Source organism: Pristiophorus japonicus, chromosome 12 (genome assembly GCF_044704955.1).
Source record: "Pristiophorus japonicus isolate sPriJap1 chromosome 12, sPriJap1.hap1, whole genome shotgun sequence".
NCBI classification, from domain to species: Eukaryota; Metazoa; Chordata; class Chondrichthyes; family Pristiophoridae; genus Pristiophorus; species Pristiophorus japonicus.
The window spans coordinates 46,633,630-46,705,718 of NC_091988.1; the positions used below are offsets into that span (position 1 = coordinate 46,633,630).

The 72,089-nt window shown below is 45.2% G+C and overlaps 1 long non-coding RNA gene across 1 annotated transcript; it reads right to left on the reverse strand.

Annotated features, from left to right (window-relative positions):
* Positions 1-21,648: 21,648 nt before the first annotated feature.
* LOC139276736 (uncharacterized) lies at positions 21,649-46,395 on the reverse strand. The gene is made up of 3 exons (XR_011595989.1): positions 46,123-46,395; positions 45,742-45,818; positions 21,649-21,700 (listed from the first exon to the last, which is right to left on the reverse strand). It is a non-coding gene; the product is annotated as an uncharacterized lncRNA (long non-coding RNA).
* Between the last annotated feature and the right edge of the window lie 25,694 nt (positions 46,396-72,089).

The following is a 72,089-nucleotide window of genomic DNA, read 5'->3' on the forward strand; positions in this document are numbered from 1 at the left end:
CAACCACGGTATTCAAGCAATGTAAGACTGCATGTCCAACATCCAGTTCTGGACGAGCAAAAATTTTCTCCAATTAAATATTGGGGAGACCAAAGCCATTGTTTTTGGTCCGCCCCATAAACTCCGTTCCCTAGCCACTGACTTCATCTCTCTCCCTAACATCTGTCTGAGGCTGGGCCATACTGTTCACAAACTTGGTGTCATATTTGACCCTGAAATGAGCTTCCAACCACCTTACCGTGGCATAACTAAGACCGCCTATTTCCACCTCCGCAACATCGCCCGTCTCCACCCTTGCCTCAACTCATCCGCTGCTGAAATCCTCCTCCATGACTCTGTTACCTCTCGGCTTGGCTAGGCTTGACTCCAACACATTCCTGCCTGGCCTCCCATGTTCTACCCTACATAAACTTGAGGTCATCCAAAACTCGGCTGCCCCTGTCTTAACTCGCAATAAGTCCCGTTCACCCAGCATCCCTATGCTCGCTGACTTTGGCTCCCAATTAGGCAACACTTCAATTTCAAATTTCTATTCTTTGTTTTGAAACCCCTCCATGGCCTCGCCCCTCCCTGTCTCCTCTAGCTCCACAACCCCCGAGATGTCTTCTAGAGCAGTCCTCTAATTCTGCCCTCTTAAGCATCCCTGTTTATAATACAAGACAAAGCAGTCTGTTTGATTGGCACCCCATCCACCACCTTACACATTCATACCCTCCACCACTGGCATATCATAAAATCATAGGGACCAAAATTGATGGCCTTACCGCCGACTGCCGCCAAGATCTGCCAAACATTCCTCTTCGGGTTTCGCCCTGTGCCAGTTTGCACTTGGGCTGGAGCGGGCGGGATGGGAGAGCCGCCAGGAACCACCCGCTGATGTCAGTGGGTGGCTAAGTGGCGCAGGTGACCTCCCGCCCACTGAGATGCCGGATTGGTGCGGGCGGGAGTTGGCGCCAGAAAGGGGAAGGACCACTACGTGGAAGTTGGTCTATCCCCGACAGTAGGTATGAAGACCTGCAAAAAAAGGTTGGTGTACATTTTTTTTAAAACTTACCTGCATGGGGTTCCTTTTTTTTTGCATTGATTTTTCTTTTCGGCTATCCGACCCTCCGTGGGCCCGACCCCATCCTCGGCGGCACTTGGGCGGCAAGAGCCTTCAGTCATTTGGGCAGCCCTTGGCCTTCACCAATTTTGGCCCCATAGAATCATAGAAGTTTACAGCACGGAAGGAGGCCATTTCGGCATATCGTGTCCATGCTGGCCAATAAGAGGTTATCCGGCCTAATCCCACTTTCCAGCTGTAGGTTTGTAACCCTGCAGGTTACAGCACTTCAAGTGCACATCCAAGTACTTTTTAAATGTGGTGAGAGTTTCTGCCTCTATCACCCTTTCAGGCAGCAAGTTCCAGACCCCCAACACCCTCTAGTGAAGACATTTCCCCTCTGTAGCATGTAGAACACTGACAACACAAATGTCAAAGCAAATTTGCACATGGTCCCTTTAAGGAAACCCGCTAATGGCGAATCATCAAATTATGTCATCAGACCCACTTCCTTCAATTGGCTGGGAAACTCACTGGGTGGGCTTAATGAGCCCAATCAGGAGAAAGTCTTGTCCGAGGCTGGGATAGAGCCAAAAGCAGGATTGTGATCCGCCATCGATGTCGTCCGCTTCAGACCCGCCGAGGTAGGGAAAATCACTACGTTTATGATTTATGCAAATTAGTTTGATAACTTCAGTTCGGAAAACCTGCAGAATTTCAATTGGAATTTGCGCCCAGATTGACAATTGTGCCCAAAGCAGAAACTCTACCCCATGAATTCAGCTGTGTCGGAAATGTGGTGAGCCTTTTGACAAAAACACCTTTTAATAGGCCTCACCTCTACCTATGTTTAAAAATGTTAAATTGTCAGGTTCTATCATCCCATTCTGGACTATCCCATTACACGCTATCAGCTGTAACTGATCACCACCAGCGTTAGTGACAACAGTTTCTTAACAGCAGTGTTAACCTTTCCCCTCAGAGGAAATCTCAGGCCCAAAACTCTGGTTGGAATATTGGTATCCAGCAGCTAAATGCAAATAACATTAACCTTGGCCTATATATGACTGGGTTCAAAAGCACTCCCTTTGAATTTATATGAATATGCCATCTGAAGACTAGCCTTGTTTGCGTAATTGATGGGAACTGAGGCTCGAATTCATTTTATAACCTTTGTTTTTCAGATAATAATCTCTAACCCTGTGTTGTGCACTCTATGGGTTGTACTGTAAATGAAGTATGAGTCATTCAAAAACCTTGCAATCTGTTTACAAGATTACAGTGTTCAGTGCTGTCCCTCCCAACAGCCAGTTCTGCCACGTCAAAAACTGTGTTGACTCACTATCTTACACTTCTTTTCTTTTCTCTCAATTTTACCAGGTTTAATATAGCACGGAAATAGTTCAAAGCAGCTCGTTGCTTTATAATTGAAAGCAACATCAGAGGGAGCAAAAGTGTCAATAGAGCTATATTTTCATGGATAAATGTTCACTCAATGGAGGGTTTCAAACCCCATCCCGCTCTATTAAACTTTACTATATTCGGAAAGAAAACGAGGTCAGGGAGAAATCTTCAATTATTGAAATAGTATTTTGTGTTCTCAGATTTTTTTACTTAAGTTACTGAAGGTACATGGATAGACAAAAGGAGCTAGTGGTTAGATTCTCTCACACACTGAACCAGGCTTGGCCATTGAGAATATGGAGGTTCGCAGTCCTTTAGCAAGGAAAGTAATTCCTCTCTTTCATTTGTCTATCCTCCCCAAGTGCATTAATTGGATTAAGTGCATGCAATGTTACACACCAGCAAATTCTTCACTGTATTCAGTGTTCTTAACATATTTTAGTAAATCTGAAAGTATAATACAGATTCATAATCGCTGAAATGGAATATTGAATCTTATTTTTAACAAATTCACTGTGAGCACAGATTGGTACTTCTGACTGCTGGTAGGTTTGCATTTGTTGATGAGATTTAACTGAGTTATTGAGTTGTGCCAAATCTATTTAAACCATTAGAAACATAGGAACATTTGGAACAGGAGTAAGCCATTTAGTCCCTCTTAATTCTATTAACTGTACCTCGTTTTTACCTGAATGTTACGGACAAAAATAAAATTATAAACATGTCTACAAGAACTGAATTCAATTTCTATCCACAGGATAGGTAGCAACATAGTTTTACAAATAAATCAGGCCCAAAGTATTAATGGCCAAGATTTTGCAGTAGTAATAATGGTGAGGCTATCAGCATCATCATTATTAAGGAGTAAATGGGACAGCAACTTCCAGAGTCTGCACACGCCCAGTTAAACGCGGATATCAGGAAGTTACTGACCATGTTGCCCTGCTCCTCTATGAGCTTCGCTATAACAGTACTCGCCAAGAGACTCGGCATTGAAACACATGAAGGGTGTGAAGTTGGGGCACTTACCCACTACATACCAACTAACCACACCAGAAAATGTTGCAGCTTGTCCATTCCAATGTAAGTGATTTTTTAATGACGTGGTGTCTTAATTACTGACAAACAACCTCTTTGCCACTGCAAACCTACTTTTACACGTGTGGAGTCTCATTCCTTCAGATTTTAATTATTGTTGGAGATTTTTTTTTAAATTAAAAATTTTTTTTAAACTTTTTCTTTTTGTCTCTTTTATCTCTCGCTCTCTCTCAATCCCATCTTTCTTTCTCTTTATTTTGCTTTTTGTACATTATCTTACAGTGAATTAAATATTCTAACTTACACTTCCTGGTTTCGATGCTGCGTGTCTCAATAAAGATTCTTCAATCTGATTGGTTGAGGAGACACGCTATTGCGTGCCCTTACACACAGGTCCCAGATCCCCTGTAGAGGGCGCTGCGCTTAAATCGCTCTCTAATTACCGTGAGTTGCCGCGCAAAAGTCTACGAAAAGTCTGTGTACAGCTGTAAGCATAATGAATGGGATGTGTCATTCCTTCACCGCTGGCTGCAAGATCCAGGCTATATATATTTATTCATTAATTCACTGTTTTTCAATGTCTGTATTTGTGAATAAAAGTTTTTTTTAAATTACATTTTATTTATTAATAGACTTAACTGTCTATACATTTATGTGTTCATACTGGTACTGTGGCAGAAAGTTGGTGATAGACCAGATGTGCTCAATAGCCTCAAAAATTCAGTGTGCTATTTGTCACAAAGCCATTAATACCTTCTGATCTGAGTCACTCCATCAGGGGCAAGGATAAAATAAGAAAATATGTGACAATTCCAGAAAATTAGGAAAGAAAGCTCACCTTGTATTTAACAATAGTGTTTACTATCAACATTTTAAAAAAAACACACTGAACCACACTTAACCCACGTTGGATGAACGTGGCCTTTTTAAGATTACAATTCAGCTGAAGCTACTATTTATCATTCGGGTAAGGATAGTCTACCAGGGAAAAGCATGGCCAGCGTGCATGTATTATCTTATTGATTCTTTCAGTATGAATGAACAGTTTAGACACAGTCACATGATGGTAGGAGCAGGCTGCAGCGGCAGACTTGACCAAGGCCCAGCATCATTATGTAGCAATCAAGCGACTGGGGGTGTGGGTTCACAGGAAGTATGCTCTGCTAGAGATAAGATGGGTTTTACACAAACTGGATCCAACTGGTTTTAACCTGTAGGGTTTCAGCGCGCAGGGACTGGAACAAGTCGGTTATGTTGCAAACGCAAGAAGAAAAGTAGGAAGGAAACGCAAAGGATTTATTTCTGAAAAAAGGTTGATTTTAAATGAATAACTGGAGGATTCTTTTACTATCACGAGTACACACACTTGCAAATGCAACGCAAGTGGAGCAGGAACTAAAAGTGTAATCATTCCAACATAGACAAGACCAGAAGTGGGAAACACAATTGAAGCCAGTTAGGAATTTTCTGGGTAATAACAAGCAGCAAACTTTGTACGGTCAAAGACAGGGGATTACAATGACTTCTCAGAATGGTGGGTATATTTAGAGACTATACAGTACAGAATGGTGCATGTTGCTACAGAACCTCCCTAAATCAGCAACAAGGACCAAAGGCCTTTATTTGAATCTTTGATCATCTGCAATGAAGTCATGGAAGAAACAACGCAAGAGTGGCAAGGGTTGAAAGTTCCACGATTTTGCTAAAATAAGTTTAAAATCTGTGTAACATTCTTTGCGTCCAACACCAGTTTAGTTAGTAACTAAGGATCTGTTAAGAACAGGAAATATCCTGATTAAGTTCCAAAAGTCAGCTGAAAAAAGACTGAGCTGCATACCTTAGGAGGCCAATGATAACTCAGATCTGGGAATAGGATCAATTTGTTAATTTCTCCATAAAGTGTTATTTCTATCTTTTCATAATCACCACGCATTATACAGTTCAATTAAACATTCACTGGACCTGAAATAGCGGTCGGAGGCTTCCCACGGGCAAATGCAAGAAAGGTACACACTTACCTGGTGTCTTGGTATCTTCAGATTCTCACGGTCCTGGGCCTGTAGGTATACGCCTGAAAAAAGGCCCACGTATCCCAGGGGCACATGCGGTTCGCAAGTGTCCTGGGATCATGTGGGCCGGCCCAACCTATGGGGGATTCCAATTATGCTTATGGGGATTCCATTTAAGTACGGAATCCCCATACGCATATTAGGAATGACATAAAAAAACACACTCTCACACAACCTAAATAAAAATAAATCACTATGTTTAACGTTAATTAAAATACAATTTAATTAAACATTTAAAACAAAAAAATAATTTTTTGAAAAATAAATTTAAACATTTTTAAAAGGGCCAAAAATAACCTAAACTAATTTTAAAGGTTTTTGAATGTTTAAATTATTTAAAACATTTAATTTTAATATTTATTTAAACATTTATGCTGGTAAAAGAAGGTCTCATACCTGCTTTTACCAGGCATAAGAGTTTTGTGGCCATTTTCTGAGCAGTAAAGAAAGACTTGCATTTATATAGCACCAGACGTCTCAAAGCTCTTTACAGCCAATGAAGTACTTTTGGAGTGTGGTCACTGTTGTAATGTGGGGAAGTCTCCGCCAGCGACTACATTTCCTACGCATGCAGATAATCCGTCAAGCTCGCAAGTTCCGGATTTTCGCGCATGCACAGCGTACGAGGACTGCCGAAACTTGCGGGACACATAGGTGGTCATAAGTCAAGGAAAATCCAGGCCATTATAAAGTTCTGCTGTTTTATACTTCATTTCCTTCCGCTCTTTAGGCCTGCTTACCAATACAGAACCAATTCCAGATAGGGGTGTGCCAGTTCAGTCTCCACCTTTCCGTCCCTTCCCTTCCACTCTACCCTCCTTAGATGATGTGAGGAATTGCAATGGACAGTCTACATCCTATCACCTTGTGGTGCACTGAGGCAGTCTTGTGAATAGGTTTGTGCAGTTTTACCATTAAATTGTCTGTGGATTTGGATATAGCAGCATAGTTGGTATGTTACTGGACTAGTAATACGGAGGCCTGGACTAACGATCTGGAGACATGAGTTCAAATCCCACCACGGCAGCTGGGGAATTTAAATTCATTTAATTAAATAAATCTGGAATAAAAAGGTAGTACAGGTTGAACCTCTCTTATCCGGTACTCCTTTAACCGGCGACTTCCCTTGTCCAGCATCATTCCCAGTGGGGGGTCGCGACCCGCGCTGTGTCCTGGGGCGGGCTGCTCCTCTTCTCCCCGCTGCCTCCGATATTCCCTCCTCGGTCGGGTCGGAGCGTTGTCAGCTGTATCCTGTAAGTATTTAATGTAATGATTCATTCTGGACAGAGCCACCAACTCTTGGAGCAGCGGGGTCAATGTGTACCTGTGGGGAGCATCAGTGAAGTGTCGCCGTGGGCTGCAGGTCAGCCGAGAAAGATCGGCAGTGTTTACAGCGGAGCACAAATCTTTCCAACTGATGTGAAGTCCAATGCGTGATCTTGAAAGTTTGTTTTAAATGAGCGATCTTCGTTGTTTTAAACATTAGTTCAGAGAGCCTGCAATACTTTAGCCGACTTTATCCTCTCAACTATAAAATTTGCCTAATCTTCAATAACAGTTTTTAAATTATGCTTTTAATTTCAGGCTTGGACTAATAAGTGCCAAGTAAAATTCGCTCCACTCAATTGCTAGGCAATGACCATCTCCAACAAGTGAAAGTCTAACCAACTTCCCTTGACATTATAGGGCATTACCATCGTTGAATCCCCACCATCAACGTCCTAGGGTCACTATTGACCAGAAACTTAACTGGACCTGCCACATAAATACTGTGGCTACAAGAGCAAGTTAGAAGCTGGGTATTCTGCAAGTTCCCCTCCAAGTCACACACTATCCTGACTCAGAAATATATCGCCGTTCCTTCATTGTTGCTGGGTCAAAATCCTGGAACTCATTCCTTAACAGCACTGTGGGAGTATCTTCACCACATGGATTGCAGCGGTTCAAGAAGGCGGCTCACCACCATCTTCTTAAGAGCAATTAGGGATGGGCAATAAATGCTGGCATTGCCAGTGATGCCCACATCCCATGAATGAATTAAAAAAAATTATTGGTGATGTCTGATATACAACAAACATAATGAACTACAGTATTGACATGTAGCCTTACCACATAATAGAAGCTGTGGACAGTTGGTTAGTTTCATGTTTTCAGTAAACTGAATGTTACGTGTTCATTTATAGATGCACCCTTAACATGCTCATTGACGTAAATCTACTTTGTTACACTAATATCAATTTTTTGTTTTTATGCACAAGATAAGTTGATTGCGTGCTTTGTAAAGCCACTTTCTAATGTTGATAGATTCCAACAGAACTTTATTTGGGCAGAACATTCAGTTGCTCTCAACCAATTCTTTTGAAATCTATGGGGTTTTTGTTCTTATTTTTGGACGCTTACAAAAAGAAGCAAAAGATTGGAATCTGCAAAATTTCGATTGATAAACATGCTTTGCTGATGGACCCCATTGATTAAGCCACGTAGTTGCTATTCGCTTTGCAAGGAGGAAATCCGGTTTTCTGCAAAACTTATGTGGTTGCCAGCTGCGGTTTAACAATAAACACAGGTCTTTCCTTTCACCTACTATCCACAATGCATATTTTTACCAATAACAGATTAAGCCCATCTCACATCGTACCTCTGTGGTTTGAGTAAATTCATGGGTTTTGCATGAATCTGTGGAGCACCAGCTTGCTTATTTTCCTAGGGAGGGCGGGGTGCTGCAATTCGACAGAAGTAGGTCAGAAGGTGCTGAATGGCCATGATCTACACTGTACGTGAACAGTGATCAACGAAGAGACAATATTGTGTCTTGGTGAGCATCATGATGGCTGTGCAGCAGACCTGTGTCTCTTGTACTTGAGGTGATGTTAAATTTCTCGCTTGATGGATGTGGTTCTATTTCTATCATTAGAAAATATTTGAACTGGATATGTCAAACCATTAACATGCCACTTCCTTATAATGGTTTCACTGGTTAGGTCAGTAGACATAGCTGCATTTGTGATGTTTCCACAGCAGTCTGCTTTACAATGCAGTTCATCAATGCCAATAATCCTCATGAGCAGCATCACCTCACATTACCTTCCACATCGGCGGTGTTGCATAATGTTCCCTTACTATCAAGATGGAAGTGCAGTTAAATTCAGCACCATTTAGCAGTTTAATTATCAGTGTACACTGTAACATAAATTTTCAGTCTGTAGAAACATTTAAAATAAAACATGCCAACCACTGAACAAGTTTTAGAAGTCATCCATCATCCTGAAAGGAAGGAAGAAGCCTGTATTTGTTGCTGATGTAAAACCAAGTCCAAAATGAGTACATAAATGGGGTTTTCACCAAACTTCGGCCAAAGTTACAATGGTGAAGCAGGTGAAGCCTCGATTCAACCCACCTAGTTTAGGTAAACTGTGGCGATGAGCTAAAAGATCACATTTTAATCAACCTCACTCTTTCTTTCATTGTTTTCTGATGCATTGCCTTCATGCATTTTCCTTTCAGCAGGGAAGATGACATCACCCAGTTTGGAAAGTTCTCCATGGCTGTTATCAATGGTATTCTCTCATCAGCTGTTCGTGGGCACTATCTAGGTTGCGGAATTTAGTTGCATAGTGCATTGGTGTATGATCATATTTTGCTTTGGAGAGATAGGAACAGCAAGTTGCCAATGTCAGACAGCCATCAGTGTGAGCCATCAAAGAGAGGCCTGGGATTCAGGGGAGTTGTTCCATGTTTTCTCACTCTGCTCCAAGTGACTGGTTACAGAAAGGCATATGCCTGGAACAAGCTTAGTCAGCTAATGTCTTGGGTGGAATTGTAAGTGGTCTAAGGGTGTGGGTATTTAATACCAGATTAGGAAAAAACAATTACCTGAAATACTAAGAACAACATTGCCAAAGGAAAAGATTCTTTGGAATGTAGTAATTACTGGCCCAATTTACTCATTAGTTCTTGCTTTAAAATTATGGCAAAGATGATTTCCTCAAGGCTGGATGTGTTGGTTAGTCCATCCACAAGAGCAGAAAAGTAACCTCCATGAATAACATTATTAGGCTCTTGGATATTGTCCTAGCATATGTTCTTGGTGCTATGATTTCTTTTATACCAAAAAACATTTAACCAAATAAAATGACACACCCTAAAGAGATTTATATTTGGCCAATCCTTCCAAGGGTGGACCCAAAAAAGAAAGAAAAACTTAAAAGAAAGATTTGGATTTATATAGCACCTTTCACAACCACCGGATGTCCCAAAGTGCTTTACAGCCAATGAAGCATTTTTAAAGTGTAGTCACTGTTGTAATGTAGGAAATGCAGCAGCCAATTTGAGCACAGCAAGCTCCTACCAACAGCAATGTGATAATGAACAGATAATCTGTTTTAGTGAGGGATAAATATTGGCCAGGACATCGGAGATAACTCCTCTGCTCTTCTTCGAAATAGTACCATGGGAGCTTCTATGTCCACCTGAGAGGGCAGTCGGGGCCTCGGTTTAACATCTCATCTGAAAGATGGCACCTTGGACAATGTAGCATCCCACAATATGCTGCGAGCGTCAGTCTGGATTTTTGTGTTCAAGTCTCTGGAGTGGGACTCGAACCCAAAACCTTCTGACTCATAGGCGAGAGTGCTATCCACTGAGTCACAGCTGACAAAGTCTGTATCATAAACATTTGCATCTGTTATCACACAAAGTAAAACTAATTTATTATCCCTTTGGATTAGAGGTAGGTGTTCTGCTGTTCCATCGTTGGCCATCATTGGAGCTACTGAAGGTTTCCTAGAGTCAGTCTGCGATTAAGCTAGTCCATCTCAAATAGCCCCAAGATCTCCCCAATTGTTTTTTTTTTCTTTATTCATTCATGGGATGTGGGCGTCGCTGGTAAGGCCAGCATTTATTGCCCATCCCTAATTGCCTTGAGAAGGAGGTGATGAGCCACCTTCTTGAACCGCCACAGTCTGTGTGGTGAAGGTACTCCCACAGTGATGTTAGGGAGGGAGTTCCAGGATTTTGATCCAGCGTCAATGAAGGAACGGTAATATATTTCCAAGTCAGGATGGTGTGTAACTTGAAGGAAACTTGCAGGTGATGGTGTTCCCATGTGCCTGCTGCCCTTGTCCTTCTAGGTGGTGGTGGTTTGGGAGGTGCTGCTGAAGAAGCCTTGACGAGTAGCTGCAGTGCATTTTGTAGATGATACACAATGCAGTCACGGTGCGCATATAATGGAGGTTGTGAATGTCGAAGGTGGTGGATACGGTGCCAATCAAGCGGGTTGCTTTCTCTTGGATGGTGTCGAGCTTCTTGAGTGTTGTTATAGCTGCATTCATCCAGGCAAGTGGAGAGTATTCCATCACACTCCTGACTTATGCCTTGTAGATGGTGGAAAGGTTTTAGGGAGTCAGGACGTGAGACACTCGCTGCAGAATACTCAGCCTCTGACCTGCTCTTGTTGCCACAGCATTTATGTGGCTGGTCAAGTTAAGTTTCTGGTCAATGGTGACCCCCCCCCAGGATGTTGATGATGGGGGATTCGGCAACGGTATGTCAATGGACAGAGGTTAGACACTTGCTTGTCACTTGTGTAGTGCAAATCAGCCCAAGCCTGAATGTTGTTCAGGTCTTGTTGCATGCGGGCATGGACCACTCCATTATCTGAGGAGTTGTGAATGGCACTGAACACTGTGCAATCATCAGCGAATATCCCCATTTCTGACCTTATGGATGGAGGGAATGTCATTGATGAAGCAGCTGATGATGGTAGGGCCTAGGACACTGCCCTGAAGAAATCTTGCAGTGATGCCCTGGGGCTGAGATGATTGACTTCCAACCACCACAGCCATCTTCCTTTGTGCTAGGTATGACTCCAGCCCGTGGAGAGTTTTCACCCTGATTCCCATTGACTTCAGTATTACTAGGGCTCCTTGATATTGCACTCGGTCAAATGCTGCCTTGATGTCAAGGGCAGTCACTCCCACCTCAGTCTGGAATTCAGCTCTTTTGTCCATGTTTGGGCCAAGGCTGTCGTGATGTCTGGAGCCAAGTGGTCCTGGGCATTTGTGAGCAGGTTATTGGTGAGTAAGTGCCACTTGATAGCACTGTTGATGACCTCTTCCATCACTTTGCTGATGATTGAGAGTAGGCTGATGGGGTGGTAATTGGCTGGATTGGATTTTTCCTGTTTTCTGTGGACAGGACATACCTGGGCAGTTTTCCACAATGTCGGAGATGCCATGTTGTAGCTGTACTGGAATTGCTTGGCTAGAGGTACGGCTAGTTCTGGAGCACGTCTTCAACACGACAGCGAGGATATTTTGGGGCCCATAGCCTTTGCTGTAATCAATACGCTCACCTGTTTCTTGATATCACGTAGAGTGAATCGAATTGGCTGAAGACTGGCTTCTATGATAGAAACATAGAAACATAGAAAATAGGTGCAGGAGTAGGCCATTCGGCCCTTCTAGCCTGCACCGCCATTCAATGAGTTCATGGCTGAACATGCAACTTCAGTACCCCATTCCTGCTTTCTCACCATGATGGTGGGGACCTCAGGAGGAAACCAATATGGATCATCCATTTGGCATTTCTGGCTGAAATGGTTGCAAACGCTTCAGCCTTGTCTTTTGCACTCATGTGCTGGACTCCGCCATCATTGAGGATGGGGATATTCAAGGAGCCTTCTCCACCCAGTAAGTTGTTTAATGGTCCACCACCATTCACGACTGGATGTGGGCAGGATTGCAGAGCTTTGATCGGATCTGTTGATTGTGGGATCACTTAGCTCTATCTATCGCATGTTGCTTCTGCTTTTTAGCCTGCATGTAGTCCTGTGTTGCAGCTTCTCCAGGTTGGTACCTTATTTTTAGTTATGCCTGGTGCTGCTCCTGGCATGCTCTTCTACACTCCTTATTAAACCAGGGTTGGTCCCCTATCTTGGTAATGGTAGAGTGAGGGATATGCCAGACCATGAGGTTACATATTGTGGTGGAATATAATTCTGCTGCTGCTGCTGATGGCTCACAGCACCTCATGGATGCCCAGTTTTCAGTGGCTAGATCTGTTCTGAATCTATCCCATTTAGCAGTGGTAGTGCCACATATCACAATGGAAGTTATCCTCAGTGTGAAGACAGGTATTCTCAGTATAAATAATCATTTATTCCTTTCTGATTATAAAGAACCTATAAGAGAACGATTCGCAGGTGATCAAATTTGGATACATTTCAACAATGGAATTAATTGAAGTCCGTTCGCCAGACATACGTGTATCTTTTCCATGTTAGGATCCCTCATATTAATTGGCCCAAGATGGTAGGATAGGATGAAATAACTAGAGCTTCAGCTCATGTTGGAAATATACAAAATGGGCCACAATGTTATTTCCAGTTGGGTAAAATACAATCAGGTCTGCATAAATGGGACGGCTTCACCATCTCTCTATATTGTAAATAAAATGCTGAAAATGAATGCACTTCTGACACTGAATGACCCACAATTCATTAGACTGGTTAGACTTAAAAGTTATTTTGAAAATTAATATGAGGGTACCAGCCTGGATGGGTTTACCTAAGCAGGTAAATTTTGAGAGTCTGTATGCCACTGGTAGGCCCTCGCACAAAGTCATTACAATGCAGATAATTGTGGGCACACAACGCACAATTTCAATAGAAGACAAATTGCGACAGCGAGCCCCTGATTTTCCGATATGCATTGACTGTGTGCCAGGCAAGGTGGGATCTCACAACATATCACCCAACAGGAATTGCAAATGGGCCTTTAGTAATCCCAGTGTTTTGCCTCTACTATTGTTGCTTGACAGATTTATTTCAAGTATTCATAGAATCATACAATCATAGAAATTTACAACACGGAAGGAAGCAATTTTGGCCCATCGTGTCTGTGCCGGCCAACAAAGAGCTATCCAGCCTAATCCCACTTTCCAGCTCTTAGTCCATAACCCTTCAAGTGCCATCCAAGTACTTTTAAATGTGGTGAGGGGTTCTACCTCTTGCACCCTTTAAAACAGTGAGTTCCAAACCCCCACCACCCACTGGGTGAAGAAATTTTCTCTCAAATTCCCTCTAAACCGCTTACCAATGATTTTAAATCTATGCCCCCTGGTTGTTGAGCCCTCTGCTGAGGGAAATCGGTCCTTCCTACCCCCTCATAATTTTATACACCTCAATAAGGTCTTCCCTCAGCCTCCTCGCTCCAAAGAAAACAAACCCAGCCTATCCAATCTTTCTTCATAGCTAAAATTCTCCAGTCCAGGAAACATCCTCATAGATCTCCTCTGTACCCTCTCTAGTGCAATCAAATCACATCTTTCTTCTAATGTGATGACCAGTACTGCATGCAGTACTTTAGCTGTGGGCTAACTAGTGTTTTATACAGTTCAAGCATAACCTCCCTGCTCTTTGTATTCTATGCCTTGGCTAATAAAGGCAAGTATTCCATATAACAACTTAACCACCTTATCTACCTGGCCTGCTACCTTCAGGGATCTGTGGACCTACACTCCAAGGTCCCTCTGTTCCTCTACACTTTCCTAATATCTGGTCTAACTTTATTGTCACTAGTTGCTACTTAGATCCTTTGGCTCTTCTTTCTGTGGGGTTGAATGGTCTACTATTTTTAGTGCTTTAGTTCGCATGTTCCCATCAAATTCCTGTCTGCTCAATTTCGATGGTGGTCATTAACAGGCTTATATTTTAAATAAAGGAATGATTTGTTAAAAATAAACAAACCAGAACTTTCCAGGAGTGTCATAACTAGTGAACTAAAAATAGTGCGTGGAGAAAATTAAATCTCTTGTATTTGGAGGAGAGAAGATGTGACCTTCTGAACTTTGAGTTTACGACTGGGTGTATTAGCCCATTCTAGTACTGATTTGGCAGTAGACACCTTCCTCCACCATTAAGACCACCCTGGTTGTCTGCAGTTGGAAAAAGTATTGACAGAAGGGAAGGGAGGTGCTGGAACATGATTCCTTGGCACATGAGGAAATTGATCCAATCAAGGAACACAGTCTAGGTTTCATAGTGTTCTGCCTTGAAGTTCAGCCAATTCATGAACTTACTTCACACCGTGAGATGGGTATTCGATGTAACAACAATTAATCGACGTAATGCATTTTTTTTCAGTTAGAGAAAAATAAGAAGGCATGAAAGTATTTATCACTGCAGATTCTTACTTGGCAAACTCTCATGCCCTGTAAATCAAATAAAATATCTGAACTCTGAAAAAGGTATTTTTTTATATTACATGCAACTAAGAACTTGTGCGATTGTGTACTGGAGAAGACTGAAGAGCTTGGGATGGTCCCTGATGTCTCCTTGTCCGGAGGTTCATTACTAGAGCTGGGGGCAAGAGTCTGGGAGGAGGCCAGTTGTTTTCCTCTTGGCTCCAGTTGTTAGAATAGACAGTTAAAGAATAGAGTAAGAAAATATAAAAAAAGAGGAAATTGCTTTAATAGCTCTCACAAAAATAAAATGCTACTAAATAATTTCTACTTCATTCTCAAATGACTTATATACACAGAGGTATTAGACAGCTCAACGCCTGAGGTATGAAATGAGATAGGCATGTCAATGTAAGTCCTATGGGTGTTCCAGAATCAGCACATTCTTAATGGAGATACTAACATTTCAATAGAAGAATATCAGCAATTAGTTCCTATTAAATTGGTTGCCATAAGATGAATTCTTCCATGTAGAAGAGCACTTGCTAGAAGTCTGGTGAATGAGATAGTTAAAGTGACAAAGCATGAATGCGTCAATTGTGTTGCAAGAGACTTAGTGGGAGAAATTGGCCTGCTTTGCGCCTCCCATTAGCGCCTCCGGGAGGCAATAATGGGGCACTTCTGTCTTTGTGACCGGGCGTGGCGAGAGGACTGATGCCCGCGAACTTGCCATGGAGGTTTGCAGCGGCGGTAAGCCCTAACGCCACAATCTTCTGCACCCCAGAGATCGTGACATCATGCGGGTGCGCAGAGCCCCGGATGCGAACTTCGGTTCCGGGCTGCAGGAGGCGATGTAAGGGGAGCGGTATTTAAAGATAATGCCGCTTGGGTAAGTTAAACATTTGTTTTGATCCCTTAGGTCGTTTTTTTTCCACATTTTGCTGTGCCACGATTGATCAGCCCTGCATTCTGTTCGAATGCTTGGGGCTGATAATCGTGGATCGCGGTTGCCGTCGGCGAGGAGGGAAATCCTTGTTATGCAGACCCTGCAGTGATGGGTCTTCCCTTTAAGGGAGGGACGGAGCCTCAGAACCCGGCAATGCGGCACTAGACATTGCGCAGTGCTGCACCGCTGTCGCCCCTCTTGCTGGTAAAAGCAGGTAAACTGGATCCAGCAGGTAATTGGAAAGGCACGTACCTCCTGGATCCAGCAGTTCTCGCCTCCCTTTAACCCATTGGTATTCTGAGGCCTGGGGAACCCAGGCACCAGGGCTACATTTTAAATGGTGGTTAATTCTGAGGCACGCAACCTCATTATAATATTTCAACGACCAACCCGTCTCCTGAGAGTGAGTTGGTTTACCGTCCCCTCGTCCTGCCTCGCTTAACACCGGAAGTGGGTGTCTTGGGACTGGGTTTCAGATTTTTTATATTTTTACAAGCCACCTGTCTCAAACCCACCTGTTTTTGGGGGTTAAAATTCTTCATATAGAACTTACAGCACAGAAACAAGCCATTTAGCCCAAGTGGTATATGCCGGTGTTTATGCTCCACACGCGCCTCCTTACGCCCTTACTTCATCTAACCCTATTAGCCTAACCTTGCATTCCTTTTCCCCTCATGCGCTTGCCTCGCTTCCCCTTAAGTGCATCTATGATATTCGCGTCGACTACTGCACTATTTCTCCTGAATTCCCCGTTGGACCCATTGGTGACTGTCCTCTATTTATGGCCCCTAGTTTAAGTAGAAGTTGAAGAAATATTATACATCTGCCGAAGGGTCATCGACCCGAAATGCTAACTCTGTTTCTCTCCACAGATGCTGCCTGATCCGTTGAGTTTTCCAGCATTTTCTGTTTTTTATTTCAGATTCCAGCATCCGCAGTATTTTGCTTTTGTACATCGTAGTGTTGCAGTCAAACTCAATCATTGTGGCACTTTGGAGAACTGTATTACAACAATATAAGTGGTGCAAGATGTTAGCTGAATGCAGAAGAGGAAGATGAATGAGGAAGGAAAAGGATGACAGCTATCTTGCTAAAGGCCTACCACAGAAGCTGAAATCAATATATGGCAGAGAAAGCCAGAACTCATTACTATATGCAATGAAACTGCTACTAGGTCAAAGAGGTCATAAATTAACATTGTTCAAGACTTAAAAAGGAAGAACACAATTGCTACTAGTTAACTTCTCAATAAATGATGCAAAGGCCTCACTTTGCTCAGCACATCCTGTAACCTCAAAGCTAATATTGTTGATATTAACTTGAATTCAACTAAAGCTGTGATATTGTCATTCCAAACTGAGATATGCAAAAGTGAACACAGTTAATGTTATGGTAATATAATTCCCAAGAAAAGTTGTTCTGTTTGTGGTGATTAAGTTAGCAATCATCTTATCTTCTACACAGAAATAGAATTGATCGCACACTGAACTACTTCATTCGACCCTTGAGATCTTGGGGAGAGCCAAGATTTAAATGGGTCCTTCTAATTGAGTCAAATTAAGTCACATGTAAAAACTGTAGAAATCAATCTATAAGAACATAAGAAATAGGAACAGGAGTAGGCCATACGGCCCCTCGAGCCTGCTCCGTCATTTAATAAGATCATGGCTGATCTGATCATGGACTCAGCTCCACTTCCCTGCCCACTCCCCCTAACCCCTTATCCCCTTATCGTTTAAGAAACTGTCTACTTCTGTCTTAAATTTATTCAATGTCCCAGCTTCCACAGCTCTCTGAGCCAGCGAATTCCACAGATTTACAACCCTCAGAAGAAATTTCTCCTCAACTCTGTTTTAAATGGGCGGCCCCTTATTCTAAGATCATGCCCTCTAGTTCTAGTCTCCCCCATCAGTGGAAACATCCTCTCTGCATCCACCTTGTCAAGCCCCCTCATAATCTTATACATTTTGATAAGATCACCTCTTATTCTTCTGAATTCCAATGAGTAGAGGCCCAACCTACTCAACCTTTCCTCATAAGTTAACCCACTCATCCCCAGAATCAACCTAGTGAACCTTCTCTGAACTGCCTCCAAAGCAAGTATATCCTTTCGTAAATATGGAAACCAAAACTGCACGCAGTATTCCAGGTGTGGCCTCACCAATATCTTATATAACTGTAGCAAGACTTCCATGCTTTTATACTCCATCCCTTTTGCAATAAAGGCCAAGATACCATTGGTCTTCCTGATCACTTGCTGTACCTGCATAATAACCTTTTGTGTTTCATGCACAAGTACCCCCAGGTCCTACTGTACTGCGGCACTTTGCAATCTTTCTCCATTTAAATAATAACTTGCTCTTTTATTTTTTTTCTGCCAAAGTGCATGACTTCACACTTTCCAACATTATACTCCATCTGCCAAATTTTTGCCCACTCACTTATGTCTATGTCCTTTTGCAGATTTTTTGTGTCCTCACACATTGCTTTTCCTCCCATCTTTGTATCGTCAGCAAACTTGGCTACATTACAGGCAGTCCCTTCTTCCAAGTCGTTAATATAGATTGTAAATAGTTGGGGTCCCAGCACTGATCCCTGCGACACCCCACTAGTTACTGGTTGCCAACCCAAGAATGAATCATTTATCCTGACTCTGTTAGTTAGCCAATCCTCTATCTATGCTAATATATTACCCCCAACCTCAATCTCAATCCATTATTTTTAAATAGGTAAAAGTCTATAAAAGTAATGTGATGTGCTTTTATGCTGATGTGTGATATCCTCTTACATTCTGCCTAATGTGAACTGTTTAATAATTTTTGTTTTGAAGAGAGGGATAAAAACATGCTGACAAAAATAAGCCAGCAATGTTAATCTCCCTTTTGTTCCTTCGTGAGAGGAATGCATCATTTTCAAGCAGATCGATTAGTTACCATGGGCTAGAGTTTCCTCGTTTTTTGCATGCTTAATGCCCACTTAATGTCCATTTTACCGCTGAAATTGCGTACAACATCCAGATATCACCCACTTAGCCACAAAATGGAAACGGACGGGCATTTTTAGGGAACTTATCGGCGAGCGTTACTTTCCCCATGTGCGTAATGCCGGTAAAAAATAATACCGCTGGCTCACTTTTTGGGGCGGAATCATCAGAATCGGTGAAATCAACGCCCATAATATCGCCCAGCGTTCCTTTCCGCACGGAATTAATGGCAAGATTCAATAATACCACCCGCCCACTTTTTTTTTTAATCGTAAAGAGCACATTTGCTGAAACTAACGTCCAGGAGATCGCCCACCATCTATTTCACCACCTTGCACACATATCGCCCACAATATCGCTCACCCAAAAAAACGCCCAGAAAAAGTGGAACTGTTCTGAACTAAAGAGAGCAGTGTGGCTGCTATTTTTTTAAATTGCAGTTCGCTTCATTCAAAAAGCTGCTTCAACTTCAGGGGAGTTTTCATTAACTCTGAAATTCTTCTCAGGTGAAGTGACCATCTCAACAGACATATTTTCAGACTCTAGCCTATTGAGGGTTTACTCTAGGTGTATTTTAGTGAGGAAATTATTGTTTCTGATCAATTGCTATTATACTTTCATTGCAATGGGGCCAGCCATTTCTCAGCCTGCATCGATTAATACGCAGATGCTGCAGAGTGCACATGGCTCAATGTGTGATGCACATCATTATGTCCCCAATTAAAGATGTGCAAGAATGAGGAGGAGGGCCAGACCATACACACCCTGCACATACAGGGAAAAGAGGTCTTACCTCGACGTCTCCGACCACACCTACCTTCGGAGACTGTGCTTCCACAAGGTGGTGATCAATGAAATATAGGAGCTCATCAGGCCACATATGCAGCCTGCCATCAGGACATCAGTGTCGGTCGAGGTCAAGGTCAACGCGGCACTGTCTTTCTACGCGTCCGGTTCCTTTCAGGCCTCCGCGGTCAAGATTTGCCCTCTGTCTCACCATGCAACCCATCACTGCATTAGACAGGTCACAGAGGCCCTGTACATGAGAAGGATGGACTTTATCAGCTTCCCATGACCACGGAGGCTCAGACTGACAGGGCTGGTGCATTCTACTGCATTGCTAAGTTCCCCAGGGTGCAGGGAGTATACAGTGCACTCACATCGCCATGCGGGCACCTTCTCAGGACCCGGAGTGTTTTTGTAACAGAAAAGGATTTCACTGCCTGAAGGTCCAACTAGTTGTCGACCACAAACAGATCATCATGGCAGTGAATGCCAAATGTCCGGGCAGCTTTGATGAGGCTCATATCCTGCGTGAGAGCTCTGTCTCTGACATGTTTAAGAATCAGCCACAAGGACAATGCTGGATGCTTGGTGATAATCGATATGGCCTAGCCACCTGGCTGATGACCCCCCTGCATGACACCCACACCGAGTCAGAGAAGCGATACAACCAGAGCCACAGAGACACACACAATGTGGTCCAGAAAACAATAACTGTGCTTAAGCAGCGCTTCAGATGTCTGGACCACTCAGGAGGGGAGCTACAATACAACCCTGAGCAAGTAGCTAAATTCATGGTCGTGTGCTCCATGCTGCACAAGCTGGCTATCAGGAAGAGACAAGAATTGATAGAAGGTACTGATGCTCCACCTCAGGAGAGAGAGGAAGAGGACAAAGAGGGGCTGGACACTGACCTAGGGCCAGACAATCAGGCTGGCTTTGCAATCATACCCACGCCCCTCCAGACCACAGGAAAGGGCCCGTGGCGACTACGTAGCTGCAAGACTCTTACGTGAGGAGCTGATATCTGAATGATTTTCCTAAAAGAACGTTGATGTGAGTGACAACGCTGACACATTGCTGTGTGTGCAGCTCAGACATCAATGGTGCCCATCACCTTGGTGCCAGTTAAAGTTTACATTGATTGAAGTTAAGTTTTATTTAACTGTTTCATGTTAAGGAATCACCAGTGTGTAACAGTCCAGCTATCTGAGACAATGCGCAACAAGGTTAAGTTCAGTAAAAAAAAATTTATACCAACATTGGTCTGAAGTCATCAGTATCACGGGCAAAAACACCCAACCACACCCACACCCCACATTTTCCACCATTAACATCAATCAAATGATCAACATGTCCACCAACACAGAATACAAAGGCAAAGCAGGGAGATGGTCCCCTCCCCCCATACATTACAACAAATTGCATACACCCAGATGGAGATATAACACAGCCATCACCTGTGGACATACACCTCACTTTTCTTCCCCCCCTCCCCTCCCCTCCCCTCCCCTCGCTCCATGGCGCCTGGCTGAGGAGCTCCTCAGGCGGTGCCTCACTAGGGGGAGGGGGTGGGGTGAAGGCAGAGGCGGTGGTGCACAGGTATGGGAGCGGGGGGTGTGCCGAGGGGGCAACATTCTCTGATGCAGAAGCAGGATCTTGGTCCTTGTTCTCATCTGTCGTTCCCAGTGGTGGCGCGGAACCTAGGGGTGGAGTGCTGCGCTCTGGGACAACTGGGAGGCCTGTGCCAGCAGTATTCCTGGCTATCGCATCCGGGGCCTCCGCCATCCGCGGAATGTACTCAGTCATGGTGGCCAGCTGTCCGGATATGTCCCCCAATGCTTTGATGAGCTGGTCACCAATGTCTACAGTCCTCCTGGACAACTGTACCATCTCTCCGCTCTCATGTGGCGCTCGTGGACCAGATCTGCCATGTCCTTGAGGCCTCCGCGGGGTCGGCGCCGTCCTGGGGACAAATGGGGTGCCCTGTGAAGTGCTTTGGGCCGGTACCTCCAGAGTGGAGGCGGGAATGACCGGAGGACCACTAGATGGCCTTGGGGTGGAATGGTTTCTGGAGCGTGGTGATGCAGGTTCCTCGAAGTCCGTGCTCTCATCTGTAGAGAACAGACCCAGCAGATTGACAGGAGAGAATCGGAGCTCCTCAGCACCAGGTGTAGGATCGTCCAGAGAGTCGGGCCCCACGCCCCCACCTTCTGGTCTCTGTGGTCTTGGCTGGGGTAGCGCTGCTGGCTGAACTGCAAAACACAAATGAGGTTATTAGGGGAGAAGGGGGTGCTAGGGTCCCAAGGGGAGTCCAGTGCTACACACAGCATATGCACGACAAAAGCACCACCATTATCAAAACCATCACAGACATCACATTTCATGACCATCAACACATTTGCATATCAATGATTTTCATTAGGCCGGCATTATTTCTAGGACAATTTTAGAAATCATCTATCATATATGATTGTTCAGATATGAATGGGTGTGCCATCTATTGACTTGACATCATGCAATGGTGTAAGCTTTACTCATGTGGCATCACTTCAGGGTCTACAGATGCATCCGTAGCTGTCCGGGGGTGCTTCCCCACGAGTGCTAACACCCGCTCCTCCATCTCAGTGATGTCACTGGGGACTGGTGGCTCCCCCACCCGTTCACCTCTGCACGGACCTCATCAATAGCTTCTTCTGTAAAAGGTGACAGGATGACATGGTATGAGATCATTGCGTGATATCATTGCTAGGTACTGTCACTGACACTGATACAACACATAACCGACAGATGTAATCATGCTTAGTGATAATTATCATTCTTTACCTAAAAATGTGCACCGTGACCACAGGCTTGGAGTAAAACATTCCTGGTAAAAATGAAAGACCTCACATCTGCTGATAATCACTCATGACTGTTACAAATCAAATTATATAAATACATAAGTACATGTAAATAAATGTAATACTTAATCTTGCAGATCCCACAAGGTCATTCTATCGTTTGCAGCACTGGTTGCCCTCACACACCTCGTTGGTCGTCGACGAGACCACCTCTGCTATCTCGGTCCATATCCCTGTGTCAAATCACTCCAGCGTAACTCGACCTCCTGCAGGAGGGAGGCATTTGCCTCGTCTGAGAACCTTCTCGCTCTTTTGCTCCCTCCAATGTGCTCTCTCCCACCTCAGCGTCAGTCTCCAGTGCTCCCCCTCCCCCTCTCCCTCCATTATAGGCCAAATATGTGGTTGGTAACAGCTAATTTTTGTTTCTCTATTTGCTCTAAAGCTCTAAAGTCTCCTTCCTTCCTCCCAAAGCAGCCACACCACACCCACACACACCTTCAGTCCCTCTCAGCTCCCTCTGTCTCCTCTTCTGCACATGTCATGACCCTTGACCTCCTGAATTGTGGGAATCGAGCGTTGCCATGCCGTTGCTAAGGATGGCGACACTTTACGGCAGAAGGTCAGCAAGATTTAATGCTACCGCCCATTTCATATCACTCGCAGTAATGCCCAATTTAAAAAATGGAGACTAAGTGCTTTGAGAATGGGCGAGAAGCTGGCGATCTGAAAACCCTTTTTTGCCGCCCATGCTGGAAATAACACCCATTTTTGGGCGATAAGCACAAAAATGTAAATTCTAGCCCCATATATTTTCCCAGTTGCAGGTATTTTGTTTCATTAATCTACAGTACATGGCCCGTTGAAATATGGACAGAAAAAAATTAAATCATGCACATATTTCAATTAAAATTTGATAATAGGTCATTTCTTTGCTAAGCATCTTTGTAATCGTCCAGTGTCTCTCACCCTGGCTGACTCCAGCTCTTCCCCGATGCCCGGTGCTATGTGTTATTGTTCCCACCTGCTTTCACAGCAACTCGAATGTAAAGCTCTTGTCTCAGCTGCTTCCAGAGTGTGGCTCACATTTCCCTTCTTCGTCCAATTTTCACCGGAAAGAATGAGGCATTAGATAGAGTGAAATACAATTAGCTTCCTAATCTTCCTCTGTGAAGAAGTGATGTTGACTAACAGATGATGCAGAGCCTGTATTTTTCATCCTTCTATCAGTCTCTCTTGCGCCATTTTCTTCAATGATACACTTGCACCTCAATCCACTTGTATTTAGCAGCATAAAAAGATCACAATTATAGGACGCTTCTATTGGGCAAGTGCTAAATGTTTTTTTCTTCTTATGTTCTTACATATTTTTATATTACAAATATAAATATTTTTATTTTTTCTGCCAGTTTAGCTCTCCTTGTCTCCTTCTCTGCTAAAGTCATTGACTTAGAAATTGGATTGCCCCCGTGTCCATTTTACAGGCATAAAATTAATGCCCAAGAGTCCAATAATGCAGGCCAGTGCCGGAAGTGCACCGCCCAGGCGTTGGATTAGATCGGGCTCCACTGTCGGTGTCCAAAGTGCGGCAGAAGTATTAAAAAATGCTCATTATATTATTTAAATAAGGACCCTCCACCTGTTGTTGGACCCTTTTGTGAAATTAGTATGCCCAGCGGCTGACTCGCCACGTGGTAAACCTGCTCAGCAAATCATTGCGGTAACAGGCAGCAAGGACCCGACAAAGGCACTATTTAAAGGGCTCATCCATTCATTACTGTTTAGTTGCTGGTTTATCCTTTTACTTCTGCATTAACTTCGGAGTCATTTTTTGTTGTTGCCTATTTTCTGCCATTCCACAACTAAATTGTGACTTCTGCTAATAAATCTTTGTTGGTGCTGGCCTGCTTTTATCTGCCTTAAAAACAGTTTTATTGCAGACATGGGTGGCTGGGTAGATGTACCTGCTGGAGAACGAGGGGGAGCAGTGAAGAAGGCAGGAGAGCAGGAGAAGCTGGGAGAAAAGGGAGGCGGAGGGCACTACTCAGAGGGCCATAGCTGTGGTGGGTCTTCAGGGAGTGCATCTCACATCTCAACTTCACCCAGGAACAATGTGTTGGGGGCCTTCACTTCAACAAGTAGACTGTCACGGAGCTGTGTCACCCGCTGCAACCAAAACTGGAGCCCCAAACCTGGGCACAGACAGCACTGTCTGTAGCTGTCAAGGTTACCGTGCCCCTTAATGTTTATGCAGCGAGGTCTTCCAGGTTGCAACAGGTGACATCAGTGACATCTCCCAGTCTGCTGTTCCCCATTGTATCAGGGAGGTCACCGGAGCTCTCCACCCCAGGAGGATGAGCTGCACCTCTTTCCCAGTGGACAGAACGAAGCATGAGGAGAACTCCACACTTGGCCTGCACTGTAGGTTTTCCCAGGATGCAAGGTGCCATAGAGTGCATCTACATTGCCTTCCGTGCTCCCGTCACCAACCTGGCACCTTTCGGAATAGAAAATAATTCTTATCCTTTCAATGTCCAACTCATTTGCGACCACAGGCAGCGCATCCAGTTTCTTGGGATTTGGGTGTCGCTGGTGACACGCATTTACTGCCCATCCCTAATTGCCCTTGGGAAGATGGTAGTGAGCTGCCTTCTTGAACCGCTGCAGTCCGTGTGGCGAATGTATACCCACAGTGCTGTTAGGTAGGGAGTTCCAGAATTTTGATCCAGCGATGATGAAGGAACGATGATATATTTCCAAGTAAGGATGGTGTGTGACTTGGAGGAACTTGGAGGTGGTAGTGTTCCCATGCGCCTGCTGCCCTTGTCCTTCTAGGTGGTAGAGGTCACGGGTTTAGACTAGTTCTCTGTGCAACCTTTATTCCCCCCCCCCCCCTGCCCCCATTTAGCCCCCCCACCCCTCCCCCAAACAGGTGTGCAGCCAATAAGCAGCACAGGTAGTGCTCACTGCACACCTGACTCAGGATAACAAGCCTGCAGTGCCAATTTCTCATGCTCCCCCTGTCCATAAGAACGTGTGTGTAGCGTGTGCCATGTGTGTCCATTTTTTAGGCGCAATCGAATGTCTCGGCCAAGGGTCACGCCATTGGCACGGGTCGTCCTCCAGCATCCAACCAGAGTGTTCAACCTTCACTTGAGCCTGGGTAGTGAGCATCAAAGCAGGCTATTCCAGGGAAGTCGAGCCCAATCCTGACCTGACCCAATTCCACAGATATGTACCTTCCAGCAAGGATTACTGAATGTCAGTCAGGAGTGGGAACTTGGCCAATATTCCTACCTAAGCACAGCGTACTGAGGCCAATTGTAGTAGCTAGGTGAAATGAGCTAACACAGCACAGACCGGAAATCCAGCCTGGGACGCTCCTCAAACATCTGCCTCATTTCTTAAATCAACTGAGTAATCGTGGAGCCCGAAGCCACGTTCAAGAGGTATATTTTGGCAATCACAGGTCATAAACCAGGAATGTAGGTCAAAGGTAATTTCCACCCACCCCAAAGTTATACACAGAACAATAACTCTTTTACATTTCACATGGGTGGTCTGGTTAAGCAAAACCCGTCTTTGGGAGATCCAATTAATATTATGTCTTTCCTTATTTTGCTGCTTTTTTTTAAGCACGGTTGGATTTCCCTGACATGGACACTTCCTAAATGATCAGCTAAACAATAAACCTAACCTGATCTTACTTAGTTGCTTGAACTAGTTTCCTGAACAATCCTTCTACACAGAGCTATTCAATAGCTGCAGAAATCCATTTTATGCAACATCCTGCCCCACATCCTTTTAGTCCTCTCGCAAACATCCTGTTAGTGCTTTTTTTATATTTTTAAAGTCTTGTAACCGAGTTCAGTTGTCTGACCGACTAACGTCATGGTCATCTGGACCCTGCACCTTGTAGTTTGGTTTCACTGTCATTTGTTATTTATATATAAAGATTTAGCAGCTATCACATTTGTCACACTTCAGGCGCCACACTTGTCTCATTTTGTTACAGATGCAAAACAATCTTTATAAAAGTATCAAAACAGGAAGACAAAGCCAGTCATTTCCTCCTAGTTTTTTTTTGACCTTGGGGATGAGCCAGGGATTTGCTAGCAGCTGACAATCTACCGAGGAGCAATTGCTCCCTAACTGACCCCAGCCGACTTACAGCCGCGCGAGAGAGAAAGATCAGGATGGTCTTTGAGGCATTTTACAGGCAATGAAGTACTTTTGAAGTGAGGTAATCATTGTAATGTAGGGAAATGCAGCAGGAGCCAAGCCAGGACACGGGGCTGAACCCAAGCTGGCCCTACATCCTCCACTGAACAGATCTGTTTTCTGCGTTTCTCTCCGAATATCAGCAGCTTGCCAAGGCCAGGGTCCTAATGTGACATAGGGGCTATATTGAGGGGATGTAGGATCCACTCCAAACATGTTCACCGCACCCCAAAGTACTCATTGACAAGGCCAGGATCCAGCATATATCAATCCCAGCCTAATTCCTGGGACTTCCACTGCACTCCTGGTAGAATAATGCCAGGTGTGTGGAGGAAATGCCGCTGGAAGTTTGGGGCTAATTCTTCTTCCCCAATGGCTTAGTGAGTGAATAGGCTGCCTGGTGTACCATTGGGCCATACAGACCAGATAGGTCCACAGTTCAATCACAGTTGGTACACTACTATTGCCCTCAGTGCCCTTGCACTGGGGTCAAGAGATTGCCATGTAGTGATTCAAACTGGAAAGTCCAAAGTGCGATGCCATCCATGACAGAATAACCTACCAATGCTAGTTGTCTAAAGAAGGAATATTTAGGTAATGAATCAGAGGACTACTGGTGCTCCTGAAAGTCTACCTCAGTAGAAGTACATCTTCAAGGAGCAAACTGGAGGGGAAGGGTATAAATTATGGCTGAAAGGTTAAATGCACCATTTGGTGTGCTAGTGTACCAAAAAATCAGGATGTGTGTATCATGCAGAAAAAGGACCAAAGTTTAAATCTCTCTACTTAATTGAGAATTTCCCAATGCATTTAACCCTTATAATGGCATCACCAACTAACATGTTCAGTTCTGGGATGGCAGATCTCACATTGGATTCTCCGGTGTGCCAGGAGCACATCATTTGAAACTGGGCATCTGATTGGGTGAGATCAGTTTTACGACATGACTTTTGTGAGCTATGAGGATGTGAAGAATGCAGAGTTAACCAATAGATCAGAAGGATCAGGCAGGCTGTTTCACCAAGTTGAATCATCTTCACTTGCTGGAAGGATTGAGAGAACAAATTACTCATTCAGAAATTCATTAGAAATTCAATTGGCTGTGTAAAGTAGGATGAGATGGGCACCTGTGTCATTGCACTTTGTAAAATAAGCATTCATTTTGTAATCTATGCTTTATTCAGAGCCAGAACTCCATCCTCATAGGTTTGGCAAATATGACACTCATGCTTCATCTTTCATGTGGTAGTTAGAAAGCAAATCAAATGTCAACATTTAAATTCGGTGTAACAGCGTGGATATCTTGTAGGCTGCCCGCAAATTTCCTGAGGGCAGTGCTCAATGATGTGCTCCAGGATCTGATTAGGCGCTTCAGTCGCTTAATGAGGATGCTTTAATCTTCCACCTATGGAAAAGGTGGCAGCATCTACCATGACCAGTTCTGAGATGGTTGATGGTTGTCCATTGTTTGCGGGGAAGGTTTGATCCTTCAGGTTGTACTGGAATCCATTCCGTATGTCGCAGTTCTTCCAAGCATTTCACCATCGGTCATTAAAGCTGAGGGGAGATCGTGAAGGCCTTCGGTGATGGTCCAAAATGGCCTTCTAGATTTGAGACGGATTGGTGGTAGGTTGTTCAAGTCAGCCTGGATCGGCATGTCTTTTCCGGTATAGTGGTTGTATTCTCTAGAGACTGCATATTCGTGGCGCAGGTGTGGTGGTGCGATGTTTGCACAGCCCTATAGCCTGATGGTCAACAGCATTCACTTCCTAACCATATGGTTGGAGCATTGAGCTCCAAGACAGATTGTCACTTCAACTGGCTACATGAGTTGGGACAAACTTTCACGGTGGTGGCTATGGTGCGCAGGTTGGTGCATCCTTAACCTCTAGCTGAAGGACGATGTAGATAGTGAATGGAACTTATGGAGATAAAAGGTGGGAATGCTTACAGGTCAGAACATTTTTGCAGTGAAGTCTTAACAAGCAGAGAGATAGATTCACAGATACATACACACCCACATTCCAGTAGGAAAAGAGCATACCTTCATAACTTGGTGATAGATTATTTGGTGCAATTATGCTGATACAGCTTGCAATTATTGTTGCTTTTCTACAATTTATACAAATCTGCCAAAGGGTCGACACCTTAAACACTAACCTGTCTTTGCTCTTTACAGTTGTTGACAGTTCAGCCATTTATTTCCACCATTTTCTGTTTGTATTTCAAATTTCTAGCATTTGCAGTTTTTCCTTGTTTCAATGATTTACCTAGCACAGTACCTTAGAGTGGTACTTTATCCTGTTGAGTTTGTAGTGTTGCTATGTAAATCAATGTTTATGCAATGTCATAGGAAAAATGATAGTGTTCATTCCACTAATAGTGTATTAATGCACGGCTAAACCTACAAAATAATTTGAGTGTTCTTCATTCCCTCGTCCCAGTTATATGGAGGCCAATCTTTGTCTCACTATTGCCCTTTTTCAGCATGAATGGGGTAGTAGTCAGACAATAAAAAAAAACACCTTGGCCTAGTGATAGTGCTCTTATCTATGACTTAGAAGTTTGTGGGTATCTGCTTCATTCCCGAGAATTGAGCACATAATCCACGCTGAGCAACTGCTGTACTATCAAAAGGTATCAGGCTGGATTTTCCAGTCCTTTACGCTCCAGGTTTCGTCCTGGAGTGGCGTGAAAGGTGGCGGTGAGGGCTCCCGCGGCCCATTGCGATCCTCCGCTCTGGTTTTGCGGCGGCGCTGAGCAGGACTGCCGGGAAGAGTTGTACTGTGCGTGCAACGCCTCTGGTTGTGACACCGGCAGTACTTTGGATCTTTGCCCGATCCGTCCACCCGGAAGTACGCCTGCAACGACCGCCTGGGAAATCAGTGCAGTCCAGCATAGCCGGTGACCCAGAGGGAGGTAAAGTACACCAAAGGTAAGTGCGAGTGTTTGTTCTTTTAATTGTTTTAGCGATTTGTGTTGTGGTGGCGTGGGCAATGTTTGTGTTTTTTTTTTTATATAAAGGTTCCCCCACTGCCACTCAGGCCTCGAAGTGCACACAGCCCAGCACTTGAGTTTGCAAGTTTCCCATCCTTGTGCCTCGAAAAGTGTACAATGCCTCCTTTCGCGCTGCGCCCCCTGACCCAAATGCCGAAACTTCCATACTGAGGCGCAAACTATTCCCCGCCAGTAACTTTCCCGCCCCGCCTCCGTTTTTGCCCCCGAAAACAGAAGAGCCTAAAATCCAGAGATGAGGTGTTAAACTGAGGCCCTGTCTGTCTTCTAAGGTGGATGTGAAATATTCCATGGCACTATAAGAGCAGGGGAATTCTACCAGTGTCCTGGCAAATATTTTTCCTTCAAGCAACGCAACTGAAAAAAAACAGATGATCTTAATTTATCTTATCGCTGCTGAATACAAATTGGCTGTCCGGTTTCTCTACTTTATATCAGCTCAAAATACTTCATTGATTGCGAAGCACCTTGGGATATCCTGAGGTCATAAAAGATACCATATAAATGCGTTTGTTTCTCTGTTTGATCTGCTTATTTGCCACCCGAGTCCCACCTAATGTAATTTTTGCGTGGGCCTTAATTCAAGCATCCAACGTTCCCACCCGAAACAATTTGGGGTCCTAATGCATATATGTAAATTAGGATCCTAACCTGTGTTCAGGATCCAGATGCTATCTTGGTCTCCACCCACATTTCTAGTGCCAGTGCCTAAATCCATCTGCAAACCATGGGCGGTACAAGTTGGGAGGCAACTATCTCCAGCGATAGTTAAAGATCCTCCAGTAAACCGATGGAAAGTTTTGGGAGCTATTTTGCTTGTACTACATTGTGGCTTTTAGCTACTTAGATAATTTCAAAGTTCTCACATCTTAAAGAGCTCCTGAAAAAGCACTTTCTTTACGGGGATACTTCTGACAGTTCCACTCTGGCTAGAGGATGAGGAGCAGCCTCAGGAAAAAGGGACAACATACGGAAAACGGCAGACAGGAAAAGACCAGCTGCACTGCCTTATGTATCAGGTCAAGAGACTCCCCACCCACTAGGTGCCGTGTTGTCTCCTGGGAGTGGCGAAAAAAACAGGTCAAAAACCCAGGCTAATTAGAGGGAAAATCTGTAAAATTCCTCTCCGATCCCTCTAGACTATCAAAATTAGACCAGGACACCACATTGACCATGACTTATATTATTTGGTACCCATCTCTTGTATAATGCAATCTCCATCCCAGCCAGGAATCAGTCCAGTTCTTTATTGAAGATACACAGTGAATCATCGGTCACCACACAAGCTGACAGCCTGTTCACAGGTCTACTATTCTCAGAAAAAAAGAACTGCCTAACATCCAACCTATGTCTTCCCTTGCATCATTTTTACAGATGATCCTGCCCCTCCCCAACCTATCAAATTAAAATCATTTGTTAGTGTGCAATCAATTTAGTCCCTACATTATTTTATAAACTTCAATCAAATCACCGCTGAATCTACACTTCTCTAAAGTATATAGAGACTGCTCTTTAAGCCTATCTGGGTAGCTAAGGTGTTTAAAACTGAGAATCATTCTCTTGGTCTTCCTCTAAACCTTTTCAAAAGGCTCAATATCACCCACCATGTGAGGCGACCAGAACTGGACATAGTATTCGAACGGAGGTCTAACCAAGGACAAGGACAAAATGGCATGTTCTGTTTTGTAATAGATAGTCCTATGAATGCACCCCAGTATCCTATTTGCTGTAGCTATAGCTTCTCTGCATTGGCCGTGAACCATTAAAGAGTTATGAACTATAATACAAAGATCTTTTTCTTACACCATGGGCTTCTATTCTGTTTCTTGTAAGGTGTAAGTGTACTCAGCAGTGGTCTTGCCCACATGCATTACACAGCACTTGTCCATGCACACAGAGCTGCAGCAAGAGGAAGATGTGATAGTGGGGGAAGTAGCAGGTCCCCAGTGTGTAAGTGCAAAGAGAAGGAGGTGGAGTGAAGTGTCTGGCAGTGATTGGAAAAACAGTGAATTAGTTGAGGTGCAGATTGCTAGTGCTGGGCTAAAGTAGGGTGGTGCAGAGAACAAGAAAGATGCAAAGGGGAGTGTTACCTGAATAGTTTGGTAAGGTTGTTAAATTTCTTCTTGCATTATTGAGATGTCCTGGGAACATTGCTTGTGGCATTGACCTCTTTCTATTGACGATGAGAAATTTTCCTGGGCAACCAGTGTCCATCAAAGGGAAAGAGAACTTCCTCTAAGATTTCTAAATCTCTGGCATTAAATTGACAGCAAGACCAATTATTTTAAAACAATTTGGAATAAGTTTATTAAACACACACACATGCCTATAGCCTATCGAATACAACAACATTCTATTAGTATCCTATGGACTCTACTTAATTACAAGAGGTAAGGTAATGAGTTACAGATTTACAGAGACATATACTTCCCTCTGAGTCAAGCAAACCTTCTTCCTTGCTTCTTGGTCTGGTCTTGTGGAGAAGGAGGTATCCTGCTTTGCCGTGTGGTCCAAAAAGAGTGAGAACAGGTTTGCGCTTACCTTTTTATTCTCATAAGGTCTCTTAACATAAATTGGTAAAGCCCCAGGATTGGGCCTTGGTTCCAGGGCAGTTCTTTATTGGCTTTCCTCACACATGTGACTGTCTGCAGGAATTGGAGCCATTCCTTGATTAGGTTAATCGCTTTCCAATTAACACCTTTAATTTTGATGGGTTTCAAAGTCATGCTCCTTTTGTTCCTTAAGTTTCGCCCACCCAGAGAAGACTTGACTTTGAATATCCATTTTGTGTTCTTGGGTTCAAACCGCAGCCTGTTTGTGTAATCTGCACTTTTGACATTTATACATACACACACAATTCACCTTTATTACATACATTCCATATCAATTCTATCATTAATATGCATTTTTATTCTTACACTTCCTGCTACTCACTTGCTCAATTAGCATCTCCAAGGCACCGTCCGAAGGTCAGGGTTCCCAGGCTGCAGTCATCTTGTCAACAGATCCTGAGTTCCAGTCACCAGCTTATGAAAAGTACCATTTCCCTTTTAAGAGGTGCATGCTGCCTTTAAATAGGGGCAGTCCCACCTGATTTCCTGCCTTCCCACTCAGTGAGCTGCTTATAGGGTACACGAGTAGTGCAGGCAGCTCATCGATTATATTATAATGAGGTTCGTCCATGTAAATGAGTCGAGCTCCTGCCGACATCATTGGGCGGGCAGAGTAGACCCATTGCCAGCCCAGTTTGCGCAATATACGAAAATTGGCCCCCATCGTCTCAAGTCTTATGCGACTGTATCGTAAGTTGGGACATGATTCAAATAAAAAGGCTGTGAAAGGATTCCATCTCCCGATGGATCAAATATCTATTACAGTATCAAAAGAATCAAATGAGGGCAGAGAGAGGAGCAATTCTGAAGCCCTCAGCACTTAAATGTGCCTCTTGTCCCAACATTCCATGCAGAACATGTTGGCTGTATGCACATTGAAATGGGTGTAAATTGTTCTTTAGATGTGAACATAGAGGGACTTTGAATTGTGTAATGCCTCTGAAAATATCTGTATAATCATTGTTGAAATTAGTGTCAATGTTGACATCAATATAAATAATGGCAGTGGAATCTGCCCTGACTCTGTGAATGTTAATACATTTTAGCGATTATTTCTTATTGATCTAATGATTTATAGACATCTTTTTAGTTGTCCCATATTGGACAAGGCACCTCAGCCATCGGTTCCATTCAAAAATGTTCCTGGAGCACATTATTACGTGTGAGTAGTATTGTTTTATTGTAGCTAGCTATCAGCTGTTAATATGGCCTTTTGGTGCTTTGAATTCATGTTTAAAAATAGCAACCTAAAAGCAGAAATTGACATTTCTATCCTTAATGGCTTCACATTACAGAGATTGAGAAAAGAGAGTCAGTCTAATTCTGGTATATAAAAAAGGCACTGTAAAATGCAGGGTTTACATGAATGGGTTATCATACATAGAGAAAGAAAGAAAGGCCTGCATTTCTATAGCGCCTTTCATGAATTCGGGACATCCCAAAGCGCTTAACAGCCAATGGAGTGCTTTTGAAGTGTAGTCACCATTGGAATGTAGGAAACATGACATCGCTGCCCTGAGTAATACACGGTGGGAAGGAGAAGGTCAGCTCAAGGATCAAGATGGTCGATACATCTTCTTCTAGAAAGTCAAACCAGAAGAAGAATGCCGTCTCCATGGGGTTGGCTTCGCTCTCAAAAATGAGCTAGATTGTGCACACTCGGAGTCCGAACTCCAAAGCATCGTTGACACCTTCGCTGAAGCGTACGAGAGCCTGGGCCTCACATTAAACATCAGTAAGACAAAGGTCCTCTACCAAACTGCCCCACCACACAGTATTGCTCCCTGGTTATCAAGATCCACGATGAGACCTTGGACAATGTGAACCACTTCCCATATCTTGGGAGTCCACTATCAACAAGGGCAAACATCGATAACGAAGTCCAACACCGCCTTCAGTGTGCCAGTGCAGCCTTTGGCCGCCTGAAGAGTGTTCGAAGACCAGGATCGTAAACCTGGCACCGAGCTCATGGTCTACAGAACAGTGGTGATACCTGCCCTCCTATATGCTTCAGAGACATGAACTATGTACAGTTGACACCTCAAAGCATGGGAGAAGTACCACCAACGCTGCCTCCGCAAAATCCTGCAAATACCTGGCAGAATAGGCGCACCAACGTCAGCATTCTCTCTCAGGCCAACATCCCCAGCATCGAGGCATTGACCACGCTCGACCAGCTCCAGTGGCTGAGCCACATTGTCCGCATGCCCAATGCTAGATTCCTGAAACAAACACTCTACTCTGAGCTACGTCACGGCAGGTGAGCCCCAGGAGGGCAGAGGAAACGCTTCAAGGACACCCTCAAAGCCTCCTTGAACAAATGCAACATCCCCACCAACTCTTGGGAATCCTTGGCCCAAGACAGTTCAAAGTAGAGGAGGAGCATCCGAGAAGGCACCAAGTACTTTGAGTTTCTTTGCCGGGAGCACGTGGAAATCAAGCACAAAAAGCGGAAGGAACGTACGACAAATCAAGCACCCCACCTACCCAACCCTCCAACCACCGTCTGCCCCACCTGTGACAGAGACTGGAGATCATCACCCTAGAACTCATTTTTAGTATGAAAGCTATGGAAGCAAGTCATCCTCGACTCCGGGAGGCTGCCGAAGAAGAAGAAATAGGAAACGCAGCAGCCAATTTTCACACAGCAAGCTCCCACAAGCAGCAATTTGGTAGTTGATTGAGGGATAAATATTGGCCAGACAGAGAGATAAAAGATAGGTTATGGATGGTGTTCATTGTTATCATGTGATGCATTCAACCTCAAGTCAAGACTAAGTGCACCCTGGTATGTTTAAAAAAAGAAACATCATTCATTATACAAATTGATTACATCCAGGAAAAGAGTGGTGGGATTGTAGAGAAAAAGAAATGACTCCATGTGAATATTCTACACTGCTCTGTCTTGAATTTATACTCTTATCTAACAATTGGATTGGTTCTATTGTCAGTGTTATGTCAGCAAAAGACAACTTTCTTACAAGCCTTCCATTTAAGGGCACCTTTCAAACTATTTCAAATAGTTTTGTTCCAAAATGTACACAGGTGAGCATTATAAAAGAAATTGTTCCCCCAAAATATTTCAATCAACAACCTCAGTTAGTTGGATAATTATTCACATCCTCCAGCTGCTTCCCACAGCCGGGCTAAGTATCGCTATAATTGGATCAGATAGGAATTAAACTTTCTTTACTCCAGTTCAAGCCTGAGGCCCATTGGATTAACACTGCAGCAAACCTAACATTTGAAAGAGCTGAATTTAGTTCGTTCTGCCTGGCAGGAACACGGTGGTAACCGCCCTAATATTTGGAGTGCTGTACTTGGAGCCCCGTTCCCGCTTCAATCCCGCTCATCGCCATTTTGCTCGGGGCCTTCACAAGGGAAGCCCTAGACACCTGCCTGGAGGAGACTGATGCTTCCTTAAGGCATGTAAATCAGGGCCCAATGAAGTCGATAGGACCCCAACGCCATTTTTACTACAGGGTGGTACAGAAATGAAATGGCAATTTGGAACTGGTATTTAAAGTCAGTTGCAATCACTCAGATTATTGATGTTTGTGTGCAATTGAGCTGGAGTCTTTGCTTTGGAATTTGCTGTATTTTATTATTGTTCTGCTTCTATACTTTCTAGGGGCACAAGGCTCAAAATGGGAGGTCATCAGAAGAAGCAACAGGAGCAATAGGAGGATGGGGGGTGGGTGGCCTAAAGGAGCTGCAATTAGGCCTCTCAGGAGACTAGACATGAGGAGAGATGCTCACAGGTGCCCTTACCCAGCCCATGGCATCTACAGGCCGAGAGTGAGACACCTTCAATTTTTTGAGGAGCAGTGCATCAGGGGGCTAGGCTTCTCCCTCCTCCAGAGAAGATGTCATAGGCCTGTGTAACCTCTTAGAACAAGACCTGCAACCCACTCTCCCAGCTGGCCATGCATTATCTGTGGCAGTCAAAGGGTGGGGAACCGAAAGGAGCTGCAATTGGGACTCTCAGGAGACTGGACTTGAGGAAGGCTCAAGTGGAGCATAAACACGGCATGGACTGGTTGGGCCGAATGGCCTCTTTCTGTGCTGTGTCGTCTATGTAAAGTGACTGGAGCTCGTACTTTGTTTTTGCCTTGGGCTCATTCCAGGCTGCAGCAGAAGCCAGCACTTGTCACATAGGTCAGTCTTCTGTGCCTGCCTGAATCAAGCAGGTCACTGATGCCCACTTTGCCAGGGCCAACAATTACAGTCCATGGATGCCAGCAGTCGGCAGGAAAAGGCTGTGAGCTTTGCTGCAATGGCAGGTTTCCCACGAGTGCAGCTTGTCATTGACTGGATGCATGCAGCCCCGAGGCCACATTTCACTCAGCCAGCAGGCTTCATGACTAGGAGAATCTACCATTCCATCAATGTTCAGGCAAGTGATCACCTTCGCTCAATCATGCAAGTCTGTGCAGTTTCCTGGCAGTTGTTGCGATGTATCCATACTGCACTAGTTCACTATCCCGTCACTGTTTAACCCGGTTCACTAGGCCCGAGGCTGGCTGCCAGGAGACAATGACTACCCTCTGCACACGTGGGTCATGACACCTGTACGTAACCTGCACCCGCAGACCAGAGGTAGAACCAAAGCTATGGGACCACTTAAGCCAGCATGGGGCACACCATCGAACAGCTCTAACTACGTTTATGCAACCTGAACAGGTCTAGCAGCACTTTGCAATACAGCCCCCAGAGATTCAATGATAGCAGATTGAGCTCCGATCAGAGCTGGTGATACAGACTCATGGTGGGCGGGCTCTTCAGCATCCGTAAGGATGACCACAAGCTTCATGCTAGACTGCAGAATGCTGAAGCCCTGCACCAGAACATCGCACAAGCTGGAAGTAGATGCCTCTATACTCAGACATGGTGCGGCAGCCTCTAGGCAGAGTTTCCAATACCTCATACAATTGCCTCTCTACAGAAAGCAGCTTCCTTTTGAAGGCTGGACCCTTGAAGTCAGCATCTCAGTCCTCCTCAGCAGAGCTAGGACCCACAAGCCATCCCCTGGGCTCTCCTTTCCACTACCCCTGCTCACATCATTGTCCCTGCCACTGCTCACTTATCATTCACCAAGTGCAGACCCTTCTAACTTACTATCTTGCCCACCCAGGGTGGCAACTTCAATGCTGTTGCTTGGGAGGGCTGGAGCGAGTATCTGCTATTCTTCAGAAGGATTGTTCTTCTCCCAGTGTTGTTCTTCAGGCTCCAGGACTTCAAGAAAAAGGGGAGAAGGATGTGAGTTTGCTTGGCACAGAAAAACTAGACAATAACAGATGGTCCACAGCAAAATGCAGCATTAAGCTGCCGTGCTAAACATAGAAACATAGAAATCTACAGCACAGGAGGAGGCCACCACGGCCCATTGTGTCCGCGCCTGCTGACAAAGAGCCACACAGCCCTCGGTCAGCAGCCCTGAAGGTTACATATAAACCTATGAACAATGAACAATGGCGGAAAGGTAAAGAGCATCTGGCCCAACCAGTCCACCCCACACAACTGCAACACCCCTTACACTGAAACATTCTACACTCCACCTCAGCAGAAGTCAAGCTGTCTGAATAAATGATTGCTTGAGGAAAGAGAAAGGAAACAAGAAGTAGGTAGACACCCTGCTGAGTGTGGCTTCCAGACTCGTCATTGCCGTACAGCATCAGGTGATTGCGGAGAAGGTTGGTGTTTTCCTGGTGATGTTGATGTTGGGGCTGATCATGGTGGGATTCTGAGGACCAAGGTGAGAGTTTTTCAAGGGCACCAATGCTGATGGAATAGTTGGCAGTTGAAGTTGAGATGACAGAAGCGATCTGTCAATGGTGAGAGAGGTTGCTCCAAGGGGGTGACAGTGGATAGAGAGTTCACTGAAAACACTTCCAAACTGCATACAACACAAAAGTGTCTTCCAAATCCTGAAGGCTTCAGCTTCTGAGATTGGAAAGTGAACAGCTGTAAAATGGTAGCTTTTATATCACTTCTGCAGTTGTCAACTAGTCAAAGCAAAGGAGAATCATTGAGAAGCTGACACACTTATCTGATGTATTCCCCAAGGGACGTGAACCTTGTAAAATAACTTGGAAAAATGTTAAGTACCTAGTAAAATTCTTTATAAATACCTTTAAAGTGTCTCTTAATGATGTTAATTGGCTGGCCCACCGCTTAGTGTCAGGTCTGTGAACCGAAGCCAGACCCGGCACTTTGGAAACTTACAAGGAGGCGGGTTCAGAGTGGACTCCTGACCCGCTGTCAATCACGGCCATTTTGACCGTACTCGCAGGCTAGTAAGATTCTGGTCACTGTGTATGCTGAGAGAGAGAAGTAGTAAGTTGTGAGCAGGATGGAGAGGTGATGACTATCTTACTGTTATATTTACACTGTGGGTTTTATCGTGTACCTGATGATACCTGATATTACAGAATCTGGCATTCAGTTCTCAGGATGTAGGCGTTTTGGCAAGGCCACATTTATCCTTACAAAAACAAATTACTGCGGATGCTGGAAATCTGAAATTAAAACAGAAAATGCTGGAAACACTCAGCGGATCAGGCAGTATCTGTGCAGAGAGAAACAGAGTTCATGCCTCAGGTCGATGACCTTTTGTCAGAACTGGAAAAGGTGAGAGAAATACAGTAAACTCTCGTTTATCCGGATCGTTTGGGGATTCGGCAATTCTGGGTAAACGGATTTTCCATTAGGGCGAGTTTACATTTTAAAGCTGATATTTGAAGGTGATAGAGCCACCCGCGAAGATTTAGTTCGTGTTATCTGAACGCGAACATAATAAAATACATGAAAATTGATTCATAACGTCTCGAAATTAAAAATTATTTTATTCTGTTAAAACTGAGCTTGATTTTTAAAATAGCGATTTTATATCTGCTTGTTTAAATAAATTCATTTTCTTCTTAATTAAAATGTTGTGGATGATATGAGTTTGCAGAACCTCGTGAGAAGTAAAATGAGAATTCTCCTCAAAAAAACCAACGACATATTTCATTGCTTCTTCCGCACGTGTCCAAGTCATTTATTCTTTTTCTTCAATTTCATTGTCTGAATCGCTCATCTCTTCGTCAGATTTGTCTTTATTGGTGACTATGCCGATGAATTCCTCGTCAGTATGAGTTTGTGCTACATCTGTGTCGATGTCAACATCTATCCACTTAGCAATATCATCTTCTGCTGGGGATTTAAGTGCGTTTGTTTCATGTGCACTGCTGACAATCTCCACGATTTCTGTGACAGCCTGTTTTTTTATTAGCCCGTACATAGAAACCTTTGAATTCTTCGTCAGCAGAAGCACTGTCTTCGAATATGACATTGGGCCACAACTTCCGCCAACATCTCTTCAATGTAACATTTTTTACTGCTCTCCTTGCCAGAGACCATGCATCTTTAATATTGTATGCTCTCTGGAAATCAGAGATTGATTGACAGACCGTTTCAAAGAAAACCATTCATAAAGCACTTGGTCTAGTTTGTCAAGCTTTGGCTTTCGCAAATTCTTGCGGGACATTGCCTTCACGGGAGATTCAGAAGCAGCGGTGAAACTTTCTAAATCTTTCTTTTCCTTCTTGATATCGTAAATTGTAGATGATCCAACTTCCTATTCGTCCATCAAGGTACGCACACTTCTGCCAGCTTCATACTTCTTTATAATTTATCATTTCTGCCGAATACTCAATACTTTTTGTTTCCTTTTAGTGCCACAAGACATTTTAAATTGGACACCCGACTGCTTGAACTGCTTTCAATGTGTGTGACAGTTGAAGAGTGAGAAAGAAGTCCACGCCTGCGTCAATTTATGTGCAACTGATAGTTGAAGTGAGCGAGATATTCACGTGTGTGACAGTTATTTTAAATTCCATTACAGCGGGTTTTCTGTTAGATCCGTATCTGGATAAACGAGAGTTGCCTGTACCAGGTTTTAAGCGAGTGCAGGGGCAGGCAAAGGGGGGAGGGGAGGAAAGAACAAAATGGAAGGTCTGTGATAGATTGGAAGGTAGGAGAGATTAAAGGACAAAAGGTATGATTGTACGCTGCGACCTTTCCACATTTATCTCTAGTTGCCCTGAGAAGCTGATGGTGGGTCCTTCACTTGAACCGCTGCTAGTGGTAATGGTGTTTGGTAGGGAATTCAAGGGCCTGAAATTGATGAAGGCCCCCGCCCGCCCAAGTGCCACCCAAAGGACTGCCGATGGCCACCAAGGTACCTGATGGTTCTTTGGGCGGGATATTCATCAACAACATCCCTCGAAGGTCGGCAGGCGGCAAATGATGGACTTACGCTGCCAATCTGGGTGGCAGCCGGTGGGAGCTTCCATTCTCAGTGGCAGAGGCGCTTGCCGCCCTAGTGCCACCGAGGATGAAGTCGGGGTCCATGGAGGGTCGAACAGCTGAAAATAAAAAGCATCAGGAAAAAAAAAAACTATTGGAATACCTTCAAGGGACCCCACCCAGGTAAGTAGCTGTGGAAAAAAAATGTTCACTAACCCTTTTTTCAGGATCTTCACACTCCCCGTCGGGGACAGACCAGCCTCCAGCCAGCAGTCCACCCCCGGTTCTGGCACCGACTCCCGCCCACATGAATCTGGGAGCTCGGTGAGCAGGAGCTCAGATGCGCCACTCGGCCATCGCTGACATCAGCGGGCAGTTCCTGGTGGCTCTCCCTTCCCACCCGCTCCAGCCCACCTCGAAAGTGGTACTGGGCGGATCTTGCAGAGGAATGCTGGCAGCACCGGGCGGGAAGTTGATCAATTTCGGGCGCCAAGGATTTTGATTCATCAACAATAAAGAAATTATTTAATATGTCTAAATCAGGATCGTGCATGACTTGGGGAAACTTGGAGCTGATGGTGATACAGATCATAAGGTTGGGATTGTGCTATCATAATATAATTGGTAACAAACACATTCCCTAGTTTAACATTTGAAAGATCCAGCTTTAGAGAATATTCCATATTTAAGAAAGGATATACTTGCTTTGGAGGCAGTTCAGGGAAGGTTTGTTCACTAGGTTGATTCTGGAGATGAAGGGATTGACTTATGAGGAAAGGTTGAGTAGGTTGGACCTCTACTCCTTGGAATTCAGAAGAATGAGAGGTGATCTTATCGAAATGAATAAGATTATGAGGAGGCTTGACAAGGTGGATGCAGAGAGGATGTTTCCACTGATGGGGGAGACTAGAACTAGGGGGCATAATCTAATAAGGGACCGCTCATTTAAAACTGACATGAGGAGAAATTTCTTCTCTGTGGAATTCGCTACCCCAGAGAGCTGTGGAAGCTGGGTCATTGAATAAATTTAAGATCGAGATAGACAGTTTCTTAACTGGTAAGGGAATAAAGGGTTATGGGGAGCGGGCAGGGAAGTGGACCTGAGTCCATGATCGGATCAGCCATGATCGTGTTAAATGGCGGAGCAGGCTCAAGGTGCTGTATGGTCTACGCCTGCTCTTATTTCTTATGTTCTTATGTTCTTATGTAGGAAGTTTTTGAGGTTGGGCAGTGTGGTGTCCTTATACCTTACTATAGAATCACACGAGGCATGTACTGCAGACAAAGTCACTACGTGACCTGAACCTTTATTCCCAGGACCAAGAAGCCTTGACCCTGCGTGGGATCTCCCTTTATATACCTCGATGACCAGGTGAGGAGTGTCTCCCACAAGTTCACCCCCTGTGGTCACGGTGTGCATTACTCAGGTGTATACAGTGTACAGTGTTGTTAGATAAAGGTTACAGTTATGTGAAGGTTACAAATATGACATCACCTCCCCCCCAATGTCTTTGGGTCAAAGATTGAGTCTTTCAGGCGGTCGACGCTCTCTCGTGGAGCGCCGCAGTTGGGGCTCTGGTGGTTGGGCCTTGGCATGCGCCTCTGTCACCTGAGGTGATTCCGGCCTGTCCGGGCTGGCCGCAGGGACTGTGCATGCTGGTGAATGTCCCTGTTGCTCGTTCACTGGCAGTGGTGTGGGTGACATCTCATGATCTGCCTCAGGTTCCTCAGTGTCCATGCTGAACCTTTTCTTTACTTGGTCCTGGTGTTTGCGGCATATCTGCCCATTGTTAAGTCTGACCACTATGACCCTATTCCCCTCTTTGCCAATTACAGTACCCTTAAGCCACTTGGGTCCCAAAGCTTGATTGAGAACGAATACAGGGTCATCGATTTCTATGCATCTCCCCACTGAGTTGCGATCATGGCACTCAGTTTGGGACTGGCGCTTGCCCTCAACAATGTCTGACAGGTCTGGGTGACTGAGGGACAGCCGCGTTTTAAGCGTGCGTTTCATGAGTAGTTCCGTGAGCGGGACTCCGGTGAGCGAATGCGGCCGGGACCTATAAGCCAGCAGGAGGCGCGATAGGCGGTACTGAAGGGAGGGTCCTTGAATCCGGAGCATGCCCTGTTTTATGATTTGAACCGCACGTTCCGCCTGGCCATTGGAAGCCGGCTTGAACAGTGCTGTCCTGACGTGTTTGATACCATTACCCGACATAAACTCCTGGAATTCATAGCTAGTGAAACACGGGCCGTTGTCGCTAACCAGGATGACCGGCAAGCCGTGGGTCGCAAAGACCGTACACAGACTCTCCACGGTGGTGGATGTCATGCACGAATTCAATATGATGCACTCGATCCATTTCGAGTACGCATCAACAACAATCAGGAACATTTTTCCCATGAACGGGCCCGCGTAATCTACATGAATACGTGACCATGGCCTGGTGGGCCAGGGCCACGGGCTGAGTGGGGCCTCCCTGGGGGCATTTCCCAGCTGAGCACACGTCGTGCACCTGCGAACACAGTGTTCCAGGTCTGAGTCAATTCCCAGCCACCATACATGTGACCGGGCAATGGCCTTCATTAGCACGATGCCTGGGTGCTCACTGTGGAGTTCCTTGATGAATGCTTCCATTCCTTTCTGGGGCATGACTACCCGGCTGCCCCATAGCAGGCAGCCGGCTTGGATGGCGAGCTCGTCGATCCGTCTGTGAAACGGCCTGACCTCCTCGGGGCACGCTCCGTGTCAGGGCGTGCAATCCCCGGTCAGGACACATTTCTTTATCAGGGATAGGAGGGGATCTCTGTTGGTCCAGACTTTGATCTGGCGGGCTGTGATGGGGGAGCCTGCGGTGTCAAAAGCCTCAACGGCCATGACCATCTCCGCGCTTTGTTCCGACGACCCCTCGGTGGTCGCCAGTGGGAGCCTGCTGATCGCGTCAGCACAATTTTCGGTGCCTGGCCGATGCCGTATGGTGTAGTCATACTCAGCCAGCGTGAGGGCCCACCGCTGTATGCGAGCTGATGCATTGGCATTGACAGCCTTGCTGTCGGACAACAGGGATGTTAACGGTTTGTGGTCCGTTTCTAACTCGAATCTTTTGCCGAAAAGGTACTGGTGCATCTTTTTCACCCCGTAGACACATGTGAGTGCTTCCTTTTCAACCATCCCATATCCCCATTCTGCCTGGGAGAGTGACCTGGAGGCATAAGCCACAGGTTGGAGTTGGCCCTCATCATTACTCTGCTGCAACACGCACCCAACCCATAGGATGATGCATCACACGTTAAAATCAGTTTCTTACAGGGGTTGTTAGAACAAAACAGATTCCGCGCCCAATTGAAAGCCCGTTCTTGACAGTCCCCCCCAAAACCATTCACAACCCTTACGCAGGAGCATGTGTAGTGGCTCCAACAATGTTCTTAAGTTCGGCAGAAATTTCCCGAAGTAGTTCAATAGTCCCAGAAATGAACGCAACTCTGATGTGTTGCCGGGCCTGGGCGCATGACGGATCACCTCCGTTTTGGATTCGGTAAGCCGGATCCAGTCTGCTGCAACTCTCCTGCCCAAAAACTCGACCTCTGGGGCCAAAAACACACACTTGGACTTCTTTAGTCGCAAGCCTACCCGGTCCAGTCGGCATAGCACCTCCTCCAGGTTGTGGAGGTCTTCCTCGGTGTCTCGACCCGTGATTAGGATGTCATCTTGGCATACGATTGTTCTAGGGATGGATTTAAGCAAGCTTTCCATGTTCCTCTGGAAGATTGCGGCTGCTGAACGAATGCCAAACAGACACCTGTTGTAGACGAATAGCCCCTTGTGCGTAGTGATGGTGGTCAGAAGCTTGGATTCTTCAGCCAGTTCCTGAGTCATGTAGGCTGAAGTGAGGTCCAACTTGGTGAACAGCTTGCCACCTGCCAGTGTGGCAAAAAGATCCTCCGCTCTCGGAAGCGGGTATTGGTCCTGTAGTGACACTCGGTTGATGGTGGCCTTTTTTCGCCACAAATCCTGACTGAGCCATCTGCTTTAAGGACAGGAACGATGGGGCTTGCCCAGTCACTGAATTCAACAGGCGAAATTATGCCCTCTCTTAGCATCCTGTCCAACTCACTCTCAATTTTCTCACTCATCACATATGGCACGGCTTTGGCTTTGTGTTGCACTGGTCTGGCGTCCAGGGTGATGCGTATCACTACTTTGGTGCCCTTAAAAGTCCCGACACCTGGTTGAAAAAGTGGCTCTGTAGGACCTGTGAGCATGAACTTCGCTCCACAGATGAAATGGCGGCACATCCCCCCATTTCCAGTTCATCTCGGCTAACCAGCTCCTCCCCAAGAGTGTGGGACCATTCACCGGGACAATCCAGAGTGGCAGCCGGTTCTCCGATCCATTGTGTGTGACCACCAAGTTTGCACTGCCTAGTACTGGGATGATCTCTCTGGTGTACGTCCGTAACTGCGTGTCAATGTGTTCCAGTTTGGGCCTGTTAGCTTTGAGTGGCCATTGTTTTTCAAATTGTTGGGCACTCATAAGTGACTGGCTGGCTCCTGTGTCCAGCTCCATGTGTACCGGGATGCCATTTAATAGAACTTTCATCATCATAGGTGGCGTTTTGGTATACGAGCTGTGGACGTCTGCCACATGAACCTGCTGGACTTCAGCATCCATAGCTTTGCCCCAAGCATCACCCTGCCTTGGAGACCCCTTGTCTGGTTCCTCTGCCTCGTAAACTAGCCTCGCTATGGGCTTTCTGCATATTCTGGCCAGATGTCCACTGAAGTTACAGTTTCTGCAGATAAATTGCTGAAACCTACAGGTTTTCGCAACCACCGCACCTCCAGCATGAGCTGAGATTGTTGTGAACAAAGGAACTGTTAACAGGCATTCCTCTCTGATTTCTCTTTGATTACTCCTGAGCGCTCTGTTGCTGAGTATCAATGGTCCCATCCCGGGATGCATTGTCCCTTGTGATGGTGTGAATTGTCAATCCCCCTGCCATTGTCTCTGTTGCTGGCCCACCCTCAAGTCTGTTGCTACCTGGGCGGTGTCGAATTGCCCTTGCCTGCCTGCACGGTTCTGAATCTAGTTTACAATGTTAACTCCCTGGTCCATCACCACGTTGGAACCAGGGCTGCGCGCGTAAATTATCTTGGTCTACTCTTCGCCTGCCATGAAGGTCTGAGCTATCAACGTTGCCCTTTCCAAAGTCAAGTCCTTGGTCTCAATAAGCTTCCTGAAAATGCTGGCATGACCAATGCCCTCAATGAAGAAATCCCTTAACATCTCCCCCCTGCAGGCATCTGTGAACTTACAGAGGCTGACCAAACGCCGAAGGTCCGCAACGAAGTCCGATATGCTTTGTCCCTCCCGACACCGGTGTGTGTAGAACCTGTGAACATAAGAACATAAGAACATAAGAATTAGGGACAGGAGTAGGCCATCTAGCCCCTCGAGCCTGCTCCGCCATTCAATAAGATCATGGCTGATCTGGCCGTGGACTCAGCTCCACTTACCCGCCCTCTCCTCGTAACCCTTAATTCCCTTATTGGTTAAAAATCTATCTATCTGTGACTTGAATACATTCAATTCGGGCCATGTGTATACTGCTCGCCGGTTTGAGGTGCTCATCAATCAGAGTGCTGAGCTCTTCAAAGGACTTGTCCGCCGGCTTCTCGGGTGCAAGCAGGACTTACATCAACGCATCCGTCTTGGATCCACAACTGGTCAGTAGATGCGCCCTCCACTTGCCAGCCGTTTCCTCTCCCAGTCAGTCCTTCGTGACAAAGCTCTTCTGGAGCCTCTCAACGAAATCATCCCAGTACTCACCAACACAGTACCGTTCCTCTGTGTTACCAGTGGCACAGAGTACAGTGTTGTTACATAAAGTTGCGTGAAGGTTACAAACATGACAGGCTGACACTGCTTTATTTGGGTAACTTTGAGAAACATGGAGCTGCTGTTGGACCTGTATGCTGAAAGATCTTCTGCACGGCCATTGAATGTAAGCTAATAAAAGATTTTGACTCACCACTCTGTCATCCTCCCTCCCCTCCCACATGCGCACACGCAGCTGAGTAAGGATGCAAACCAAGTCCTCCTACGTTTTTTGTTACCTCTTATACATCCTGTCAAATACACAAGGAATCCTGCTTGTAAAAGTGAATAATGTTCTATAAACAAACTGAGGCATTTCCATTAATAGCTTGCTGACACACCAATGAATGTTGCATTTCTTCACTAAGTTGAGTCGGGGATTGCTGTTAGGCTGTAAAAACAGAAAGTTATTTTGATTTCTGAATTCATCTTCATAGCAGCTTCACTACAATATAAACCAACACCAACATTGTAAATGTACCCACTGGAGAACGAAGGGTTGATAAGTATGATGTAGATTTGTATTATTCATTTTTCATAACCTTACATTTCAAAAAATTGACATGGTTATACAAACTCAGGACCACTACAGTGGTTGGGTTGAGCAGTATTAATTTTTAAGATTGCAATTCTTACAAAGATACAATTTGAAGTGTGTGAATTTTGCTTGTGTGCTAAATTAAGCTCTTCAGAATGTGAGAGTTTGGCAGATGCTACTCTCACACTTGGTAGCTTAAAATGCTTTGTTCATTTAATTAAAAGCTTGTACGCTACAAAGCAATAAACATCTCTTTCTTTTTTTGTACGTTTTGATTTTCACCAAAATAACGGATGGCTGAATGGATTTGCAGCTGCATGGGGTGTGTGCAAAGAGCGGTGCTCAATAAGGCACTTCAAGGCAACTTCATCAGAGGACATCAATGCACCATTTCTGGCAGCAGGTGCTAAGCAGAGTCAATGCTCTGTATGGGAGCTACAGGAGCTGGGAACAGATGCAGAAGAAGAAAGACCACTTACCGGAATCTGGAAAAAAAATAGAAACATAGGAACAGGAGTCGGCCATTCAGCCCCTCAAGACTGTTCCGCCATTCATTAAAATCACGGCTGATCTGCGACCTAACTTCATATACCCCCCAATAGATGTTAGGTTAATTAGTCTATAATTCCATGGTTTCCCTTTCTCACCATTCTTAAATAGTGGAGTGACATGCGCAATTTTCCAATCTAAAGCAACGGTTCCTGAATCAAGAGCAGTTTGGAAGATTATAGTTAGGGCATCTGCAATGAGCTCACCTACTTCCTTTAAAATCCTGGGGTGAAAACCATCTGGCCCTGGGAATTTGTCACTTTTTAGTGCATTATTTTCTTCATTAATGTTATTTTACTTACGTGAATTTTATTGAGTCACTGTCCCCGATTCAATGTTAGTTTCCTTGGGATTTCCGGCATGCTATCCTCTTCCTGTATTGTAAATACTGACGCAAAGTAATTATTCAGCATGTCCGCCATTTCCTTATTATCATTGACAATATCACCGTTTTCAGTTTTTAAGGGGCCAAGATTGTTCCGAACTACCTGCTTTTTTCTAATGTAATTGTAAAAATTCTTTGTATTGATTTTGATATCTCTTGCAAGTTTCTTTTCATACTTCATTTTTGTAGCTTTTACTATGTGTTTTGTGACCCTTTGCTGTTCTTTGTATCTTTCTCTTCTGCCAGGATCTGTTATTTTTAGTATATGTATATCATCAAGCAAAGATTATTTGCCACAAAGTTTTGCCATTCCACTTGTAGTTCTCACCTATCCAAGGCCCTTTCATGACTTTACAGTGTGTCTTTTGCATCTCATGCATATCGAAACCTCAGGAGGGCTCATCTTCAAGATGAAAAATACATAGAAACGTAGAAACATAGAAATTTACAGCACAGAAGGAGGCCATTTCGTACAGATGAAAGCCTTGCTGCACACATCTCTCAAGGTCGTAGCACCTTAAATCATCCAAAGCAATCTAGTAACATGAAGCACAGTTACTTACTGACCACAGGTTGGTAGGCTTGTGCACACGTCTGTCACTGTGGCTTCTCCTGGCCACTATACCGTGCTGTACGATGGGTTTTACAGCTGACCAGCAATGTTCTAATGGTCCCCATTTGCGTAGTTTTTGATTTCTGATGAGGCTTGCACACTAAGTGCAGTGCGGGCTGCTTACTCCCACAGAGTTGCTCAATCGTAAAATACCGGGTAGTGGCACTTTCATGCTGCTTGGATCTTGTCTCCAATTGTCCCTCTCTTCCCCCCAACCACACTCCCCTCCCCCCATCCCCAACACCTGCTGAGTGCTCAAAATGCCAGCACACAAAGGAGCAAAATATACCCTGATGTCACTACAGTGGCTTAACAAGAAAGATTCGGAAACCATGGAATAGAGTAGCATCCGCAGAAGAATGAACATCTCTCAAAGCACTTGGATAACTCATATAGCCTCTATTCAGTGTCTGACCACTTGAGGGTTGTAGGAAAGTTGCTAAGCACATTGCAAGATGTCTCCTCAAGTTCCAGGAGGATTGAGACAGGTGAGAAAAACACAGTGGGGATCGCTTTGACTTTTGGCGATAGTGTAAGATGCGCCATATCGTCTTGGAGACATGTTAAGCGCCTCTCCTGAGGTCAATGGAAGAAGGGGAGAAGTGTTTAAGAGGCAGCCGAGCCGATATTGTGCATCTTGCATTAGCACCAAAAGTCACAATTACCCCCAGTGAGTGTGATTAACTGAGATTAACACCAGAATCATTTCTTTATTCACTCTCGAGCTGGGGACGACGCTGGCTCATTTCTAGTTGAGAAGGTGATGATGAAGGGAAAGCAAGCCAAATGAGACATCATGGTAGAAGGAGGACAGTAGATCTGAAACTCAACCTGTGGGGGTGGAGAGTCCACAAAAACATTCAAAACTGCCTCGTAGGTCAAATTCGTTGAACTCTCTTAATTGATTGTGACTAAACCACTTCACACGGTGTTTCGTTTAGATATGTGCTGTGATAGGACATCGAGATGAGGACATGTTTGATCAGTTTGTCACTCCACCAAACACGTTGTAACCAGTTGAGGTGAGATTTTTTAAACTGGTGATAATGTACAACCGTGCCAAAATAGTGGCAGCTATGACGTGCTAGATATAAATCATACAAAGAGACTACTGCTGGTAGGGTCACACTGATGACAGATGATAGCATAAACACATTTATTTAAAGTGCATAAGCCTGTGATTTTAAGCATGCCTGCATTAAGCTCAGGTTATAGTTTAATGAATGGTCTGAAGAGCTTTCAGGATCTTTCTCTTTTTGCTCAGTAATATCTGATATAACAAGCGTTGGATATAGGTTCACGTAACACATGATGTATCATTTGGGTCTATAGTTCTGCTTTAGATATCCAGCTGCACATCACTGATTCATGTACAAGGTTTGGTTGAGGACAGCTCTTCGCTATTTGCGATGCTGAATGCAAGTTACAATACAATACTACTTACATCCATCATATGTGACAAGGGACATTACACTACAGTAAAAAGGAAACATGGGAGCCTGGTAAGGAGTCTCATGTGACTGCATTAAATGCTGCAATTTACTTGCTATTCCTAATTGTATAAAGCAAAAATCTCCCAGGTACATAGTTGTATGTGTCAACAAGATAAAATAAAAGGCACCAGACTGTGCTGGGAATTTGTCCGAAAGAAGTGTGAGAAAAGAATAAAGTAATTAATCCATTGACCTGAAAAAGGTATTTCGTGCCATTAAATCTCCAGCTACAAAGAAAGACTGTGAGACCTTTCATCAGAAATAATGCCATAAATCTGTCTAGACTTAATTTCTGCACTCACTAATGATTGTTAAAACTTTAATGCGGATTTCCGCTTTTTACGAGCTGCGATTAATTAGCAAATCTGCTTTATCTTCCTGGGAAAGTCTAAAGCCCACCCGACTTGGAGGCCTGAAGCCATGGGAATTCTACAGCACCTTAATGCATAAGTAGGAAAGATGATTTTGTTGAAATAGCTTTCGATAGAATGAACTCTCACCTTTCCTCTTTGCGACAATCTGGAATATGAACTGTGAAAGTTGTTGAAATCACACAAAGATTGTGCCACCTGTGCCCATCAGCTGGCTCTGACAGCGGGCAGCTCTGTGCCCATCAGCTGTGTGGTACCAGTCACTGTGTGCAGGTGATCGTTTCCATTACAATCCCCATTCTCAGTTCACATCCATTCAGCTGCTTGACACTGCTTTTAAGTTTGATGGTGGCCTTATCAACTACAATTGGGACACGTGTGGAACCGCATTAAATAAGAAACGTCAGCCGATATCCGAAAAATTCAGAATGTTGGCCCATTGAATACCACAGGGGAAAAAAATTCACGTGGAGCTACCTGATCCACAGAGCATATTAATACAAACTGACCACATAGCTCATAACTCCTGATATTTATTGTATGACATGGCTGACCTCTAGGAGTAAAACTAGAAATTAATTCACATATTTCTCTAGTTAATGAAAATTAGTTGAGAAATAGTTTTGTAATTATGATCACATGTATACTTTTTTCCTTCCAGTGATGTTTTCTCAAATACTGTAAATGATGCTTTTGTACATGTTATAAAGTCCGAGGGGATGAAATTCCATAGTGCTCTGTTTGGGGCGGTAACATCCGGGAGGCGGGACATTTTGCACCAGGCGTATAAGTCCCGCCCTGCTCGAAACATTCCGGTTACCACCCCCGAAAAGAAGTGGAGCGCAAACGAACGCACTCCATTTCCTTTCTGGGGCAGTAGTTGGGGCAGACAGGTTGGGAGTGGGGCGCAGTGCTACGCACTGGGGTGTGAGGGGCTCCTCTCTTCATTAAAGGGAAGGCCAAAGCTGCAAACTCTGCAGTGAAGAAACAGGCCTCCCTGGACCACCGTGGAGCAAGGGTGCCATGCCAATAGCCCAGCACTCAAGCAGAGTGCCGGGCTGACCAATCGCGGCATGGACCCCGCAATCGAAGCGCCAACGGAGTGTAGAAGAAAGTCTTCAGATTTGTTTTTAAATGGCCGTCACCTTCCCTTTAACTATCGCCCCGCGAGCGGCCTGCCGCCCAGTTCACGTCCCCTGTCTCTCACGTCGCCTGGCGCAGCTTCAGGGGGCGATGCCCAAATTAGGGTCCGGGACGATAACGGGGTGCTGCTTACGGTATGATGCCGTCAATGTCGGTGCAGCCAAGTGGAGCGTTACGGGTTACTGCCCCCGCTAAACTCCTGCGGAATTTAGCGGGAGCCATTAGCGATGCTGTGCATGGGCGTAAAGTCGCTTGTACCCCGTTAGTGCCGGGCGCTAACGGAAGACGCAAATAACCCCAATTTCTAGGCCAGAATAAATAGAGAGAAAACATTAGCATTCAGTCCTTTCACCTCTGAGATCTGGGGTTGAATCAAGACAGATGGAACACACATCTCTCTTCTCTCTGACAGATGGTAAGAGTTCCAAATGAAATGTTCATCCTTCAATTCCAACTGGACGTTAACCACAGCACACAAGCCCCTGCAAATTCATCACTGATTGTTAATGAGTTTGTAGTCTTGTATAAACAAGCTATAAAGATAAAGCATAGGAAATAACATTGAGAGTGAGGGTCTGATGCCAAGTTTGAGTGCCACAGACTTATAAAGTCAAATAACAGTCAATTCCTTAAACAAATTTATAGTTCCAAAAACTCAGCTGTGGAACTAAGTTTTATTTTCCCTTACATATACATATCTAGATTTTAACTACTTACATTTTTCACTTCATTTTATTCTGATTTTTCTCCCCCTTTGAGGGCACCATGCAAATGTTTTATCCAGCTAGGAGCAGGAGATTCTGAGAACATAAGAACATAAGTGTCATGTATTCAACTATCATTGTAACCCATGTATAAGCTGACCTAAGTTGTACACCTTGAGAACATTGACCACAAGGGGCGAATTTGTGGGAGACACTCCTAACCTGGACTTACAAGTATAAAAGGGGAAGCTCCACCCACTTTCATCACTTGAGGTCTTGGTAATAAAGGTAACTGGTCACAGAGTGACCTTCTAGAAACATTGAAACAAAGAAAAATAGGTGCAGGAGTAGGCCATTCGGCTCCTCAAGCCTGCACAACCATTCAATAAGATCATGGCTGATCATTCCTTCAGTACCACTTTCCTGCTTTCTCTCCATACCCCTTGATCCCCTTAAATGTAAGAGCCACATCTAACTCCTTCTTGAATATATCCAGTGAACTGGCATCAACAACTCTCTGCGGCAGGGAATTCCACAGGTTAGCAACTCTCTGAGTGAAGAAGTTTCTCCTCATCTCAGTCCTAAATGGTCTACCCCTTATCCTAAGACTATGTCCCCTGGCTCTGGACTTCCCCAACATCGGGAATATTCTTCCCGCATCTAACCTGTCCAGTCCCGTCAGAATCTTATATGTTTCTATGAGGTCCCCTCTCATCCTTCTAAACTCCAGTGAATAAAGGCCCAGTTGATCCAGTCTCTCCTCATATGACAGCCCAGCCATCCCTGGAATCAGTCTGGTGAACCTTCGCTGCACTCCTTCAATAGCAAGAAGTCCTTCTTCAGACTAGGAGACCAAAACCAAACACAATATTCCAGGTAAGGCCTCACTAAGGCCCTGTACAACTGCATTAAGACCTCCCTGCTTCTATATTCAAATCCCCTAGCTATGAAGGCCAACATACCATTTGCCTTCTTTACCGCCTGCTGTACCTGCGTGCCCACTTTCAGTGACTGATGAACCATGACACCCAGGTCTCATTGCACCTCCCTTTTTCCTAGTCTGCCGCCATTCAGATAATATTCTGCCTTCGTGTTTTTACCCCCAAAATGGATAACCTCACATTTATCCACATTATACTGCATCTGCCATGCATTTGCCCACTCACCTAACCTGTCCAAGTCACACTGCAGCCTCTTAGCATCCTCCTCACAGCTCACTCCGCCACCCAGTTTAGTGTCATCTGCAAACTTGAAGATATTACACTCTATTCCTTCATCCAAGTCGTTAATGTATATTGTAAAGAGCTGGGGTCCCAGTACTGAGTCCTGCGGCACTCCACTAGTCACTGCCTGCCATTCTGAAAAGGACCCGTTTATCCTGACTCTCTGCTTACTGTCTGCCAACCACTTCCCTATCCACGTCAGTATATTACCCTCAATACCATGTGCTTTGATTTTGCACAACAATCTCTTGTGCGGGACTTTGTCAAATGCCTTCTGAAAGTCCAAATACACCACATCTACTGGTTCTCCCTTGTCCACTCTGCTAGTTACATCCTCAAAAAATTCCAGAAGATTCGTCAAGCATGATTTCCCTTCCATAAATCCATGCTGACTTGATCCGACCCTGTCACCGCTTTCCAAATGCGCTGCTATTTCGTCCATCATGATCGATTCCAACATTTTCCCCACGACTGATGTCAAGCTAACCGGTCTATAATGACCCGTTTTCTCGCTCCCTCCTTTTTTAAAAAGTGGTGTTACATTAGCTACTGATCCAGAGTCGATAGACTGTTGGAAAATGATCACCAATGCATCCACTATTTCTAGGGCCACTTCCTTGAGCACTCTGGGATGCAGACTATCATGCCCCGGGGATTTATCAGCCTTCAATCCCATCAATTTCCTGAACACAATTTCCCGTCTCACTAGACCCACTGTCCCCTCGTACCTTCGGAAGGTTATTTGTATCTTCCTTCGTGAAAACAGAACCGAAGTATTGGTTCAATTGGTCTGCCATTTCTTTGTTCCCCGTTAAAATTTTACCTGAATCCGACTGCAAGGGACCTACGTTTATCTTTACTAATATTTTTCTCTTCACATATTTGTAGAAGCTTTTGCAGTCAGTTTTTATATTCCCTGCAAACTTTCTCTCATACTCTATTTTCCCTGTCTTAAGTAAACCCTTAGTCCTCGTCTGTTGAATTCTAAATTTCACCCAGTCCTCAGGTTTGTTGCTTTTTCTACCCAATTTATATGCCTCTTCCTTGGCTTTAACACTATCCTTAATTTTCTTTGTTAGCCATGGTTGAGCCACCTTCCCAGTTTTATTTTTACTCCAGACAGGGATGTACATTTGCTGAAGTTCATCCATGTGATCTTTAAATGTTTGCCATTGCCTATCCACCGTCAACCCTTTTAGTATCGTTTGCCAGTCTATTCGAGCTAATTCACGCCTCAGACCGTCGAAGTTACCTTTCCTTAAGTTCAGGACCCTAGTTTCCGAATTAACTTTGTCACTCTCCATCTTAATAAGGAATTCTACTATATTATGGTCACTTTTCCCCAAGGGGCCTCGCGCAACAAGATTGCTAATTAGTCCCTTCTCATTACACAACACCCAGTCTAGGATGGCCAGCTCCCTGGTTGGTTCCTCGATATATTGATCTAGAAAACCATCCCTAATATACTCCAGGAAATCCTCCTCCACCGCATTGCTACAGTTAGGTTAGCCCAATCAATGTGTAGATTAAAGTCGCCCAAGATTACTGCTGTACCTTTATTGCACACATCCCTTATTTCTTGTTTGATGCTGTCCCCAACCTCATTACTACTATTTGGTGGTCTATACACAACACCCACTTGCATTTTCTGCCCTTTGGAATTCCACAGCTCCACCCATACCAATTCCATATCATCCAAGCTAATGTCCTTCCTTACAATTGCATTAATTTCCTCTTTAACCAGCAATGCACCCGCCTCCTTTTCCTTTCTGTCTATCCTTCCTAAATGCTGAATACCCTTGGATGTTGAGTTCCCAGCCTTGGTCACCCTGGAGCCATGTCTCCGTGATGCCAATCACATCGTATCCGTTAACTGCTATCTGCGCAGTTAATTCATCCACCTTATTACGAATACGCCTCGCATTGAGGCACAGAGCCTTCAGGCTTGTCTTTTTAACACACTTTGCCCTTTAGAATTTTGCTTTAATGTGGCCCTTTTTGTTTTTTGCCTTGGGTTTCTCTGCCCTCCACTTTTACTATTCTCCTTTCTATATTTTGCTTCTGCCTTCTTTTTATTTCCCTCTGTCTCCCTGCATAGGTTCCCATCCCCCTGCCATATTAGTTTAACTCCTCCCCAACAGCACTAGCAAACACTCTCCCTAGGATATTGGTTCCGATCCTGCCTAGGTGCAGACCGTCCGGTTTGTACTGGTCCCACCTCCCCCAGAACCGGTTCCAATGTCCCAGGAATTTGAATCCTTCCCTTCTGCACCACTCCTCAAGCCACGCATTCATCTGAGCTATCCTGTAATTCCTACTCTGACTAGCATGTGGCATTGGTAGCAATCCTGAGATTACTACTTTTGAGGTCCTACTTTTTAATTTAGTTCCTAGCTACCTAAATTCGCCTCGTAGGACCTCATCCCGTTTTTTGCCTATGTCACTGGTACCTATATGCACCATGACAACTGGCTGTTCACCCTCCCTTTTCAGAATGTCCTGCACCCGCTCTGAGACATTCTTGACCCTTGCACCAGGGAGGCAACATACCATCCTGGAGTCTCGGTTGCGGCCACAGAAACGCCTATCTATTCCCCTTACAATTGAATCCCCTATCACTATCGCTCTCCCACTCCTTTTCCTGCTCTCCTGTGCAGCAGAGCCAGCTATGGTGCCATGAACTTAGCTGCTGCTGCTCCCCCCTGATGAGTCATCCCCCTTAACAGTAGTCAAAGCGGTGTATCTGTTTTGCAGGGGGATGACCGCAGGGGACCCCTGCACTACCTTCCATGCACTGCTCTTCCTGTTGGTCTTCCATTCCCTATCTGGCTGTGTACCCTTTACCTGCAATAAGACCAACTCACTAAACGTACTACTCACGTCATTCTCGGCATGCTCCAGAGCGAATCCATCCGCAGTTCCAGTTCCGCAACGCGGTTCGTCAGGAGCTGGAGGCGGATACACTTCCCGCACACATAGTCCTCAGGGACAGCAGAGTCGTCCCTGAGTTCCTACATAGTACAGGAGGAGCATAACACGTGTCCGAGCTCTCCTGCCATGACTTAACCCTTAGATACACTTAAATTGGCAACAACAATGCTGAATGTTACTTACTGATATAGAAGAAAAAAGAAAAGCTACTTACCAATCACCAGCCAATCACTTACCCCCTTGGCTGTGACGTCACCTTTCTATTTCTTTCTACTTCTTTTTTGCCTTCGCCCTGTAGCTGCACCAGCTGGCCTATATAGGCCTCTGCCGATCCCCGGACTCCCGTCTCAGCGACCACGAACTCCCGCTGCCTCTCGCGGCCTATATAGGCCTCTGCCGATCCCCGGACTCACGCCTCAGCGACCACGAACTCCCGCTGCCTCTCGCAGACTTTATAGGCCTCTGCCGATCCCCGGACTCACGCCTCAGCGACCACGAACTACCGCTGCCTCTCGCGGCCTTTATAGGCCTCTGCCGATCCCCGGACTCATGCCTCTCTCAAGTATGGGCCTCATGTGCATTTATACTGTACTGTAAGGACATATCATTGGTGACGAGAAACTGGGATTTAAACCACGCGAGCCTGGCCACTAGCAGCACTAGTGTTGGTGATGTTTGGGCCGACTTTATTGAGAGACTACAGCAAAGTTTTGTCACTAAGGATTGGTTGGGACAGGATTCAGCCAAAAAACGCAGGGCTCATCTCCTGACGGTTTGTGGATCCAGAACGTACTCCCTGATGAAGGACCTTCCAGCGCCAGAGAAGCCGGCGGACAAGACGTTCGAAGAGCTCAGTAAGTTGATCGGGGAACACCTAAAACCGGCGAGCAGCATGCACATGGCGAGACACCGGTTTTACACGCACCGGCAGCGAGAAGGGCAAAGCATTCCAGACCTCGTGGCAGATCTCCAGCGACTGGCAAGCCTATGTAAGTTCCCAGATGCATACAGAGCGGAGATGCTGCAAGCCTTTTTTATTGAGGGCATCGGGCATGCTGGGGTTTTCAGGAAACTGATTGAGACCAAAGACTTGACCTTGGAAGCAACAGCTCTGATAGCCCAGACATTTATCTCAGGGGAGGAAGAGACCAGAATGATGTATGACAAAAATCTTGGCTCAAATGCGACAGACGACCAGGGAGTCAACATTGTTAATGCTGCATGCAGTTCTCTAGGCAGACAAGGGCAATCGGATATGCCCCAACATACAGTCGAACCGAAAGGGGAAATTCAACAGAGACAATGGCTAGCTGAACGGCGATTCATGCCATCGCAATGGACAATGCGGCCAGTAATGGGGTCATCAACACCTGTTAATGGTGCGCTAAGGACAGTTACAGAGATAGTCAGAGACGATCGACAAGTAATGGACCTTTTGTTTCCAACAACGGGGCCCCCAGCTCATGCTGGTGGTGTGGAGGCAGACACCCAGCCAGAGCTTGCAGGTATCAGCAATATACCTGCAGAAACTGCAACATCAGCCGTCTCTTGGCGCATATGTGCAGGAAGCCTGCAGCCAGGTTGATGTACGAGGAGGACGGGCCCAATGTAAGCCCTACGAGGCCAAATAAATACTGGGGGAAATCACTGGAAGCTGAAGTTCAGCGAGTTCATGTGGAGCACATATGCAGTTCATATACCAGGACGCCACTGATAATGATGAAAGTGCTCCTCAATGGCATCCCAGTATTAATGGAACTAGACACGGGGGCCAGCCAGTCCCTGATGAGTATCAAACAGTTCAAAAGGTTGTGGGTGTCCAAGGCCAGGAGGCCAAAATTGTTGCCGATTGGCGCACAGATATGGACATATACAAAGGAGATCATTCCGGTGCTAGGGAGCGCCATGGTACTCGTGACCCACAAAGATTTGGAGAACAGGTTGCCCCTCTGGATTGTCCCAGGGGATGGTCCTGCACTACTGGCGAGGAGTTGGCTTGCTGTTATGAACTGGAAATGGGGCGATGTCAATGCAATTTCTTCTGTGGAGCGAGTATCATGCTCACAGGTCCTGGACAAATTTGACTCATTATTTCAACCCGGCATCGGCACTTTCATGGGGACCAAGGTAGTGACTCACATAAACCCAGAGGCCAGGCCAGTACACCATAAGGCCAGAGCGGTGCCGTATGTGATGTGGGAAAAAACAGAATGCGAATTGGACCACCTGCTGAGGGAAGGCATCACCTTTCCAGTCAAATTCAGTACTGGGCGAGCCCGATTGTACCGGTGCTCAAGGCGGATGGGTCGGTCAGGATATGTGGCGATTACAAGGCCACCATCAATCGGGTGTCACTCCAAGACCAGTACCCGTACCGAGAGCGGAGGACCTCTTTGCGACGCTATCCTGGGGCAAACTTTTTTCAAAATTGGACCTGACTTCAGCTTACATGACCCAGGAGCTGGCGAGTGAGTCGAAGAAGCTGACTACCATCACGACACACAAGGGGTTGTTTGAGTATAACAGATGTCCGTTCGGGATTCGTTCGGACGCCGCGATCTTTCTGCAAAATATGGAAAGCCTCCGCAAGTCGATTCCAAGGATGGTGGTTTTTCAAGACGACATCCTCATCACGGGTCGCAATACTGAAGAACACCTCCACAACTTGGAGGAGGTGCTACGCAGACTGGACCGGGTAGGACTATGACTGAAAAAGGTGAAGTGCGTCTTCTTAGCTCCAGAGGTAGAATTCCTGGGGAGGAGGGTAGCAGTAGACGGGATCAGACCTACTGCGTCCAAAATGGAAGCGATCCAGAGAGCACCCAGACCCCATAACATGATGGAGCTGCGTTCGTTCCTGGGGCTCCTGAACTATTTTGGTAACTTTCTTCCCAAATTGAGCACGCTGTTAGAGCCGCTACATGTGCTCCTACGCAAAGGTCGCGATTGGGTCTGGGGTGACAGCCAGGAAAGGGCTTTTGATAGAACACGCAGTTTGTTATGCTCGAACAAACTGTTAACATTATATGACCCGTGTAAGAAACTTGTGTTAACATGCGATGCATCGTCCTATGGGGTCGGATGTGTGTTGCAGCATGTGAATGCCAATGGTCAGTTACAGCCGGTAGCTTATGCCTCCAGAAGTCTGTCCCAGGCAGAAAGGGGCTACAGGATGGTAGAAAAGGAAGTGCTAGCATGTGTATATGCAGTAAAAAAAATGCACCACTACCTGTTTGTCAGGAAATTTGAGCTGGAGACAGATCACAAACCCCTAACGTCCCTTTTGGCCGACAACAAGGCCATTAATGCGAATGCATCGGCCCGCATACAGAGGTGGGCACTTACGTTAGCCGCCTATGACTACACAATTCGGCACAGACCGGGCACTGAAAATTGCGCCGATGCACTCAGCAGGCTCCCACTAGCCACCACTGAGGGGGCAACTGAACATGATGCTGAGATGGTCATGGCTGTTGAAGCTTTCGAAAGCGAAGGCTCACCCGTGACAGCCCGTCAGATTAAAGTCTGGACTAATAAAGACCCGCTACTGTCTTTAGTTAAGAAATATGTCCTGAATGGGGACTGGGCAGCCATGTACGGGGCATGCCCTGAGGAATTTAAACCATTTCATAAGCACAAGGATGAACTCTCGATTCAGGCCGATTGTCTACTGTGGGGAAACCGAGTAGTCATGCCCCAGAAGGGCAGATAGGTGTTTATCAGAGAACTTCACAATGAGCACCCGGGCATTGTCATGATGAAGGCAATTGCCAGGTCACGCATTTGGTGGCCAGGGATAGATGCAGACATGGAACTTTGTATTCGCAGGTGCAACACGTGTGCTCAGCTGAGCAACGCACGCAGGGAAGCCCCCCTTAGCCCCTGGTCCTGGCCCGCCAAGCCATGGTCACGCATCCATGTGGACTACACAGGTCCTTTCATGGGAAAAATGTTTTTGGTTGTAGTAGACGCCTACTCCAAATGGATTGAGTGTGCCATTTTAAAATCAAGCACATCCTCTGCCACGGTAGAAAGTCTACGGGCAATGTTCGCCGCCCATGGTCTACCGGACGTCTTGGTCAGCGACAATGGCCCGTGCTTCACTAGCACTGAATTCCAGGACTTCATGGCAGGCAATGGAATCAACCACGTCAGAACAGCGCCATTCAAGCCAGCCTCAAACGGCCAGGCGGAATGAGTAATGCAGATAATCAAACAGGTGATGCTCAGAATCCAAGGGGGTTCCCTACAAAGCCGCTTATCATGCCTCCTGTTGGCCAATAGATCCCGACCATACTCACTCACAGGGGTTGCACCTGCAGAACTGCTAATGAAAAGGATGCTCAAAACCAGTTTATCCCTTATACACACGACTATGAAAGAAATCGTTGAGAGCAGGCGTCAGTCACAATGTGACTACCATGACAGGAATGTGAGGGCGCGATGTATTGATGTCAATGACCCTGTTTTTGTCCTTAATTATGCTGCAGGGCCCAAATGGCTTGCAGGCACTTTGATTACCAAAGAGGGGAATAGAGTTTTGGTAGTTAAACTTACCAATGGACAAATCTGCCGCAAACACGTGGATCAAACTAAAAGGAGGTCCAGCAACCCCATAGAAGAAGCAAAGGAAGGACACGACATAGAGTTTACTTCACCACAGGTGACCGAACACCGGAACCAAGTGGAGGAGAGCCCATTCACTGTGGGCAGTCCGGACAGGCCTGAGGCACTGCAAACAGCAGACACTCAGGCCAGCGCCCAACAACCGGAGCCCCAACTCAGGCGCTCTACAAGGGAGCGTAAACCACCAGAGAGACTCAACCTGTGATTTCAATAAGACTTTGTGGGGGAGGTGGTGTCATGTATTCAACTATCATTGTAACCCATGTGTAAGTTGACCTAAGTTGTACACCTTGAGAACATTGATCACAAGGGGCAAACTTGTGGGAGACACTCCTAATCTGGACTTTCAGGTATTAAAGGGGAAGCTCTAGGCACCTTCATCACTTGAGGTCTTGATAATAACGGTAACTGGTCACAGAGTGACCTTCTCTCAAGTATGGGCCTTGTGTGCATTTATACTGTCTAGTAAGGACATATCAATAAGAAAATAAGAAATAGGAGCAGAAGTAGGCCATCTTGCCCCTCGAGCCTGCTCTGCCATTCAATAAGATCATGGCTGATCTGATCTTGGCCTCAACTCCACTTCCTGCCCTATCCCCACAACCCTCGACTCCCTTATTGTTCACAAATCTGGCTATCTCCATCTTAAATATATTCAATGACCTAGCCTCCACATTTCTCTGGGGTAGAGTATCCAAAGATTCACAACCCTCTGAGAGAAGAAATTCTTCCTACTTTCCTTTTTAAATGGACGACCCCTTATTCTGAAACTATGCCCCCTAGTTCTAGATTCCCCCATGAAGGGAAACATCCTCTCTGCATCTACCCTGTCAAGCACCCTCAGAATCTTATATCAGATTGTACCCATTTATTTCTATTTGTGCCATCAACTCATCTTTCTTGTTACGAATGCTGCATGCATTCAGATAAAGAGCTTTTAATTTTGTCTTTTTGCCATTGAGTGCCACAGCTTATCAATAACAAACTGACAGCAGCTAAATGAACATCTCTATTACACGGTGAACTCACTCGATTACATGAAATCTCAGTTTTCTGTTTTTTTTCGTTGCTTCTTTCAAATTTCCTTCCTAATTAGGTTCAATGCCCTGGAAGAAAAGAAACAGAAAGTGCTGGAAGTACAGTTTATTCATCAACATCTGAAAAGTGAAAAGGCAGGTTAACTTTTGGGTGGATACTTGAATCCCCCCAGAAAACGAGTGTAAAAACCAGGCAGTCCCAGGGTGCAACAGGTGCTACTGGCGGCATATTTAAGCGGAGGCTGGAGGATCTTATAGCGTAGTTGTCAGTGACGGCCACAGTTGCACGGAATGCTGTGTGAGGCTCTGAGTTGCAAACGGCATTTTTACGTGCCCTGACACTTTGCTTACAAGGGCAGTGAGAAATTTCAATGGGGGCAATACTTGTTCGCCCACGTGTCATGCTGGTTGCTATTGGCAGGCGGCTTCAAGTTGGAAAAAGGGTTCTTGGCCATGTTGGGCCACGGAATCAAAGAGGTCGCAGACGTTTGGGGAGGCGGCCTTACCCCCAATGGGTTTACAGGGAACATCACTCACATCTCCACATTTCTGATGTGTAGTTAGAAAGCTGCGCTTCCGAAAAGTGCTGACAGAAATATGCCAGCCCATACAGGCAGACCTACAGCCTACCAGCGCCAATAGGACTGCACTGCCCGTTGAGTTGAAGGTGACTGTGGCGATGGCCTTCTATGCCTCCGGCTCCTTCCAGGCAGCAGCAGGGAACATATGCAGCATCTCGCAGCACGCTGCACATTGCTGCATTCACCAGGTTACACACATATTGTACTTCATAAAGTTCCCAATGAGCAGGGACAGCCAGAATGAGAGGGTTCTAGGGTTCAAATGATTTGCAGGCCTCCCCAAGGTTCAAGGTGCCATTGACTGTACACACATCGCCTTGCGAGCACCATCATACAATGCAGAGATCTTCAGAAACTGAAAGGGATACCACTCCCTAAAAGTACAGCTGGTCTGCAACCACCCACAGTGCATCCTCACAGTGAATGCCCGCTATCCAGGGAGCACACGTGATGCTTTCATCTTGCGTGAGAGCAGTGTCTCACAAATGTTTCAGCGACAAAGATAAGGGCAGGGCTTGCTGATCAGGGACAAAGGATACGGCCTGGCCACCTGGCTCATGATCCCCCTCCAGAACCCTGCCACAGAAGCCAAGCAATGCTATAATGAAAGCCATGCAGCCACCCGCAGCATCAACAAGCAGACAATTGGCATGTTAAAGCAGTGCTTCCGATGCCTGGATCACAATGGAGGCAGCCTTCAATACGTCCGTCAGCAGGTTTCCGAATTCATTATCGTGTGCTGCATGCTACACAACTTAGCCACCATGAGGGGACAGGCATTGCCAATGGGGATTGCAGGACCACCTCAGGAGGAGGAGGAGGACGAGGAAGAGGAGCCTGGTGAGGAACCCATTGCGCATCCACCACAACCACAGGGTGAAGGAGCGGCGAGGACGTGGTGAAGGAGCGGTGAAAGATCATGGAGTGACGTGATCGGGGGCCAGGAGAGGCATGAGTTCAGGGCCCAGAAGAGGCAAGGGCCCAGGGGAAGCAAGGGCCGGCCCACACTGAGATATGTGTGCTCACTAGGTCCATGCAGCAGAGCTGATCTCCAATTGTCTTGGTTATTCCTTACCACTGGACCAAGACCTATCTCTGTCAAGCCCGTGTGGTGGCTGGTGTGCAACGGCCACCACACGTTAAAAAAATCCACACACAGGCATCTTCCACCCTTCAAGATGTAGTTCGGGATCTGGAATATTAGGTCCTTCATTGAAACAGCTGTGAACTCATCCCTTTTTGGTGTGAAAGCAAGTCATCCTCGACTCAAGGGACTGCCTATGATGATGATGATGATGACTTGGAAAATGGAACTAATTTTTTTCTCTTTGCAGCTGCTGAAGGTCCTGATGTCTATTGCCAGCATTTTCTATTTTTTTCATGTTTTTTACTTCAATTAAATAAGAATAAATGCTTAAAACTGGAATGAATCCGCTACATGCTGGAAAAGCACCACTTATTTAAATTTCCCTATGCATCTCGAGGCAAAGAAATGGGTTATTAATTACATGAGTAATTTGTGAGTCAACTCTATTGTTTGTGGAATGAACAATCTCTAGAAGCATTCTTTTAGAACTATTCCTTCTTTTTCTTAGACAGTCCCCCAGAGTCGAGGATGACATTAATATGAGTTATAAGGTGACTAATGAGACCAATGCGGGATCGACAGACTCTGTCACAGGTGGGGCAGACAGTGGTTGAAGGGACGGGTGGGTAGGGTGCTTGGGTTGCCACGTGCTCCTTCCGCTGTCGACGCTTGGCTTCCGCGTGCTCTCGGTGAAGTGACTCAAAGTGTTCGGCACCTTCTCGGATGATTCTCCTCCACTTTGAGCGGTCTTGGGCCAGAGATTCCCAAGAGTCGGTGGGGTGTTACATTTTTTCAAGGAGGCTTTGAGGGTGTCCTTGAAGTGTTTTTTCTTACCTCCTGGGACTCGCTTGCTGTGACAGAGCTCAGAGTAGAGCGCTTCTTTCAGGAGTCTAGCCTCGGGCATGCGGACAGTGTGGTCCGTCCATCGGAGCTGATTGAGCGTGATCAATGCTTCAATGCTGGGGGTGTTGGCCTAAGAGAGAACGCTGATGTTGGTGCACCTATCCTGCCAGTGGATTCGCAGGATTTTGCAGAGGCAACGTTGGTGGTACTTCTCCAGTGCTTTGAGGTGCCTACTGTACATTGTCCATGTCTCTGAAGCATATGGGAGGGCAGGTATCACTACTGCCCTGTAGACCATGAGCTTGGTGCTGGGTTTGAGATCCTGGTCTTCAAATATTCTTTTCCTCAGGTGACCGAAGGCTGCTCTGGCACACTGAAGGCAGAGTTGGACTTCGTCATCGATGTCTGTCCTTGCTGACACTAGGTTCCTGAGGTATAGAAAGTGTTCCACATTGTCCAAGGTCTCATCCTGGATCTTGATAATCGGGGGGCAATGCTGTGTGGCGAGGACAGATTGGTAGAGAACCTTTGTCTTACGGATGTTTAATGTAAGGCCCAGACTCTCGTATGCTTCAGTGAAGGTCTCAATGTTGGTTTGGAGTTCGGCCTCCGAGTGTGCACAAACGCAAGCTTCGTCTGCATACTGTAGTTTCATGACAGAGGTTAGAACAACCTTGGATCTGGACTGGAAGTGTCGGAGGTTGAACAATTACCCGTTTGTCCTATAAATTAACTCCACTCCAGCGGGAAGCTTGTTAAAGGTGAGATGAAGCATAATAATGCAGCGAGGAAGATTGAGAAGAGCGTTGATGCGATGACACAGCCCTTGCTTGACCCCGGTCTACACTTGTATTGGGTCTGTGGTGGATCTGTTGGTTAGGATCGTGGCTTGCATGCCATTGTGAAGCAGGTGGAGGATGGTGACAAATTTTTGAGGACAACCGAATTTGAGAAGGACACTCTATAATCCCTCACAGTTGACAGTCTGAGGCCTTTGTGAGGTCAAAGAAGGCCATGTACGGAGGTTGATGCTGCTCCCTACATTTTTCTTGGATTTGTCGCACGGTGAAGATCATGCCCGTTGTGCCCCTGAGTGGTCGGAATCCGTATTATGACTCTGGGAAGAGCTATTCAGCCACTGGGAGGAGACGATTGAGGAGGATTCTTGTGATCATTTTCCCTGTGGCAGATAACATGGAAACCCTTCTGTAATTACCGCAATTGGACTTGTCTCCTTTCTTGAAGATGGTCACAATTACGGCGTCTCTGAGATCCTCTGGTATGCTCTCCTTCCAGGTAAGGGAGATGAGGTCATGGATTCATGCCAAGAATACTTCTCCACCATGCTTTAGTGCTGTACATAGTCCATGTCTCTGAAGTGTATAGGAGGGCGGGTATCACTACTGCTCTGTAGACCATGAGCTGCTATTCAGCTGCTGAGTGAAAAGACAAGAGCCTCCATCACATTCACGGGATAAGTGTTAATGGAACTGTGTACTTTCAGAGGTGTTGCCCTTAATTTATTTTATTCATTCACGGGCTGTAGCGTTGTTGGCAAGGCCAGCATTTATTGCCCATCCCTAATTGCCCTTGAGAAGGTGGTGGTGAGCTGTCTGCTTGAACCGCTGCAGTCCTTGTGGTGAAGGTACTCGCACAGTGCTGTTAGGGAGGGAGTTCCAGGATTTTGACCCAATGACGATGAAGGAACGGTGATATATCCATCACAGTCCTGAGTTGTGCCTTGTAGATGGTGGATAGATTTTGGGGAGTCATGAGGTGAGTCTCTCATTGCAGAATACCCAACCTCTGACCTGCTCTTGTAGACACAGTATTTATTGGCTGGTCCAGTTAAGTTTCTGATCAATGGGGATCCCCAGGATGTTAATGGTGGGGGATTCGATTATGGTAATACCATTGAATGTCAAGGGGAAGTGGTTAGACGTTCTCTTGTTGGAAATGGCCATTGCCTAGCACTTTTGTGGTGTGAATGTTATTTGTCACTTATCAGCCCAAGCCTGAATGTTGTCTAAGTCCTGCTGCATGCGGGCACAGACTGCTTCATTGTTGCGAATGGAACTGAATGCTATGCAATCATCAGCGAACATCCCCATTTCTGACTTATGATGGAGGGGAGGTCAATGATGAAGCAGCTGAAGATGGTTGGGCCTGGAACACTGCCCTAAGGAACTCCTGCAGCGATGTTCTGGAGCTGAGATGATTGGCCTTCAACAACTATCTTCCTTTGTGCTAGGTATGACTCCAGTCAGTGGAGAGCTTTCCCCTGATTCCCATTGATTTCAGTTTTATTATGGCTCCTTGATGCCACACTCGGTCAATGGCAGGGCAGTCACTCTCACTTCACCTCTGGAATTCAGCTCTTTTGTCCATGTTTGGACCAAGGCTGTAATGAGGTCTGGAGCCGAGTGTTCCTAGCGGAACCCAAAATTCTGATCAATGATCCAATATTCTGATAGTCTTATTAACAGTCTGATTATATATTGTATATTGATTCTCCCGAATGGAATAAAACTAAAATTTGTGGAAGAAAAATGTTCCATTTCATGCCATGTAATTGTGGTTTGAATGAATTATCCTTTATGTATGCAAAAAAGTGGTTTTCTATTTAAAATAATCTGGGCATTGTTACATTGTTAACGTTGGCACATTGTGTGGCAGCTCTCTTGTTCAATACTAGATTCTGCTGCAGACTATAACATTTACCAGCATCAATCGATATCATTTTAAGCTTAATATTACAGTCACAGACTAGCAGGTGAGATGGTTCTAATCATGGGCCTTAAGATGTATGTTTTCTTTCCTCAATTGTTATCAAAGGTCATGAAGGAACTAACAGTTTCAGTAATGTAGTATATCAGAGACCTTACAAAATATTGATCAGAACCATCCTTGTGTTGAATGTCTTGTTCTATTTAACGAGTTCTTCAAATCCAATTTTCACAGCCAAATTACTTGGTTAAAGTGTTGCATTGTAATCCCCATGGATCAGATGTGATTTAATATAACTTTATTAATCTAAGTTGAACCATTTTTGGTTCTTCATAAATATCTGTCATGTCATAAAGATGTCTTACTGCACATGTGGAAAATTCAATTCCTGATAGATTGGTGATGATTATATATCTAGGCGCAGAATTTCCGCACTGGGCAAAGTGCGCTTGAAATTGCGCGAGTTAGGTTACAGTTCAAGTTTCTGCTAAAATTCATTTGCATAATTACAAATGAAAAATCTTCCATGAACCAGTGCAATCAGTCAGCTTAATAGAATTTAATTGTTTCTTTATTTTCTTTGCTTTAAAACAAACCCATTGATGTATTTAAGGGTGGTAACCTGGTGCGGTTTTATTAATAAAGCTGAAAATGGGATTGTCACTAAAAGTAAGCATTTTTAATAAGAGTGTCTAGTCCACCACCTGTGAGTAACCTGATTTCAAATCACGGAAAAGGGCCTAAAAATTATACTGAACCATTTACTAGTTTGATTAGTGTACACCAGTCAGTTGGCTGGACTTTCGGCTTTTAGGATTTCGGGGCGTTAATGATGACGGGGCGGTCCAGATATCACCTGGAAAAAGTTTGTGCTTTAGTCAGCAAAATTGGGCAGCTGGACTCTGAGCGTGGGAAGGAGCATTAAGGGGGGGTGCTGCACACCTCTCTTAGGGTGCTAGGCCGGCAGAGCATGTGAAAATCCCGAGCTAAACAGCCGGCCTTGGAGCACGCTAAGAGGCCTGGTGAGAAAAAACAAAATTCTGAAAGAAACCCACCAAAAACATTCTCAATACATAGCCCACATCACCACAACATAAATCGCAAAAAAAAATATAATAAAAAACAATCACATTTAGCGAGGTCGACATTACGTACTTCACTGCAGCCGCTGCAGCTCGGACCGCTCATTTTCACAGGCACAAACAGGGGTGTTGGACACCGGCTCGCTTCTTCCGGGCGGTAATGCTCCACGCCCCACTGAAACTGGCCCCAAAAACCCTGGCGGGGCGCTGGAAGCTGGTCACCCGCCCAGAAGAGCTTACTGCCGCCGTTGCAGTCCTTCCGGGGTGAAAACAGAAGGGGCAACGATCCAAAAATCCAGCCCGAATTTGTAAAATAAATATTTTTCAATATATAAAAACTTTGAAAATGTGCCTGCTAATGCCTGGACACCTAAAAAAACAAGCTTCATTTGATGAGGTTCCTCAAATCGCCGCAAACGGGCGCAATCGGTGAAAACTCGGCACGCTCATTATTTTGATCTGGGTGCATGGCCAATTTTGTGGGTGGTGCCGGCTTCGGGTGAAATGATTTTTAAACCAACGTTAAAGACTGTGGAAACTCGATTTGCGCTTGATGTAATTTGCGTTTGAGTTTCCGCTCTCTTTTGAGGTGGTTCAGCCGATTTGACCCGGATTGCATTGATAAAATTAACGCAAACTGGCGGAAAGCCTAGGCTTAAACACCTAGTGGCCTACTGGTCCAACTGATGTACCGTGAGTGTGATACTAGCAATATGTTAAAGCGCTGTGCAAATATTCTCTATAAGTCCAGTGGTGAATGCGCATTGTCCAGTGTTCTAATGCTACAATCTGTATGTGGTCCAGCAGTGACATGCACTTGGCTTCAGTTTTTGTGAAGATGTGAAGTTTCCAAAACTGGAGTCAGAAAAACTCCAAAGCTTCAACTGTACTGTCCTGTGTAGGAGATTCCACAGAAGAGGGCTGCTTTATTCAATAACTATTTACCTGAGGAATCCTTGGCTGAGAGTACACAGAAGAAAATCCAGCTATGTGGCTGAAAAAGTCATCATGAAAGTCCGGAAGAGGAAAAATATTCAAAAACAGAAATAAGCTTAGGTAGAGGGCAGAGGAAATGCTTTCATCAATATTGATTTCAATATAAACAGGAAGAGTGCAACTCTATCCACGACCTTGCAAAAAGCCTGCAGCAAGGAAGTTATCATTAAATTGAGCTAATTTAAGATATCAATTCGTAAACATTGGAGACAAAGGCTTTCACTTTTCAAAGACGAGAGCTACAAATTACGGTAGGAAACTAGAAGCCAAATTAATCTGACCAAAGAGTGTGCATGATTTAATGGAGAGACGAATTCCTCCAGAATTGCTCACAGGTCTGTAAGACATAAGGAAATAATTAATTTAATCTTGATGAACAAAACTATTCTGAGTACTTTTTTCACTAATACAAATGCAAAATACTACGGATGCTGGAAATCTGTCTAACAGAATTTTAAAGTACCCTACCAATGCAGATAATATTTTTATCCAGGACTTACAGAAGAAAGACATGACCAGAAAAGCGCTTTCAGTAAATCCTTCTCATAAGAACATATAAACATATGAAATAGGAGCAGGAGTAGGCCATTTGGCCCGTCGAGCCTGCTCCGCCATTCAATAAGATCATGGCTGATCTGATCTTGGCCTCAACTCCACTTCCCTGCCTGTTGCCCATAAGCCTTAATTCCTCTACAGTTCAAGAATCTGTCTAGCTCCACCTCAAATATATTCAATGACCCAGCCTCCCAGCTCGCTGGGGTAGAGAATTCCAAAGATTCACGACACTCTGAGAGAAGAAATTCCTCCTCATCTCCATCTTAAATGGTCGACCCCTTAATCTGAAACTATGCCCCCTATTTCTATATTCCCCCATGAGGGGAAACATCCTCTCAGCATCTACCCTGTCAAGCCTCTTCAGAATCTTGCATGTTTCAATCAGATCACCTCTCATTCTTCTAAACTCCAATGCGTATTGGCCCAACCTTCCCTCATAAGATAACACTTTCATCTCAGGAATCAACCTAGTGAACCTTCTCTGAACTGTCTCCAATGCAAGTATATCCCTCCTTAAATGAGGGGACCAAAACTGTACGCAGCACTCTAGGTGTGGTCTCACCAACACCCTGTACAGTTGTAGCAAGACTTCCCTGCTTTTATACTCCATCCCCCTTGAAATAAAGGCCAACATTCCATTTGTCTTCTGAATTGCTTGCTGTACCTGCATACTAACTTCTTATGTTTCATGTACAAGGACACCCAGATCCTTCTGTACCGCAGCATTCTGTAGTCTCTCTCTATTTAAATAATATTCTGCTTCTCACGCCTGCTCCGCCATTCAATAAGATCATGGCAGATCTTCTACCTCAACTCCACTTTCCCACACTATCCCCATATCCCTTAATTCCCTTAGTATCCAAAAATCTAGCGATCTCTGTCTTGGATATACTCAATGACTGAGCATCCACAGCTCTCTGGGATAGAGAATTCTAAAGATTCACAACCCTTCGAGTGAAGAAATATCTCCTCATCTCAGTCCTAAATGGCCGACCCCTTATTCAGAGACTGTGACCCCTAGTTCTAGACTCCCCAGCCAGGGAAAACATCCTCCCAGAATCTACCCTGTCAATCTCTGTACGAATTTAAAATGTTTTTTTTACATGTTTCAATGAGAACAGGGGTTTCTCGTACAACTGTACACTGATTTCAGCCCTCCATGGCTTCCTTCTATCCTATTTGGGAAATTTTCAGCCTTGTGAAGCAACACAGCCTCTGCTCCTCAGACTGTGGATTACCACCCTCACCGCTCGATCATCCAAGGCCAATCTTTCAGCGTCCAGTCAATGCTGCCTGCGAGGCCGCTTTACCTTTTCTCCGCTTTCAAAAGAATCTGAAAAACCTATGCTTGGCACCATACCTCCAGTCCCCACTCACCAACTGGCCCCTCAAATTCCTTCACTTCTGCCACATCCCCCAACTCTTGCTTGTGCAAAAGGCTTTAAGACGTGATCTAAAGAAACAGCGGCAAATAAATGTGTCATTGCCGGGCAATGTTTGTATTCTGACAAAGTAATTTTAATAATTCGTGCTTCGTAGAAAATATTGCTGTTTACAGAGTCAATTTGACAGCTTGTGGCGATTCGCTGTTTGAGGGCTCCCTTCTCACCAGGCAGCCAGCAAGAGCTACTAGAGCATCAATCAGTGGCTTCACAGAAGATCCTGTAGATTGGCATTTTATATTAATGTGTATCCATCTTCTATGGAATTCTGCTGGCTGGCCTCTGCGCCCTAGATCAGCTCAATTTCTGATTGGCAGGATTTCCTGTGGCGTCGAATGCTAACGTTGCTAGAACTGATGTTATCAGACTGACTCCCTGGTAAGCAGGGAGCTCCAAGATAGAATAGTTCTACAGTTTGGGAAACATTAACATTTGACAGGAATTTCAGTGGTGTCGGGTTTTTGTTTCACTGTTACGGGAGAATAGCGGCACCCTATACACATTAGAGCCTCAGAACACACCAACTCACCTGTTATTCTTGTATGAATGATAGCTCAGAGAGAAACTGATGCTTGACAATGGGCAGAACAGTCCTGTCTCTGTTTTGTTAATATTGCTGTTGGTCTCATCCGTGTCGGAAAAAGTGAACAGATTGTCAGGAGTGTAGCTGATTCAGCGGGTAATAGTCGCAAACTGCGTTAAGATCAGCTCCATTTCAGAAATGATGCACATACCAGTCAGCCTGGCGAAAGAACATACATCTCCGGTCTATGTCTGGCAGCAGCAATGAGATGAGATTAAATTCCAGACCATGAATCAGAACTTCAAAATGAGCAAAATCCCCATTGATTTGATAGAGG